Source organism: Centroberyx affinis, unplaced genomic scaffold (assembly GCF_046629955.1).
Source record: "Centroberyx affinis isolate AG114_WGS23_722 - 3 ecotype Tasmania unplaced genomic scaffold, CSIRO-AGI_Caff_v1 ptg000174l_1, whole genome shotgun sequence".
In the NCBI taxonomy this organism is placed as follows: Eukaryota; Metazoa; Chordata; class Actinopteri; order Beryciformes; family Berycidae; genus Centroberyx; species Centroberyx affinis.
Window position 1 is genome coordinate 92,347 of NW_027278871.1, and position 62,710 is coordinate 155,056.

General features: G+C 40.9%; 3 protein-coding genes across 3 annotated transcripts; all 3 read left to right on the plus strand.

Moving 5' to 3' along the window:
* The first annotated feature begins 17,157 nt into the window (after window positions 1-17,157).
* Window positions 17,158-21,737, plus strand: LOC139657344 (uncharacterized). The gene is made up of 2 exons (XM_071535143.1): window positions 17,158-18,681; window positions 19,901-21,737. Exons 1-2 carry the CDS (start codon window positions 17,249-17,251, stop codon window positions 19,968-19,970), a joined length of 1,503 nt encoding a protein of 500 aa, XP_071391244.1. The 5' UTR covers window positions 17,158-17,248; the 3' UTR covers window positions 19,971-21,737.
* Window positions 21,738-24,210: 2,473 nt separating this feature from the next.
* LOC139657331 (WD40 repeat-containing protein SMU1) lies at window positions 24,211-37,023 on the plus strand. The gene is made up of 12 exons (XM_071535132.1): window positions 24,211-24,307; window positions 25,287-25,497; window positions 25,646-25,798; window positions 26,555-26,665; window positions 27,714-27,842; window positions 28,649-28,768; window positions 29,535-29,651; window positions 30,291-30,418; window positions 30,590-30,716; window positions 31,439-31,606; window positions 32,790-32,942; window positions 34,589-37,023. Exons 1-12 carry the CDS (start codon window positions 24,282-24,284, stop codon window positions 34,685-34,687), a joined length of 1,542 nt encoding a protein of 513 aa, XP_071391233.1. The 5' UTR covers window positions 24,211-24,281; the 3' UTR covers window positions 34,688-37,023.
* On the plus strand, window positions 36,361-60,411 carry LOC139657352 (probable carboxypeptidase X1). Its single transcript, XM_071535155.1, has 16 exons — window positions 36,361-36,365; window positions 37,361-37,602; window positions 38,984-39,151; window positions 44,031-44,140; window positions 45,199-45,338; window positions 46,008-46,092; window positions 47,732-47,891; window positions 48,725-48,816; window positions 50,618-50,741; window positions 55,382-55,578; window positions 56,800-56,979; window positions 57,451-57,648; window positions 58,195-58,291; window positions 58,391-58,530; window positions 59,030-59,132; window positions 60,107-60,411. Exons 1-16 carry the CDS (start codon window positions 36,361-36,363, stop codon window positions 60,409-60,411), a joined length of 2,346 nt encoding a protein of 781 aa, XP_071391256.1.
* Window positions 60,412-62,710: the final 2,299 nt, after the last annotated feature.

Genomic DNA, 62,710 nt, shown 5'->3' on the forward strand with positions numbered 1-62,710 from the left:
CACTTCCGTATGACGGTGACATCACACACCAATCCTTGGGCTGGTGCCTGCGACGTCTCTGGTGCAGGAGAATACAGTTAACACACGTCAGGTCTCAGGAAATTTCAATCCTCTGAACAAAGGTTTAATTTCTCCAAAATAAAAGAATTGCATTTATGAGCATAAAGGAAGAAAAAAAACACTCATGGGCTTGAATCTGAAAGAAAACAAATACAAGATTAAAACTTAAAACAATAGGTCAAATTAGTCTCACATGTCCATCTTAAAGAAATAAGGATAAATAAAGTTCTCAGTTATACTAACATGGACATAGGATAACTAAAGAGTAAGATAAACTCCTTACCAGAACTGCCGCCCCATGCGAAGGTGAGAGAGTGAGAGGGAGTGCAGTCTTCAAATAAGGAGTGATCAGGTGAACTCAATTAGGTAAATGAGGGGTGACAAAGGGTGAAACAAGAGCCAATTAGTGATGAGGACAGGAAGTGAGTTAGGTGAGGAAAGGAAGTGGAAAAATTTAAGAAAATAGGGATCTTTACTACAAATTGAACTGAACATTTCTTTGCTGCCTATTTGTTTGACTCACAGCTTTTCTTGATCACTGAGATAACACTGATTTGGCATGAAGTTGGCCCAATGTAAAAAAAAAAGAAGTAGCTTCGATGTAGCGAACTACTTTTGCCATGTTGCTCGTAGCTTAGCTAGCTACATTTCTCTGGGGGATAGCTTCAATGTAGTGTAGCTTCATTTAATGTAGAGTAACTGGTAGCTTAGCTCACTACATTTTCCAACTAGCTTGCCCAACACTGTTTAAACTTGATCAACTTATTAAAATCTACAATTTTTTGACATGCCAAGTCTCGCAAGTGTTGTGAGATACAGGCCTATGCTGAAATTCACTGTAAGCTGTCATTAATATGTAATGTTCAGCTGGAGTGAAATATGACACTCTGCTCTGCTTGTCGCCTCTGAATCCATGATTAATCCTATTTTCAGTCCTTGATTGAGGTTGGCTTGTTATGACCCAGTGGGGGTCATGTCTGCTGGCATATTCTGTTTTCTCTCTCTCTCTCTCTCTCCCTCTCTGTGCCCTCTCTGGAGTGTGGGTAATTGTCTGCAGGTGGGGTTTTTCTATTGGATAAACCAGGTGATTGGAGGGGTGTGCCCTGAATGCTGATTGGCCTGTGGATGACAGCTCCAGGGATATAACGCCAGAGGACAGCTGATTTCATGGGCTCTCTCTTCTTCCCTGCTCCCAACTGGCCTGACCATGTGTGATGCAGCTGCTCACTTTGTAACCAAACTCCAGTAACTTGTATGCAGTTGCAGTATTCCAGGGCTTATCTGTACATAGCTGTTCCAGTGGCAGCTCGGTAAATTTGAAAATAGGTTGGAATAGGATGTAAATCTTTCTGACTGTGTGACCAGATGAGGACAGGCAAGGGGGATGATGTAAATCTTTAACTAAACAGGGAAGTACGCTATTAGAAATAGAAGAACCTGTGGGTATTAGAATGATATAAAAAGGTCATAGCCTTGCTCTCAGCGAAACTCCCCCTGAATAAATAAAGGTGAAAAAAAAAACATCTCTCATTACCCTCTTCTTCAACATCTTACCATATCTGGGCAGGCATCTCAGGAAGCATCTCACCCTGTCAAGAAGCAGGTTCAAGGCCAAATCTAGTTAAACTCCCAGTGACTTTGTCTCTTCGTGCTTCCTGTGACTAACCAGCCTCTCTCTTATCCCAGGACCATCACCCGCCTGCCCGTCTTCCTGCTTGTCTCCCTGCCTGCCTGCCAGCCACCTCCTAGCCTCCAAGCTCCCCCTGCCTGCCACGCTTCCCCTCGTCCCACCTTCACGCCAAGCCCCGCTCCTCCCTTACAATAAAACCTTTTCCTCACCCACACCACCCTGTCCGTGTCCTGCGTTTGGGTCCCACCTGTGTTCATAACACATTTTGGGCTGGCTATGAAAGAAGAATAGGATGTAAATCTTTCTGACTGCACTGTAAAAACTCATAGTGCAGTTTAGTGAAATCAACTCATCTTTATCCATTAACACAGTGTATATAGATGTGTTTGTCAATTTCAACTTAAAAGTGCTAATTATGAGCTTCATGACTTAAAATCATGAGTTCACATCTTGTGACTTAAAATTGTGAGTTGAAAGAACAGCTTATAAAGCATTCACTAAACTCAACACTGTTTATTAGCAGACATCCCAGTATGCATTGCATTCGGTTTAACTCTCCAGAAACTCTTCCTTCTTTTGGTTTGAATGAAGTTACAGGATAGAGACTTGTTATGTATGTATGTTTGGTGAATCATAGGTCAATTTCTGATAAAAAGAAAATAAATAAATACAAAACCATGATAAAATCTACTATCTATCCTATCTGGGAATTCACAATCAAGTAAGTTTCTCTCTGATGCACATGGCAAGTACAATCCACTACAAGTGTATTGCAGCTGCATACTATATGCTGAGCTGGGTGTTAATCATGTGATACAAGAGGAACTGGAACTTAAACCTAGCAAACCTTGTGAGAAAATAATTAACACTGGATTTCAGTTCATCAGTTAATGCATTCAACTTGGAAACACGAATCAGCATGACTAGACATTTGTTGATTGAACTTATTGTCTTAAGTTCACTCAGTTAGCTTTTCTACATTAGAACAACTAACTAATGATCTTTGACCGAACTATTCAGTACTACTTCAGTCAACTCACAATTTTAAGGCAACAAGGAAACTTGTGTTTTTAAGTTGAACTGCCTTAATATTTTTTGCAGTGTAGTTGAACTGAATGGAGATGAACTTACTTCAACTAGGGAATTCTATTTGAATTGAATTGTGATAAAGCTACCTCAACTTAAGAATTCAAATTCATGTGAAAAAAACATTTGTTCACTCAACTAATTTTGTTTAGGAAGGTTAACTCAATGCTTAGTGTAAACAAACTATCTCCTAAAATTCACTTAACTTAGAATTTTAAGGCAGCACGGACACTAACTTTTTTAAGCTGAAACAATAAGTTGTCTTTTACAGTGTGTGTGACCAGATAAGGACAGGCAGGGGGATGATGTAAATCTTTAACTAAACAGGGAAGTAGATTAGAAATAGAAGAACCTGTGGGTTAAGTCAGGGGGTCGGTTTGAGGGGAATACTTCTGTATTAGAATGATATAAAAAGGTCATAATGTTTATGGGAAGTAGGACTTTTTCAGGAAAAGCTTTCTGGGAAGATGCTTTTCGCTTTTGAGTCTTCATTGTCTGAGAGAGAAAACCATTGTATGTAAGTTTTCTTTTTATATTCTACTTGGGTAACAAGCCTTGAGAACTTTTAGGTTCATACTCATTTTATCTTGTAATCTTTGTATGGTGCATTTATGTCATTAAAGTGTGAGTCCTACTCTCCCCAAAGGAGGTTAAGTTCACTACAAAAGACATTTGGGCCTCACACTGATTCATATCCCAGGTACATCCAAGGCCTCTTTAAATAAGACCCTTAAAACGGTTCATTGACATCCTTTATTGAATGACAAAACACTCTGTTGTGTAACCTGAAGGTCTTACATTGGTTCCATTAGGCAACAGTTAACTTCAGGCTCCTCTTAAACATGCTGACCACACACAGCAGCTAGGTTGAACCTCACTGTGTGTGATCAAGGTTATTATCGTTAATGAAAACTAACGAAAACTAACGAAATAACGAAAACTAGGTGTGAAAAAATTTTTTCGTTAACTGAAATAAAAAAAACCCCAAGGCTTTACAAAAAACAATAACTGAAACTGTATTGTGTGTTTACAAAACTAACTAAACTAAAATTATAGAGAAAATGTCTTTAGTTTTCGTCTTTGTCAATTTATTTCATACATAAGCCTAGTATTTTGAATTTTTGAATCTCTATCTCTATCACTGCTCATATTTGTAAAGGTTTCAACAACCAGGTGTTCAAACTTTCAGCATTCAGGACTTCACAAATTTCAGTTGTTCAATTAAAAATGTACCTTCTTTTAACACTATGGGTCCCATGGTTTTTATGACTTTTTACAAATTTTGTTCATTTCACTTGCCTAGGTATAGTTTCTTGTACCTATATATAGCCTAGTATATCTAGATTCTAGATTCAGAAGATCCTGACCTACATTATCCTACCATTATAAAAACATAGTAAACTATAAACTCTAAAAGTGATTTTTAGCTAATAAAACTGAAATCAGATTAGAAAATAATAGTTCTTGCAAAGAAAATTCATGTTTGTTGCTTCACTGAAATTGTGTAGTAGGCTTACATAGGTATTATTTTCAGTTAAGTTCAGAGTAACCGCTTATTATCAGTATTAGAATTACAGTGCTGTGTAAAAGTGTGTGCACCGCTTGAGGTTTTGCACAATTTGTTGGGCTACAAAGTAATTTTAAAATGAAATTATTTGAATTTCAATTCAATGGGGTATGCAAAAGTAAGTGCGCCCCTTGTTAGATCTAAATTGTGTCACTGATAAATATTTGATCAACATTTCATATCTAATGCTGTTCAGATGTCATATTCAGGTTGTAGCTATAGGTTTTTTTTTTTGTTTGGGAATATTTTGTTTAAAGCATTTTAATTAATTTTACAAGTGAAACAAACAAAGAACATCTGACTGTGGGCTGAGTTCCATATTATACACTTCAGATTATCACTGAAACACCTCTGACCAAAACTTTGGAAGTTTTAGACAAAGCTAGAAGAGGTGACCTTGGGACCCCTCAAAAGTCTTGCACTTGACACAGAGGGATGTTATTGATGGGGATATTGAGTGCAGCTTTGTCTGAGAGTAGTGTAGTCTATGTATCACTTTACACTGAATTAGCTGATATTGTGAGTTTATAGAACAGGATTGAATACTCTAAAGAGTGTGTGTCCAAGTGCCCGTGGGAATCACTATCTCAGACCTGGTTTCGCTAGTTTAAATAATCCAGGCAGTGGCGGACTGGCCATCGGGAGGGCCGGGACAATTCCCGGTGGGCCACTCGCTTTATGGTCCGATGAGCCAATCAACGCGATCAGACAGCAGTATTTTGGAGAAAAACGTAACTGTTCAGCGCAAAAATGACCTTTTCAGTAGTTTAAGCACCAGCAGCATTTCCACTGCCGATGATAAACGGCATCAAGATGCAAGGTAGATGCAGAGACCCAGGGTGAAGACAGCTGTAAGCCTAGCTGTAGCCAGAGCCAGGCTCCAAGTGGTAGGAATGGAAATAGGGAGGAACAGCTAACTTGCTTTAAGTTTTTTCAGTGTCTACAATAGCATGAAATAGTTAATATAATAGTTATAGTTTAGTTTAATTTATTGTTACCTGGTGTTGAATGTTTTGAATCTTTGTTTCTGGGTTAGATTTGGACTTAGGCTGTTGTCAGGCTTTGCTGTGGCTAAGCACTTCCTGGTTTCACTCTCTGAGTTTCGATAGGTGGGTCAGCTGACGCGGGTCACGCGCTCTATCTGTCGCTTTGTTGTGGAAATCTGAAGTCAGCAGAAGCATCAGCCCTTGTATGTCAGCCCTTCTTGTGTGAAGACCTAATTGGGTAAAGACCTTTGAGTGCGAGTCCACTGAGCAAGGACACAGATAAGCTACTCTTATTTACTCTCTTGGCCTGCCTTCTCACTCACCATGTGCTACCAATATATCCCTGTCATCCAGGGCAACCGAAAAAAACGCAACAGTCATAAAAGACAGCGCCATCATGAGAACCACTACTCTCTCAGAAAAGCCTCATTTACTTCCTCCGCTTTTTCCTTTGGCTTATGGAATTGTCAGTCTGCTGTAAATAAAACATAATTTATCCAAGCACTTGCAAACCTATCTGACATTCAGGTACTAGCCCTGACCGAAACCTGGATCTGTCCAGAGAACACAGCCACACTAGCTGCACTTTCAGCAGACTCCCTTTCTGACTGCTGACTTTCTCCCACACACCTTGTTCCGTTGGGCGTGGAGGTGGCATGGGTGCCCTCATTTCCAAAGACTGGAAATTCACTAAGCTTTCTCCTCTAAGCAATAACTCATCCTTTGAATACCACGCAATCATGGTTACCGCTCCTGTCAAACTATTTGTGGTTGTCATATATCGCCCACCAGGGCTACTGGGGAACTTTGTAGTTGAACTGGACATGCTACTCTCAGCCATTCCTGACGATGGCACCCCACTGATTGTCATGGGGGACATGAATATCCATCTTGACAAACCCCACGAAACCTCCGGTTCCTCTCACCGGCTCAGCTCTCCAATGAGGTCTTGGCTACCATGCCCCCTCATAATGAATTCTCCTCACTCCATGTCAGTGAGGCTACAGACACACTCTGCTCCTCACTAGCCGCCTTTCTTAACAATCTCTGCCCACTCTCATCCAAACCTGCTCGTAACACCCCCCTCAGTCCATGGCTCACCGGTGTCATCAGAGAGCAACGGGCGGGGCTCAGAGCAGCTGAGAGAAAATGGCGCAAATCCAGAGATCCCACTGACCTCAGTGACTATCAGACCCTCCTATCTGCATTCTCCTCCCATCTAAAAAGTGCCAAGACCACTTATTATCAGGAGAAAATCAGCAGCGCCAAAGACGCTCAGAAATTATTTTCAGCTTTTAATTCACTCCCCACCCTCCACCACCTCCACCCTCAACTTTGCTCACTGCTGACCTCTTCGCATCCTTCTTCACTGATAAGGTTTCTACCATCAGTAATCAGTTCTCTGAGCCTGACCAACTCAGCATGCTGCCGCCAGCTAACAGGGCCTCACTCCTCTCATTTTCCCATCTCACCGAGGAGCAAGTCTCCAAGCTTCTGCTTGACTCTCGTCCCACTACCTATCCGTTGAACCCCATACCTTCCAACCTCCTGCAGACCATTTCACCCACACTTATCCCTGCAGTCACGCACATCATCAACTCCTCACTTACAATGGGTGTGTTCATTGAAAAGAAAGCTCACATATGCCATTCATCTTATTTATTTTACCATTTCTCTGAAACCCCTCAAATGATTTCTTATTAGCTGCATCTGCACAGTCCTCTGTTCTAATGTTGCTTGACCTATCGGCTGCCTTTGACACGGTTAACCACCAAATACTCCTCTCCACACTCGCTGAGCTTGGCTTCTCAGGATCTGCTCTCCACTGGTTTGAGTCCGACCTCTCAGGGAGATCCTTTAGAGTGTCTTGGAGAGGGGAAGTGTCTAAATCCCACTGCTTGTCCACAGGGGTACCTCAAGGGTCAGTGCTTGGACCCCTTCTGTTTTCAATATACACCACCTCACTTGGTGCAGTCATCTACTCACATGGCTTCTCATACCATTCATATGCTGATGACACCCAGCTCTTCTTATCGTTCCCGCCAGACGACCCCACAGTCTTGGCACGGATATTGTCATGCCTCGCCGATATCTTGACACGGATGAAGGAGCGCCACCTTCAGCTTAACCTGTCAAAGACTGAGCTCCTTGTCATCCCAGCCAGTCCCTCTGTACAAGAGCAGATCAGTATCCAGCTCGAATCAGCTCAGCTCATTCCCGCAAAGTCTGCCAGAAACTTGGGTGTCATGATTGATGACCAACTAACCTTTAAGGAGCATGTGGCTTCTGTTGCTCGGTCATGCCGATTTGCCCTGTACAACATCAGAAAGATTAGACCCTACCTGTCTGAGCATGCAGCACAACTCCTAGTACAGGCTCTTGTAATATCACGCCTTGACTACTGTAACTCCTTACTGGCAGGGCTCCCGGCATGTACGCTCAAACCTCTGCAGATGATCCAGAACACGACGGCGTGTCTGGTCTTCAACCAGCCCAAAAGAGCACATGTCACTCCGCTGTTCATCTCCCTCCACTGACTCCCAGTTGCTGCTTGCATCAAGTTCAAGTCCTTGATGCTCGCCTATGGAGCAGCAACCAAAACGCCTCTGACCTACCTGAACTCCCTCATTCAGGTCTACGCTCCCTCCCGCCCACTACGCTCTGCCAAGGAACGGCGCCTGGTGCTGCCACCACAACAAGGCCCTAAGTCTCTAGCCAGACTCTTCTCTTCTGTGGTTCCTCGGTGGTGGAATGAGTTACCAAACTCCATTCGATCCGCAGAGGCCCTCTCAGTCTTTAAGAAAAGGCTAAAGACCCAGCTCTTTAGTGAACACCTTCTCACCTGATGGACTGTGTAATCCAAACAAAGAAAAAAAAACAAAAAAAACAACCTCTTTATCTGGACCAGAACTTAGCTTTATGGCACTTACTCTCGTTACTCTCCTTACTCTCTCCTGCCTACATCCTTGCTTGTGTTGTATTAAAATCTCATATGTACGTCGCTTTGGATAAAAGCGTCTCCAAAATGGGAAATTGTAAATTGTGTTGGTTAATTTAAATATTTATTGTTGAAAGTTACCAAATTAAAGTGATAAAAATGGCAATGGCAATCCCTGACTGATTTCATCTGTATTGATGAGTAAAAAAAGGTAGAGAGACAGAGAAGAGTAGAGGAGAGACAGCGGAAAGAGGAGGAGATGAGAAAAGTAGAGGAGAGACAGAGAAGAGGAGAGCGATATGGCAACTGCAGGGAGGAGGGGTCAGCTTTGAAAGTTGTGTTTACACGCCACAAGCAGCAAAATCCTAAAAAAAAACCTTTAGATTGATTTTGCATGAAGAATAAAGTATTCCAAGTAGAAACAGGTTCAGCGTATATACATAGATTCCAAACATTTGAAACAGATGTAGATTTTGATTGTACTAAAGAAGAAATTCAAATAAGAAAAAAACATTATAAATGCCGAAACACATTGCAATTTATTAGTTGATCATAATCTGAATCTGCAAAGTAACTAGTAACTTAAGTTATCAAATAAAGGTAGTGGAGTAAAAAGTACAATATTTCCCTCTGAAATGTAGTGGAGTAGAAGTATAAAGTAGCATAAAATGGTAATACTCAAGTAAAGTACAAGTACCTCAAAACTGTACTTAAGTACACTGTTTGAGTAAATGTACTTAGTTACTTTCCACCTCTGGTTGTTATAACGTAAAGTCATTAAAATGTATACTTTTTATCTTTCAGGAACACAGGCTGCACATGAAAATCTCCTCACTTAGCTGTTGAAGAATTCCTCAAAAATGGGGAACGCACCATCAGAATATAACATGGGCGACAGCCTGAGATGCTGCAAGTGTAATAAAGTCCTGCCTCCATGCATATCCTTCGATGATTATTACAGAAGTACTGTTCATGGACGGAACGTATACGTGTTCAATGGAGGTGAATACTACAGGCAGGTTGGCTGTGATAATATGTACGAGTGTGAATATTGCTTTAATGAGCCAATCAGGGAGCAAGAGAAAATGGGAAGAGAGGAGGAGAGAAGAGAAGAGGCGAGACAGAGGAGAGTAGTGGAGAGACAGAGGAAAGAGGAGGAGAAGAGAAAAGTAGAGGGGAGACAGAGAAAAGTAGAGGAGAGACAGAGGAAAGAGGAGGAGAGGAGAAAAGTAGAGGAGAGACAGACAAAAGTAGAGGAGAGACAGCGGAAAGAGGAGGAGAGGAGAAAAGTAGAGGAGAGACAGAGAAGAGTAGAGGAGAGACAGCGGAAAGACGAGGAGAGGAGAAAAGTAGAGGAGAGACAGACAAAAGTAGAGGAGAGACAGAGGAAAGAGGAGGAGAGGAGAAAAGTAGAGCAGAGACAGAGAAGAGTAGAGGAGAGACAGCAGAAAGAGGAGGAGCGGAGAAAAGTAGAGCAGAGACAGAGAAGAGTAGAGGAGAGACAGCAGAAAGAGGAGGAGCGGAGAAAAGTAGAGCAGAGACAGAGAAGAGTAGAGGAGAGACAGCGGATCGAGGAGGAAAGGAGAAAAGTAGAGGAGAGACAGAGAAGAGTAGAGGAGAGACAGCGGAAAGAGGAGGAAAGGAGAAAAGTAGAGGAGAGACAGAGAAGAGTAGAGGAGAGACAGCGGATCGAGGAGGAGAGGAGAAAAGTAGAGGAGAGACAGAGAAGAGTAGTGGAGACACAGCGGAAAGAGGAGGAGAGGAGAAGATTAGAGGAGATATGGTGGAGAGAGGAGGAAAAAAGAAGAGTAGAGGAGACACAGAGGAAAGAGGAGGAGAGGAGAAGATTAGAGGAGATATGGTGGAGAGAGGAGGAGAGGAGAAGATTAGAGGAGATATGGTGGAGAGAGGAGGAGAGGAGAAGATTAGAGGAGATATGGTGGAGAGAGGAGGAGAAAAGAAGAGTAGAGGAGAGACAGAGGATAGAGGAAGAGAGGAGAAGAGAGGCAGAGAGACAGAGGAAAGAGGAGGAGAAGAGAAGAGCAGAGGAGAGACAGAGGAAAGAGGAGAGAAGAGTAGAGAGACAGAGGAAAGAGGAGGAGAAGAAAAGAGCAGAGGAGAGACAGAGGAAAGAGGAAGAGAAGAGAAGAGCAGAGGAGAGACAGAGGAAAGAGGAGGAGAAGAGAAGAGAGGAGGAGAGACAGAGGAGAGAGGAGGAGAGAAGAATAGAGAGACAGAGGAAAGAGGAGGAGAAGAGAAGAGCAGAGGAGAGACAGAGGAAAGAGGAGGAGGAGAGACGGAGGAGAGAGGAGGAGAGAAGAGTAGAGAGACAGAGGAAAGAGGAGGAGAAGAGAAGAGCAGAGGAGAGACAGAGGAAAGAGGAGGAGAAGAGAAAAGAGGAGGAGAGACAGAGGAGAGAGGAGCAGAGACGAGTAGAGAGACAGAGGAAAGAGGAGGAGAAGAGAAGAGCAGAGGAGAGACAGAGGAAAGAGGAGGAGAAGAGAAGAGAAGAGGAGAGACAGAGGAAAGAGGAGGAGCAGAGAAGAGAAGAGGAGAGACAGAGGAAAGAGGAGGAGCAGAGAAGAGAAGAGGAGAGACAGAGGAAAGAGGAGGAGAAGAGAAGAGAAGATGAGAGACGAAGGAGAGAGGAGGAGAGGAGAAGAGTAGAGGAGAGACAGAGGGGAGAGGAGGAGAGGAGAAGAGAAGAGGAGAGACAGAGAGAGGAGGAGAGGAGAAGAGAAGAGCGAAAGATTAAAGAACAGCAAAGGGCAAGAGAAGCTGAAGAGAAGAAGACAAGACAAGAAGAACTAAATCAAAGGCTGCAAGAGTCACTCCAACAAGCCAAAGAGCAGAATGAGAAACAACAACTGAGCAGCGACATTTCAGGGGAATACAAGTCCAAGCGAGACGTACTAATAAGCCATCTGAATGAGTTTGAGGCAAACTATGAATCAGGCAGTGACAGTGATGAGCTTCTAGAAATCCTTTCATCAAAATGCAGCATCCCAGTTCCAAAGCTCAGTCTCACTCAGCTGACAGCTGATCAGCTGAGGAACATCCTGTCAGCCCTGGACAAACTTCTGTTTGATGAATGGATCAGTGCTCTTCCATCCTTCAGCACTCTGCAGCACACTCAAGTGTTCATCACAGAGCTGTGTGCTCTGTCTCTGGAGATATCTGAGGGAGTTTCCCTGCAAAGCATCTCCAATCATGTGCAGTCCCTGCTGGAGTCCATCAGCCAATCAGCATGTAATGTTTCTCAGAGTTTCCTGCTGACTCAAGCCCTGTATCTGAACCTTATGCACTTTTTCACTGACTATGGCAGCTCTGACACTGATGCAGCCCTCATAGCCAAAAACTGGGCTGAGGATGAGCTTTCCACTGAGGATCTCTTTCTGATAGAATTCCTCGGCAACCTCACATCATCACTGCAGAATATGGTTGAGAGAGCCTCTGTGTTCATTTTACCGATGGAAATCCAGTGCTTGAAGCTTCTCTTATCCACACTCACACATCTAAATGGTAAGGAAATCCACTCAGAATCCACTGAAATGCTCCTCAGACTTGTGCAAACAAACCAATGGACCCCAACAGAGGCAGTGGCTCTGCTCAAAGGGCTGTCACAGAAATATGCAGAGGATGCTCCAATAACTGAAGTCCTTATGTTGGTACAAGTGTATGACATATCACCAGAGTGGACGGATGACTCTGGACGCTCCTTCATCCAGGCTCTTGACTTTGTTGGCCCTGACAGATTCCAACAGGATTTCCAAAAGTCTCTCAGAAAGCAAGATGAGAGCAGTCTAGTTGCAGGTCTAGCAGAATTACAAATATCCAGGAATTTGGATGATTCTGTGATTGATATGATAAAAAACATTACCACTGGTGTCCTGCAATATTCAGAAAATGCCCCAAAAGATGCACCATTTATTAAAGACTCCTTTAAATGTGTAAACTTGGATGCAGATGACATCCAGAACTCTCTGTCTCAGCTCTGCAAAGCGGTTTTCGACACAAAAGGCTGGTGGCCCACAGTGAAGCAGATGCTGCAGTGGTGTGAGTTGGTGCTGACTGAGAAGAGTGGAGCGCTAGAACTGGTTGGTGTGGAAGAGGACCCATGTGTCACAGCCATGTTTGCAGCCACACAAGTCTGCATGGGAAACAAACTGGACATTGTGCTGAGCTCTGACATTCACTCAGAGGAGCAAACTAAAGAGTGGTCTGACTTCTACAAGCACCTAGGAATTTCTGTCAACACAAACATGAAGAAGACTAATGCATTACACAGGGATGTCTATAAAGCAGACATTGTGTATGGTACCATGGATGACTTTGTCTCTGATTACTTTCAATACGGCTTAGAGGTGATGGAAACAGGAAACCCTCAGCCAAGTCGTGGATTTATCATTGAACAAAGAAGTCTCAGTACTTCCCATAATCTGGAACTTTCAAGGGTAAAGGACAATGATGCCCTGGTGTTTGCTGCAGAGATCCTGCAAAGCCTCATGGGTAAATTTCACAGTGAGGATATTGAACTGAGATATGGTTTTATTAAGGCTCTTTTTCAGGTGCTCCACACCAGCCTAAACAATGACACAAACACTGGCAATAAAATCATCACCATCTCTCAAAAAATTACTGGAAAGAGATTCCCTTCTAATGAGGTCTTTGTTCTGGCCTTTCTTGAGAATCTGCTGAGAGTGGTTGCTAGAGAAACAGAGGCTGATGAAGACAGGGCATCTCCTGCAGGCAAATGGTGTTTGGAGATTTTATTTGCCAGTGCAGTGCAATTCCAAGCATCAGCTACTACAGAAGAACTCTTCCAGATGGTTTCAAATCTTGAGGAACAAAAACTTTGGTCACCAGTAGAGGCCTTAAACCTCCTTGGAGCATTATCTGACCACCATCATGATGAAGGCTGTGTTTCCATCCTGAAGATTTTACATTTGATGGCAACATATCAGGTTTCTTCCAAGTGGACAGATGAGAACAACCAGTCTCTCCTTCAGCTCTTAGATTCACCTGGAACCGCGAATCTGATCCAGCATTTAGAAAAGAGCCTTAGAGCTGAGAAAGAAAAAAGCATTGACACTCTTTTTGATGAAATAAGGCAGATGAAAGACACTGATGAACCAACACTGAGCAAATCATACCGTGTAGTAAATCATGTTACAAACCTGATTAAAACCGGTGAAATTGAAAACCACACAGATGTACAGCGAGCAAGGAATCTGAGTCACAGCACAGACATAGAAGACCTTCAGGAGATCCTGGCAGTCTTATGCAACGCTGTACATCTGCAAAAGGCTGAAAGGAAGTGGTGGCCCAGAGCCACTCAAATGATAAGCTGGTGCCTCTTGGCCTTGTCTGACACTGGAAAACTGCTGGAGATGGGCACTGGAGAAGGGAAGTCTTGTGTCATAGCAATGTTTGCAGTGCTGCGTGCGCTTAGGGGTGAAAAAGTAGATGTGGTGTCCTGCTCTTCTGTGTTATGTCAAAGAGATGCAGAAGAATGGACCAACTTCTACTTGTACTTTGACATCACAGTTGACACAAACACAAATAAAACCGAAGATGAAGATCGAAAAGAATGCTACCAGAAGGATGTGGTCTACGGAACTATAGAAGCCTTCGCTGCAGATCACCTTCGCCAGATATTTGAGATGAAGGATGTGAGGCCTGATCGCAGCTATCAGTGCATCATCATCGATGAGGTGGACTCATTGCTGCTGGACCAGGGAGTGCAGCTGACCTACCTGTCCAGCCCCATGGTCTCTATGCAGCACCTGAACATTATTCTGACCATGATCTGGAGCCAGGTCAGTCAGTACGGCTTCCTGTCTACAGGACACCAGACATTTGTACAGGGTCCGCCTGCTTCATTCTTCAAGGCCATATTTGACTCAATTGACACAGAGGAAACTGAAATTAAAGACCCAATGGACATTTTACATATTGCTGAAGAATCCAACATTGTGCCAAAAGGATTTACAAAAGATTTCTGTAGCAGTGAAAAAGATGAACTGCTTACAAAACTGAAAACTGTGAGTCAGGATGCTGTGGTGGATTTTTTCCAAAGAATTGAGGACTATATCCCCTATGGTTTTACTGTTTACACTTTAGACGACAATGGGTTTCTCGGTCTTAGAAAACCCAGCCCATACAGCAACCAGGACATTCCAGACCTTACATTCCTTGTTTTGGAAGAAGGCTTGTGTTGTCCTCTCTATGTTTCAGAAGAAATTCTCATCAAGCTCATTGCAGAATTAATATCAGAGAAGATTCAGTACACCCCATGTACAAACAATAAAGACAAAATCAGCATCCCTGGATTCCTGAGAAATCTGATAGAGAAGAAAGTGTCAGTGTGGGTCCAGAATGCATTTCTGGCAATGAGACTGCAGCAAGGACGGGAATATGTTGTAGAAAATGACAGTGTCTGTCCGGTGGACTTCAGATCCACTGGTATTGTAGAACTGAATAAGAAATGGGGTGATGGTCTGCAGCAGTTTGTTGAGATTAAACACCAAATCAAACTGAGCACAATTTCAACAGTGACAAACTATGTTTCTAACATCTCCTTTTTTGAAAAGTACCATGGGAAAATATATGGAACAACAGGAACACTAGGGAGCAAAACAGACATTCTGTTTTTGCAGGACCTATATCCAAATCTCTCTGCCTGCAAAATGACAACATTCAACAGGAAGAAGTTATTTGAGGTCAAAGGTACTCTGAAGACGTCAGCTGAAGAGTGGAAATCTGAAATAAAACGTGTGGTTATGGCTCAAATTTCCCACAATTCATACAGAAATGGAAGAGCTGCCCTGGTGATCTGTGAAACTATCAACGAAGCCAAAGAGATGTACGAAGAGCTGAAAAGCAGCATCCCAGGTGAAATCATCCTCTACTGCCGCAGTGACAAAGACAGTTTAAGCAAAACAGATAAGGAACTGCTTCCTGGTGATGTCATTGTTGCCACAAACCTTGCCGGGCGTGGCACAGACATAAAGGTTGCCAAAGAGGTGAACAACAATGGAGGATTATTTGTGATCCTCTCCTTCCTTTCTGAGAATACAAGAGTTGAACTCCAGGCTTTTGGCCGAACCGCACGCAAAGGTAAACCTGGATCTGCTCAGGTAATCGTGTCCACCGATCATCTGCAGCAATCCATCAGGACAGTGTCTTCTCTGGAGGAAGCTAAGAGCACAAGGGAAAGACTTGCAGCAGAAAAGATAAATCATATGACAAACGACATCGCTGAGTTGAAACTGCAGGAGGATCTGTTTTCAGAGTACTGCAAAACTCTTCAAGACATCCACAGGAACACAGATGAAGTTGAAAGAAGAGCTGTTGTTTCCATCATGAATGAATTCTGGGGAATATGGCTGCAAACTAAATCAGAAGAAATTGACCAGTTGAAAACAAATGAATTGCAAAAAAGCCTGAAAGCTGATTTGGCTCTGGCAAAAAGTCAATCTGAAAGTCAGACTTCACCTTGCTCCAGCATTTATCACTACATCAAGTTTGGGAATATCGCACTGAGTGAAAATCAATGTGATGTCAGCAGCAAGCTATTTGAAAAAGCCATGAAACAAGATGAAAGTTGGGCAGCCATAGCTTTTTACAATCATGCATACTGCAGTATAAAGCAACAGCAGGGAGATTACTTCACTAAGGCCAGAGATGATCTAATGAAGGCACAGGAGTCTCTGAAGTACCTCAATGAAGAATCCATGGTCTGTCTGCAGTTTGTAAAGATGTCCTGTCCTTACTCAGCCAACAGCAACCCAACCAGCCTTGAAAAACAGTTCACAACCAAGTGCAACATGTTAAGTTACTTCAATAAAAACATCAGTGAGGCCATCCAAAAGCTGGAGGAAATAAAAGAAGGAGGGAGGGATGCAAAGGCCAATAAATCACCAATTTTCTCCCTGGTGTCGAGTGCTGATGAAGATCTCCAAGTGGAAGCCTACAATCTCTACAGTCGAGGTCTGAAATATGTCTTTTCTGTGGAAGAAAAGCCTCGTTTCCCATGGGAAGCTCTGCTAGTTTTCGGTCTCGGAGTTTTACAGATTATTGGAGGGGCATTGATCACTGTATTTACGTGTGGTACATTAGCTCAAGTCGGAATGGGGCTCATCACTGAAGGAATATCAGACTGCATCGATTGCATAACGTCCATAGTGACAGGAGAATTCAGCTGGGAATCATGGGCTATGGAAAAAGCCATTTCAATTGGTGTATCTCTCATTGGGTTTGGAGTTGGAAAGCTGATTGCAAAGGGCTTCAAAGCTTCTAAAATGGCAATTAAGGGATTTGGCAAAGAGCTGAAGTCGATGCCAAAGTTTCTGTCCAGACAGGCTAAAGATGGTTTAAGTGTTGTCGCAAAGACAAATAGGAATAATCTGGTAAAATACACTGGTAAAAAAATGGTAGAGGAAGTCATTATTTATGGATTAGGAGAGGCAGAAAAGGCAGTACTGACACAAATACTAAAAAGCATTGAAAATGCAGTAAAAAAGGGAATTGATGATAATGTGAAATCCAACATGGAAAAAGAGCCCTTGGCTGCATTAGTAGACTCGATTATACTGTCATACCTTGAGGACAAACAACAATTTTCTGATCTCCTGCAGGATGAGAACAGAAAGAGTGAACTGCTGGCCATTTTCAGAGAGTTTAGCAAAACTGCAGTACAGCCATTCTTTGCAGACCTCAGCTGGCAGAACAAGCTTAACACATCCATGTCCACAGTGATTGACAAAGCTAAAGCAGAGGCCAAAGGAACAACACGTGTAATTCTGACAGCCATCCAAGCTGTCCACCTGGGGTCACTGGCAGGAGACGCCATCCATACAGTGCTCAGCCTCTCCAGCAAGTTTTTCTCAAACCTTCACGAAGAGCTGACTAAATTTAAAAAACAAGAAGGTTTTTCAGAGAAAGTGAAGGTAAATGAGCTGTCTGCTTCAGAAACTGAGATGCTGAAGGAATTCAAGCAGGATTTAGCCAACACCATCAGTGCTTTATTGGCCAATGCTTTCGTAGAAGTGTTCCATCAGAAGTTCTCCAGTCACATTGTTTCTCGTGTCCAAGGCAAAGTAAATGGAGTCATTGGCCATTATTTAAGAACTGGTTTAAACACTAACAGAACAGAGGAAAAACTCAGAGCTGGACAGAACAACAGATACATTGCATACATGCCTGTAGAGCTGAATTCTAAACATAACCTTGCAGGAGAGGCAGGTAAACGCTCGCAGTCACATGCTGAAAAGATCAGGAACCCCTCAACAGCGGGTACCATTCTCGATATCAGAGTCCTGTCAGAAACCACTGGCATTAAGGTTGTAATCCTAACAGAGGACAGCCATGGCAAACTTATCAAAATGCAGGAGCTGAACCCAGTCACTAAACCTGCCAGTCAAACTGTGACACTGATCTACACACCAAAGAGTGCCCAATACCCAGACGGCCATTACGAGGTGCACAACAATAAGCCAGTGGAAGGAGCCAGCAAAGGCAAGAGCTGCCTGTTTCACGCTTTGGCGCGAGGCATGAAACCAGAGGCCAGTGAAGAAGAGATCGGTCTGGAAGCAGACCGCCTCCGATCTGTGGAGTCCGACACTCTCCGCAGACACCCGGGCCAATGGGAGCCTTTCATCAAGTGCAAAGAGTGGACTGAAGCAATCAGAGGAGGGGACTGGTATATGGCAGAAGGAGCTGCACCAAAAAAGATCATAAAAGAAACTAAAACGGTGCTTCAGAAAGAGGTTGGAAAAACGGAACTCTACAAAGATTGGAAAAAATGTGCAATTCAAAATCCAGGAATTGGACAGTTCATCAATGCAGATCACCAACCACCAGTGAGTAGTATATTAGCGGCTAGAAAATTTAACCAGAATAGCAAATTAGCTACAGCCATGCTTGAAGTGGCAACAAACTCATCTCCTCTGGACAACAACCTGATTCCTTATGTGCACAAATATCATGGCCTTGAACTTCCAATTGTTTATGTGCCAAAAGAGGTACATAGAGAGTTTCTCAGTACAAAATCAAAATCGTTCCGAAAGACCGTGGCTACCGCCATAAGCCAGGATGATGTTGTAGGCGCGTTCAAACTGACAATCCTTGGTTCAATGGCCAGATTCAGGTTGGATGGCACCAAGAACTTCAAGAACTTTCAGGACAACCAGATGAGTAAAACCAGGCTTACCATTTTTGAAAAAAGTTTTCAGCAACATTCTACAAAGATGGTAGAGCAATGGTTCAGCCTGCTTCAAGGCAAGGGTGTCATGACAACGGCACATGTTGACACCATTAAAGCATGGATTGAAAATGAGGGCTACAAGAATCAAAATGAGCAGAGAAGTGGAAGAAAAAGGAGAGTAAGAAGTTTATTGCCGCCCTCCCAAAGGTAAACTTTTTTTTTGCTTTGCCTGCTGTGACTGTCAAAGAAGCAACTGTTGATGCTATGCCTGTTACTGCAACTTAACCAGCACATTAAAGAGAAGGAGACAGTGCAACTTAATCAGCAAAACATATCCAAGAGAGGGAGATAGAGCAACTCAACTAGCACATTAAAGAGAAGGAGAGAGCCAGAGAGAAAGTAAGATGGTAAAAATGTAGCTTATACATTTGAGTGATAATGAGAGATTGGTCTGTGTACTTTTTGGTCTTTGAATGTTCCAGAAACAGAAATGTAAAAAATGAAAAACAAATGTTATTTAAGCTGACAAGACTTTTTTTGCTGATTGAATTCATCAGTCTCATAACGCTCTGGCAACCTCTCTTGGTTGGTCGGCACCTGCAGGTTTATGAACTGAACATACCGTATTTCCTCTAATAGTGGCCGGTAGTCAATTAAAAGCCAGGTGTCCGATAATGGCCGGGGCCGTGGTCGACACAAACAAATAAAGGCCGGCTCCAAATACAGGCTGGGGGAAAAAAACAAAGGAAACAAGCGTGAATTCGCAATAGCTGCGACCACGTACTCTGCGGCTATAGGCCGCCAAAGGGTGGGGAAATTTTTGTGGACCAACCAACCGACCGACCGACCGACAGAGCGAGCTATAGAGCTGCTGGTCGCAGCTAAAAACAATGGTGGATACCGGTAAACTCCTGGCGGAAGTCTCTGGAGCACCATCGATTACCATAATTATCATAATGCATTGAAGTAACAAAAAAACGGCTACCTAACGAACCCAAACGGAAGTCAGATGTCTCTAATATAAGCCTGCTTCCAATAAAGGCCTGGTAGCCTCTGCAGTTGAGGTAAATAAAGGCCCGGGCCAATATTAGAGGAAATACGGTATGTTGACTTCTCTTTCCTCTAACAGCATAGGCAATATGTGATTGCTGCCTTATCTGCACTGTCCAAAATAGCAAAGACTTGTTGTCATGTGATTGGGAGGAGTTGTGTGCAGCCACTTCCTCCTGAGTCTGTCGGATAGGTTTGTGGTGGGTGGGGTTAATGACGTAGTTCAGTTCAAGTAGGAAGAGGTAAAAATGATAGAATATTTATATTCACTAAAAAGGTACATATCCAATTAAGAGAAGGCTCTTACATTGTATGCTTTGAATTATGATTAGCAGTTGATCTGAATGAAAAATGTCTATTTGTGTTACATTTACAGTGGAGTGTTGCCACCTGGGAATATGAAGAAGAGGTGCAATGAAAACTACAGAGATCTTCCACCTCGCTGATGTTCATCTAGACGCCTGTCTGGATATGTTTCATTTCATTTTCATTTCATTTTCATTTATTTATGTGACTCAAGACCATGATCACATGGTATGGTTATGTATAAGGAGGATTGCTTTTTCTTTTTAGAAGTTCTAGTTCTAGTTCAGAATAACTTAATTTTACTATCCAGATCCAAGATCGGTGTGATGGTGATTTTCTGCTCCATGCCAATCCTCTGGTTGATGAGTGTTTTCATGCACTGTCAGCTGAAATGAAAAGTACCTTCTGACATCACACAGTGTCGACCCTACAGCTCCCCCTTTGACTTGTGGTTGTCTGGTACTGACAGTCGTTCTGTGGCCCTAGATGAGATGACTAACGGGCTGTTTGAACTTTAATCTAATATATATACAAATGTTTGGCTTCACTGATGAGATAAGGTACTGAAGTTGGTGTCAGGTGTTGTAAGGGGACGATTGCTGAGTGTGTTTGATTGTAGATTGTATTGCCTCATTTGGACTTTTCCCTCTTTCAGACATCTTGAGGGTTTTTGTCCTAAATACAGAGCTAGTGTAGTTACCCACTGTGTCTTTCACTCTTCCCTTGTCAGCGGTGGGAGGAGATGTTTGGCCGGTGTGGAACTTTATGTCCTGCGACCTCTGACATCCGAGTAGGCATAGGGTTTTTCTTTAGATTGATACAATCAGTCCCCCACTCACAGGTTAGTCACATGGTACAGCATGTCATGGGTATATTCATTATGATCTTCTGATTACTGTTTATGATTATGGTATTGATTGATTGTTATTTTACGCATACATGTATTTACCACTGTGACAAAGTGGGTGAGCGCATGAGTAGGTTAAAGCAAACACACAGCCATAAGTTAGTTTCAGTTACCTTTATTATGTTGCAGGTTGGAATATTGTTTAATCGTTTGTTCCTTTGTTAATACTTACCATTGTTTGTTCCTTTGTTCAGACCCACCATGCAGGACTACTGTTTGGGAGGGGCCCGCTCAGCATTTGCTGATTTTTATGGTATTGGTGATGTCATGCTGACATCACTGGGCCAAATCAAGTGGAAGGGTTTTCTTTTTTTGTAGGAATGTTTCTTTTGTTTGTTTGATGCATTCTAAAGTAATGTGTAGGATTACTTACCTTTTTATAGAGCCATTTAGTAATGTAAATGAGCTTGTAAATGAGTCAAGAATGTTATTTGATTTCCTTGTATTAAGGTTATTGTGTGGGTCGACCTTCGTTTGTTATGGTACTGGCTGAAGCAGTCTAGGTGTGAATTGAATACCCTATAAAGTCAGATGGGTTTTTGCTCCTCGGGAGGAGAGGTGAGGCCATGCTGCCACAAACACGTACTTTTTATTTGATTTATTATGAATTAATTTTCTGAGTTATTTTCCTTGTGTTTTTTTTTGTTATTCTGCCTGAGTTACACGTGTAATGGAGAGCACTGTAAATAAATATTCACCTCTGCGAATGTCTGCTGACTCTGCCTACCTACCACCTTCCTTGACATTCAAGCTAGACTACTTTACAACCACCTAGGTCACTTGTGTAAATCTGATTGAATTAACATATTTAATTAGGGGGAATTGTGAAATTGTATACCACTGACCAAGTTGACCTAAGTCTCACTATGTGCCTGATGTATCTTGTCACTTGAAGGACATACTATCTGTCATTAGGTAACTGACCACTATATAGATCACAAGTCTCTCTCAGTACACAGAGACTAGCATCACTGACTCTGTTCATGTTGTTTCTCTCCAATGATGCGTCATTAAATGTCTACTAATTGATCAGATCGACTGCTGTCTGTTTGTGTGCTGCGATATCAATATCACCAAACAACAATGTTAACACTGCATAAGAGATCAATTCTATTTTCTGAGACATTAGTTCTAATGTGTTGAACAGTTGATGGAACAACTTCAGCAATGACAATGTCAACTGAAACAAAGAAATGTTTTTGTTTTTTTTAAATGCCCACATAAACACAGAGCCACATAATATTTTTGAGGAAACATGTAAGAAAAAATGTGATTATGAAGGCATGTGCAACTTTAAAACTTAACACTTTCGAGGACTAAACTGTAAAGCCTCTCTGACAAACCCATTCTGTTTGGATTTGTAAATTTGTTCTGAAACACTATTTCATGTCAGCAATATCTTATCCTATGCCAGAATTTAAGATTCATATCAAAATGTAAGTGGCGTGTCCTGTAGCCTAAGGATAATAGGTGGAAGGTGTCTCACTCAAGTTTAGATAGAAGGGAAGTCTGACCATGCAAACTGTTTAAGACCCTTTGAACTCCATGATGGAAATAAATAAATGGATTGTCATCACATGAATCAGATGAGTCACATTTTCATGGCCACCATCACTCAAACATAATCTATCCGTGTGTGCTTTGATTATCACTTTCAAGTAAATTTGATGTACCACATTTTAAAGCCATACACATTTTCTTGCATGTGCTAGACAGATTATTATTTTTTTTGATAAGAGATTTCTCCTTCATACACAGCCTGTACTCAGCATGGTATCTTTATGCATCGGCATGCATTTATGTACAGCAAAGACTTCTGTCTAGTAACGAAGCGCAAGTCAATTGAATTACGTTACAAATGGAAACTACAAAGTTGTTACAACACGTTTTCATAACACAAAAACTACATATCAAGTAAAATCAAGTTTTATTAAGTACAAATTGATGCTGTGGCGGACAAGTCGTGCGGAAAGAATTTTATCCGACTTTCCGACTGGGAACTCTGGGAACTTTTTCTCCAAGTTCCGAGTACAGTGGAATGCAGCTTTACTCCCACATAATTTTTAGTCATGAGTTTAAAAAGGAGGCCGATGTGAATCTTTTTCTCCCCAGTCTGCAGGACGTAATTATGGTAAATCTGACATGACGAGTCGGGAACACATGCATAGCATAACTATTCCTGGAGTTTGTGGTTTTGATTTCCTCCTTTGAAGACAACAAATTACAATAAATTATGTATGGAATTGTTTGCCTTCTCCATTTTTGTATAGTTGAATGCACAAGAATAAGACAAAGCATTTTCTGTCACATTTATCCTATGTTGCTGTTTACCACCATGTATGAGCACATGCTGACTACCATAACAGCATATTGCTGTCTTAAAATACTTAAATAATTTTAGTCTAATATGGGGTCAAATTTGATCAGATTATAGGAAATGTTGCATTTCATAGTCGGACATAATTATAATAGAGGGTTGTATGGATCTGAAGGAAAACAGATGGAAGAGACGAATAACAATTGAATTGAATTGAATGGAAAACTTTATTGACCCTGTGAGGGAAATTAATTTTGCCACCAGCAAACATGAAAATCACAATACAAAACACAATACACACAATAACAGTTACAGCCAACAATTAAAAACCACTCTACAGACTGAGAAAATATCACAAACCGAATCATTTTAGTATCTTACTGCAGATGGTAAAAATAATTTTCTAAAGTGTTCAGTGGAGCATCTAGGCTGAACAGTGACTGAAAACACTGTCAGTCTCTGAACACACTACATGCAGGGTGGTCTGTATTGTTATTCAGCAGGCTTTGGATGATGCACAGTATCAATTGACTCCGTTATCTATTTTACTTCCAACTGTCACTAACACAGTATAGAAGATGTCAAAAAATCTTTCATGCCACCTGTCCCAGAGGAGGAAAACAACACAGTAATTGTTTATTTTGCAACTTCATTTATCAAGGGAAAATTTACTTTTTTTTTTTTTTTTTTTGAAATTCCATTGAAAATCATACAGTTCCACACATTTATACCTGGGAACAACCACAGTTTTCTGCTGTTGGCCGCTGAGCAGCTTCAATGGAGCAGCTTGGGGTTAGTAACTTGCTCAAGGGCATCTAGATGGTAGTGGATGAGGGAAGGGAGAGCATTACATACTCATTCACTAACCCCACACACATTTTCCCAGCTAATCCAGGGATTCAAACCTACGACTATCCGGTCACAAGCCTGCTTCTCTAACCATTAATTAGGCTACTGTTTTCTCAAATTTATTGGTGCAGTTAGGAGGGGGCGTTGGAAAATATTGAGAGATGTGATTAATAAATTGAAAACTAAAACTTTTTTCACTTTGGCTAAAAAAAAATAATAATCTACCATTTCCACGTCATTGAATGTGAAACGAGCTTTGACTGAGACTTTTATTTTGAAAATTCGTAACTCCTCCCCCTGGTTCCGTGTTTGCGTCCGTCCTGCGTGTGTCTTGCTTTTTCTGCAGAGTTTCTCTTAACTGTTTTGAGATAACTAATCATGTCTCTGGAAGTGGAATCGGCAGAGTAAGTAGTCCAGTTAATGATTTATAATATGGATCGTTTCTAGAATAATGCATTGGCTTATTGCGCCGCATTCTATCATATTTCCCTGTTATTGAGGCCTGTTTCACCCTGCAATCACCTGCCTGGCGTTAGCGTGCTACGCTAAGCTAGCTACAGTTAGCCGCTTATGGATATTGTTTATTTTCTAGCATGCTGGCGAGAATTACACTTCACTTTAATTTGTCGTTGTGTTAATGAATTTATTAAAGTGTCTGCCTCTAGTCTATTCATTACATAAGTTGTTTGAGGTAACATAGGGTTGAAAAATATGGGAGCTAGCATAAGTTAGCGTTAGCTGCACTGCGAGGTGCTAGAGATCTCGCGCAGACCGGACAGGTAAGTTAGCTAACTTACTCAAACCTGCAGGACAGATGCTGACAAGTCAGAGTGACAGTTTGTTGTCATGTTGAATGTGTCTGCTAGCATCACGTTGCTCCTGCTCTTAGTATACCGGCATGATTTGGCACGTTAGCTAGATAGCTTACGTTAACATTCGACTCTTAACGTTAGCTTATCAGCTAAACTGTTAAATAAATCCATACTCGAGTTGAAATGGGCAAAATGTCAACATCGGGGGCGGCAGGGCGATCTGGTGGTAAAAGACCCAGCTGAATGTCCCGGGTTCAGGCCCCTGATTGGTAAACAGCTGCCCTGCTGAAGTGTCTTTGAGCAACACACTGAATCCCTACCAGCTGCTCTGTACCTGAGCCTGACCTCTGACCTCTCTGTGGAGGGTACCAGGGAAGTGAGAATTTCCTGAGAGGGATCGATAAAGTATTGCATTATTATTAGTAGGTGTTCCCACATTTCCAAGCAGTTGGATCTAACACACACACACACACCTACCTCTGGCTCCTTACCTAGCGCTCCTGTTATTTGCATTCTTTCAGCTAACCTGCCTTGCCAGTTGCCAGTCTCATACCATTTCTGTTTCCCACAGCGTGATCCGTCTGATAATGCAGTACCTGAAAGAAAACAATCTCCACCGGACGCTCGCCACGCTGCAGGAGGAGACCACAGTGTCTCTGAACACAGTGGACAGTATAGAGAGCTTCGTGGCAGATATTAACAGCGGTCACTGGGACACTGTCCTGCAAGCCATCCAGTCCCTCAAGCTGCCAGACAAAACCCTGATCGACCTTTATGAACAGGTGAGTTTGGTTATACAGTGGTGTACAACTCGCTGTCCTTTCAACTAGCGTTAAAGGGAAAAAACAATTACTTTTAGTCTTGAGTCCAGGCTGCAGCAGAGTCAGAAGTTTCCTCTGAACCGGTGGGTCTGTGTTGTTTCCTGACCAGGTGGTGTTGGAGCTGATCGAGCTGAGAGAGCTGGGAGCGGCCCGGTCGCTCCTCAGGCAGACCGACCCCATGATCATGCTGAAACAGACGCAGCCGGAGAGATACATCCACCTGGAGAACCTGCTGGCCCGCTCCTACTTCGACCCCAGAGAGGTGAGTCCAAACCCAGATTTACGACCCGAGGACGCTAGGTTCAGTTCGTTTCAGTAAATTTTATGAATCTTTGCTGGGTGATTTATATAATGTGTTTAATCTAAAACATACTCACTCACGTCTACATGAGATCAAGTTTGTAATTCATCATGAAGTACAACAGAATTCACATTATAAGAGCATTTTGAAGTGTGTACCAGCCTAAATGCGGCAGGTGGGTGTTACTTTCGGACCTTGTGTGTGCAGAGATGGAGTAATTGTGTGTGTGTTGAGTTAGGGCTGGGCAATATATTGATATTATATCGATATCGTGATATGAGACTAGATATCGTCTTAGATTTTGGATAGCGTAATATCGTGATATGGCCTAAGTGTTGTCTTTTCCTGGTTTTAAAGGCTGCATTACAGTAAAGTGATGTAATTTTCTGAACTTACCAGACTGTTCTAGCTGTTCTAATATTTGCCTTTACCCACTTAGTCATTATATCCACATTACTGATGATTATTTATCAAAAATCTTAAATAAATAAGTAAATATTTTGTGAAAGCACCAATAGTCATCCTTACAATATTGTCGCAATATCGATATCGAGGTATTTGGTCAAACATATCATGATATTTGATTTTGTCCATATCACCCAGCCCTATGTTGAGTGAATTAGGCCCTGTTAGACATACAGGACAAAATGAACCTGTGCATGAATCCATGGTTGTGAGTATTTGACAGATCGGAGGTGTTTTGTCGTTCCTCTCCAGGCTTACCCAGACGGCAGCAGTAAGGAGAAGCGGCGGGCGGCCATCGCCCAGGCGCTGGCGGGGGAGGTCAGCGTGGTGCCGCCCTCTCGTCTCATGGCCCTGCTGGGACAGGTAGGCGACCTGGACATTTGGAGCTGTGATGGTGCAAGTGGATGAGTTGTCTGTGTAGATTCATTTCAGTCCAGAAAATAAAAACAGAAAGAAGAACTGATGAAGCCCCTCAGATGAGTGGTGAAACGTCTTCAACTTTTAAATTTTCCAGAACTTTTCAAAAGTCCACTGGATTTTTATGTTGTTTTTTTTGTGGACAAGTGGGTGAGAGTCATTCCATAATGAGATATTGACCACAAAAACTGCAATTGCGTCTTAAGCCCTCTCCAGAAGGCATTAGTATTACCAGGGATAAAATTCCTGCAGTCCTGAGGTAGTAATCACCAATCACCAGACCCCCAATGATTGGTGATTACTACCTCAGGACTACAAGAATTTTATCCCATCCGGAACAAACATATCAGTGATTTTCTCCAGCTAATACAGGAAAAAATCTGGATGAAATAACCAACTGTCTTTTGAGTTAACTCTTGTGTCCTAGGATAATTTAATTCCATCCCGTCGACATCTGGTGTTTCATAAAATGACATGAAAAATTTCATAAAATCGACTTGCGCAGCTGGCATCTGGAATACAATTATATAACACAGTGGTGGGGCTTTACAACAAGATGGAGCCACTTGAGGAGAGTTTTGCTGTACTGTGGGTTCAGTTCTGGTGTCAGTTCTGGTTACTGGGGGGGAAATCATCTCTGCCGTCAGGAAGTGACAAATAGAAACTTCAGATGAAATCCAAACTGTCTCCTAAACAGCAGTGAGTAGCGCTCCGTCCAGAGAAAGCTGGACTCACCAACGTTAGATCTTTTCCTCTCTCGTTTCTTTGGTATAGAGCATCAGAGACCGACCAGGTCGGTAAACATGAGCGAGCTGTGTGACGTTTACTGACATCACCTTACAGGATTTCTGGGAATTGAAGTTCAAACAGTTACCTTTCGCTGTCATTTGGAGCCACCGACATGTAAAGTTGCGTAGTGCAGCTTTAACTACAGTATATTAATCTTAAACAAAGTGAATTGGATTGATCCACCTTCTTCCTTCTCCCCCTCTAGTCTCTGAAGTGGCAGCAGCATCAGGGTCTCCTGCCTCCTGGTATGACCATCGACTTGTTCAGGGGAAAGGCTGCTGTCAAGGATGTGGAGGAGGAGCGCTTCCCCACCCAGCTCAGCAGACACATCAAGGTACACACACTGTCCTGCAGTATGGAAGCTACACAGCTATGTTAATTTGCTGCTTCACTGCTCCAAATAGGGCAGCCTATTCACAAACGGTTCAGTCAAAAAGTTGTCACACCTTCGTAAGCAAAACAAATTACTGAGTAGACTTTTTCTTTCCCCCAAAGACACTGTGCCTGCTCTCCCTCTCGCTAGCTGTCTTTTTTGTCCTCTTATAGTTCAGTGTTTTAACTTTTATGTAGCAGTGCAGCTTGGGGATAATAATTTTGGTTTCACATCCATCCCTGTTTTGGTCCAAGTTATAGTTGTAGTGCAGGTTTCTTTTGGATAATACCTTAATTAAAATATTACTTCTAAACCTTAGGACTGCACCTATTTTTATTTTAGGAGGAAATAATTCACAATGGTTTTATTCCAGTGTATTAACCTGTGGAAAAGTATCATAAGTTCACTCTAAGTATGCAATGAAAATCTCCATTATACATAATGTCCTGACAAAGGTGCAAGAGCATAATGTAATTACAGGGTGTAGAAAAATGTAATTACTTGCACTGATTACTTTAGAACATTGTCTTTTTTTTTCACTCTTATAAGCGCATTATGTGTTCAAGTTTTTACACAGCACTTTTGTGTATTTTTAACACTTTCCATAGATTAACACACAGGTTAGCACACTGGAATAAGGTCATTGTACAGTAAAATGTTACTGGAAATTTGTCTGAATCATTTTAATTTCACATTTTCTCTGGCCCTGGCTCATCACTTGTATATTGGAAATGTTGTGACGTGGCCTTCTTTTCCCCCCTCCACAGTTTGGACAGAAATCCCATGTGGAGTGTTCCCGTTTCTCCCCCGACGGTCAGTACCTGGTCACCGGCTCTGTTGACGGCTTCATCGAGGTCTGGAACTTCACCACCGGCAAAATCAGAAAGGTAACAAAAACACAAGCAAGGCGACCTGAGTTACTGTCAAACTTAATCATAGGCATATACATTTACACCTGACATTTCGACATGATTTGTGAGATCTGATTCCACAGATGTGATTTCATGAGACCTGGCTGCTGTGCATCTCTCATGACTCTGAGTTTAGATCACAATGCGATCGTGACTACTTTATATTTGTTTTTGTTCCCAATATGTATTTCACTGGGTCCAGTCCTGTCACTTAATGCATCCTGGTGTGATCGGATGGTCAGTGTAAATGTGTAAATGTAGAAATACACTCTATACTCATTTTGTGGCTCCCCAGATGTAATAATGGTAATAATAATAATAATAATGATAATAATAATAACTTTATTTATATAGCACCTTTAAAAACAGAGTTTAAAAAGTGCTTTGACAGCCAAAATAAAAGCAGAATACTCAAATTCTGAATTTAAAAGGGATAAAACAATAAACAGGGATCGTAGGATGAAAACCAAAATAAACAGTAAAATAGAATAAAAGTAAGATAGAATTAAGACAGAGTTAAGATAAAAGACATAAAAAGACAATAGAAAGATGATAAAAAGACGATAAAAGATAAAAAGACGTGCACTTCCTTGTGTTGTTAAAAGTGTGTATTGTTGAGTGACATTACATTTTGAAACACCTTTCAAAAACAATCATTTTCTATTTCCTCATGAAGTTTTCTCAGTTTCCATACGGCTCCACACTTAATTTGATATGATACTGTGTGCTTTGTGTCTGACAGGATCTGAAGTACCAGGCGCAGGATAACTTCATGATGATGGACGATGCGGTGTTGTGTATGTGCTTCAGCCGGGACACGGAGATGTTGGCCACCGGGGCGCAGGACGGAAAGATCAAGGTCTGGAGAGGAACAAACATAACATTACTTCTACCTCTGTCGTTGCCCTTACATCTTTTATTACTTCTCCTAGCGTTCATAAAGTTATCTTTATCTAGGGAAAGTTGACTCCGCAGGGTCTTGCACTAGCACATTTGGATTATGGTTGAAAGACTTACAGTAGCTGAATATACAGTATGTTTCATATTACTTACAAGAATGTGATATCCTTTATCACCTTTTAAAAAAGGTTAAATTAATTTCAGAAACATCAGTTTCATTCTTCTAATTGGAGATGCATCTATTCCCAATGTATTCCTTTTACTTTTCTATTCTCCTAAGTTCATTATTTTTTATTATGGTGTTCAACATTGAACGATAACATTTGGATTGTTGTTGAGAGTTGTTGTCTATATTTGTGCAATACTCGTGGGACTCATGACAGTTTCAGCAAGCAACGAAGCATTAAGTCAAAACAACAGCACGTAAAAATGAAGACATAAGTGCATATTAAAGAGTACAAATCAACAAAGTGTAAAACAAAGTAAAGTGTCAAGCGAATCAGGAGAGACTGATTTAATCTTTGTCCCCAGCTCTTTGAAGAATGCCTACCATTACAAGTTCTGTAATAATACTGTGTGTGTGTGTGTGTGTGTGCAGGTGTGGAAGATCCAGAGCGGTCAGTGTCTGAGGAGGTTTGAACGCGCTCACAGTAAAGGAGTAACGTGTGTCAGCTTCTGTAAGGACAGCAGCCAGCTCCTCAGCGCCTCCTTCGACCAGACCATCAGGTAAACTCACATCTCACCAAACAACTTCACCCTCTAATTTCTTTTCAAACCTATTTTTAATTCAGCTGAAACCCTAATAACTAAGTCAACTACTAGACGGGGCAACTCTGCTCTACACTGCATATCTTTTTAGGGACCATGTGCTTTAAAATCTTGATGTTTTTGTGTCAGGGTCCATGGGCTGAAGTCGGGTAAATCTCTGAAGGAGTTCCGCGGTCACTCCTCCTTTGTCAACGAAGCCACCTTCACTCCGGACGGTCACCACATCATCAGCGCCTCCTCCGACGGGACAGTCAAGGTAGGAAGGAGCTGCCACAGGCTGAGCCCGCCTGAGGGGTTGGTTCACTAGATCAGGGATGTCAAACTTGTCTTACTTGAATATAAATATTACATAGTCATTCATGTGTCGAGTGACTTTCCTGACCCATGGGCCTTTAAAAAAACCTGTTAAAATCACATTAAGTGATTTCAAAAATACACAAGAACCTGTGGGGAAAAACAGTAAGTCGTTCTTTCATAAAAACTTTGCAGCTTCATGGTATATATCCAGTGACAGCGATATGCCTGTGTAGCTCTAGCCATGTGCAGGGTTCGCACACTCCTGGAAAACCTAGAAAAGTCCTGGAATTTTAAAATAGTATTTTCCAGGCCTGGAGAAGCTATGAAAAATGTTTTGGGAAAAGTCATGAAATTTTGTGAAATCTTTTTTTTTTTTTACTTGAATGTCACAAAAAGCTGTGGGTGGCTCCCTGCTGGAGGAAAATATTGTTGGTTGCTGACTTTTTGTTGACAGAGTTAAAATATTATTATAATCCTTGATTTTAAAGTGGAAAAACTTTAGTCTGGTCATGTGAAAAACTTAACTTAAAGTTACTGTAGTTGATGGTTACTTTAATTCAGTCCCGTTAAAATTTGGTCATGGAAATTTGAAAACTTTTTGAGTTTCATCAGTGGAAAGCTGTTGGAGCCCTGCATGTGTGTGCTGCTCCCATAGTGACCGGTGTGTTTCCCTTGCATCAGGTCTGGAACATGAAAACCACTGAGTGCACCAACACCTTCAAGTCTCTGGGCACGTCGGCCGGCACCGACATCACCGTCAACAACGTCATCCTGCTGCCCAAGAACCCTGAGCACTTCGTCGTGTGTAACCGCTCCAACACCGTGGTCATCATGAACATGCAGGGACAGGTCAGTGCCACAGATCACTTATCAAACACTCCAGTAAGAGTCCTGCGTTACTCACTCTGCTCTTAGAGGAAAACCACGTCCAGAAGAGCTACAGATGGTCAGGTGTACAGCAAACCTAGTGTTGATTACTTTAGATATCAGTTATAGACTCACTGACAAGAAGTGTGATTTTGTTCCCCCCCTTCAAAGAAATGTTATTACTTATTACATGATTTCCCTGCCTCAAAATGAAATTATTTCAGACACACCATCATTTTTTCCAGCTGGAGATAGACCTTTTCGAAATGTACTCTTTAAACTTTTCTGTTTTCTTGATCCCGTCCCAATATTTGGTTTTGCAAGTTGTTTACAACAGGCTTAGTTCATAGTCCAACGTGGAATACTGACTTATAGATTGCATTGCTAGTAAAATATATAATACTTTTTAGTAGCACAATACACTTTTCAGGGTACTTGAGACACAGCTGGCAACAAAGCAAAAACTCACAACAACAGAACGTGAAAGTCAAGAAAACAAAGCATATAGTGGAGTCTGTATCAACAGAGAATAACAAAACAAATCAGCAAAGTGTAAAAGGAAATGGAACAGACTAATGTGAACTCCCAGCTCTCTTTAAGATGAAGTTGTGGCAACACAATTTAACTGTAATTTGCTCTCTATCTCTGATGTTAGTGTTCTTTAGTGTTGGCATCGAGGGAAATGAAGAGACTCCTTCCAAAATTATTATTATCTACCATTTAAGCTATCCACTTAGGCTTGCTAATTAATGATCACCTTTTAAATCACTTCTTAAAGCACATTTTATAGACTTGTTTTTATGTAATGTTTCTGTTTTTGCCAGCCTTTTACGTAATCTTCTACTCTTTACTCTGTTTCTTTGAATTATTCCTAGTTTTCATCTCCTTTTTTATAGATTTTACTATTCTTTGGTTTTATGTATTTTGTTGTTTTGTTGGTGTTTTGTTATGAAACCCTTCACAGTATGATGAGGATATTGTTAGATAGTGGCCAAGATTTTCCTCTCAGACACAAGTGATGAAGCAAATCGTGAAACCCTTGCGTGTGTGTGTGTGTGTCTGTGTGTGTGCGTGTGTCTCCCTGTCTTTATACATGCATGCTTTGTGTGTGTCTTTGTGTGTTTTCCTCCCCCCCCTCCTGACTGTTGCCCCCTGTCCCGTCCAGATCGTGAGGAGTTTCAGCTCCGGTAAGAGGGAAGGCGGAGACTTTGTGTGCTGCACCCTGTCGCCCCGCGGCGAGTGGATCTACTGCGTGGGAGAAGACTTTGTGCTCTACTGCTTCAGCACCGTCACCGGCAAGCTGGAGAGAACGCTGACGGTACGCTGCTGCTCAGGAACACAGAAACATCATGTTCCCCCTCCACCTGTGCTTTAAAATCTGTCTGTAAAAAGATCATGAGCAAACTCTTGATAGCGGCTTATGTATATTACGCATAGCACATTTTAAAGGAATAGTTCACCCAAAAATGATAATTCTGTCACAAGGTTATTATAGTTTTGCATTTTTCATTAGTTTTTATTTTTATTTCGTTTTGACTTTCTGTTTTCAATTTCAGTTTTCAGTTTTTGTAGTTTTTAAAGCGGGTTTATTTTAGTTTGTATTTTTTTTGGAAAATGCTTAGTTTTAGTTTAGTTTTTATTAGTTTCAATGTTAGTTTGAGTCTTTTTTTTGTAATATGGGGTATTTGTCAGGGGCGAGATTCAAAAATTCAAAATACTAGGCTTATGTATGAAATAAATTGACAAAAGACGAAAACTAAAACGCACAATACAGTTTCAGTTAGTTATCGTTTTTTTGTAAAGCCTCGTTTTTATTTTTATTTTAGTTCACGAAAATGTTTTTTCACACCTAGTTTTCGTTATTTCGTTTTCGTTTTCGTTAACGATAATAACCTTGTTCTGTCGTTATCTACTCACCCTCATGCCAATTGAAACGTTGAAAAGTTTGTTAGTCCATATAACACACCGGGAGGTTGGCAGCATGACTCTGTTGCAGAGTCCTCTAAAAAAAAAATTTTTTTTGTGGTGACCGGTTCTTTACAGTTCCAAAAAGAGAAAAAATTACCATAAAATGGCTCCATAATGCAAAATCCACTCCATAATCCAGCATAGTCCAAGTCTTCTGAAGACAAACGATGGCACAGTGAGTGGAAACGACCGATATTTACACCGTTATGTAGTGCACATCTTTACTACAGACGTTAATTTTGAAAACCTTCATGTTTGCGGCCACCCGGACCTGTCCTGTTCATGTGAATCTTCTCCACTTCCTTGTAGGGCTGAACATTTAATCGAAATTTTATCGAAATCGCAATATGGCCGACTGCAATTTTCAAATCGCAGGAGGCGCAATATAAGGCGAAATGTGTGTCAAAATACCATTTTAAATTACATAATGTCGTGCTGCAGAGATGTCCTGGCCTACACATCATATTCTACAGACTTAAGAAAACATCTTTGTTTGGTACAGATCCCCGCAAAAATCACACCATAATCATTTTAATACATTTTTCAATGAAAATGAGAATAATGATGTAAAAATTACCATTCCCTCTAATATCGCAAATCAAATCACAATTGCAATATCAGTCAAAATAATCGCAATTAGATATTTTTTCAAAATCGTTCAGCCTTACTTCCTTGTTTACACTGCTTTATATTTAACATGTAACGCTAACTGCGTACTTATCAGACTTTCAAATAAAGAAGAAAATCTCTGACGACTTCGATTTAGAAGAGTGAGAAGTGCTTTGTTCTTTGGAGGAAGCTTGTAAATGAATGTATCTTGTAAAAAAATATAATTTGAAATCAATATTTTGGTGTCAAGTGATTAATGCCACTGGGAAGTAGCCGTGTAACAAACTCATTAACGTTCGCTTCGTGTCTCTGGCATCTTGAATTCAGCCTGTCGGGGGAGTTAGTTTGTTTGGGATCTTAATCACGTCTCCTGCCTCTCCTCTGCAGATCCATGAGAAGGATGTGATCGGCATCGCCCACCACCCGCACCAGAACCTCATCGGCACCTACAGCGAGGACGGCCTGCTGAAGCTCTGGAAGCCCTGAGCGTCGCCACGGCAACCGACCGGTGGACGCTCCCCCCCACAGCAGCTGCTCTCCCCACGCTGGACGCTGCTCCGCTCACAGCATATGTATTTTGTTTTTTTTTTACTTTTTTTTTTTGTTTTTTTTACAGTCTCGGAAGCATCATTCACTTCCAGGTCAAAGTGGACTGAAGGTTTTGATGTATCTCAGTGTCAGAATGATGTCGTGGCCTCAGTAACACCATCAGTTTCAAACATTCAACTGTGTCCTTCCATTTGAAAATGGTATGTAATGAAAAATGATGCAAAGAGAGTGCAGATGATACACACTTTTTGTGCTTTGTGTATGATTTGAAGGCATAAAGCTGGATATTGGCAGCTGATGGCGGTTTTGGGGTTTGGAGTTTTTTATTGGCAGTGCAGTAGAGCCTCGTTTACCTGAACCCTGCAACAATAAAGATTATTTTGTAGATCTGTTCAGATCTTTGAAATACTCTGTACAAGTGAAGACTTAATTTCCAAGATTATATATCCACTTTGGAAAAAAACATTACCTGAAATTCGTCATTTCAGTGTCTAAAATATGGAGGATAAAAACTGTAAAACTGTTTTCATTTTGTCAAACAAGGACTTATGTTATCTTACTATACTTGGAAAAATACCAGCTTGTTTTACTGTTGTGTCCTGAATCACTTTGTAAGATTAGGTGTCACTTTTTTCAAATGGTGGATATTTGATTCTGGGGGAAAAAAACTCTTCAAAACATGAACCAGGCAAACTTATGTATTCCAAAATGTCCTGTTTGGTGTTAATTTGCAGGTAAAATACTGGTAAATGTTAAAGACACGCATCAAGAAAGATGTCTCTGCAGATTTGTAAATACATTTGGAAATAACTCTTTTCATTCATTATACCGTTTCAGTCGCTGGTCAAATAAATGAGGTTCTACTGTTCAACGCCTGAGCTTTGGAAACATTTTCAAAATGTATTTTTTGTGTGGAATAACTTTATTTTAAGTTATAATAAATTGTGTCAGTGTTTTTTTTAGAGTGAGGACAGAAAGATGTTTGGTGTGGGGAGTGTAGATATTTGACTCAATTCTTGTTTTGAAAATTCCACCTTTTTGTAAATATATTTTTTATTAGCATTTTGATTTTTTTCAAAGAAGATCTGGTTGGATAGTGATTTCGATTTGTGTGTTGGCATTTCTTTTGTTTATTGTCATGGTCGAGAAATGAAGGGTTTCACTCCAAAACGCGATATATATTCTCTTTTGGAACATTTTTGCTCCCTGAAATTCCTCAATATTTCAAAAAGAGATGATTCCATCCTTAAAAACAGAAGTAGTTTGTCAGCAAAGATCTTAAGATGACTCATAACTTTTAATAGTGACCCGTAATGTGTTTTAATTTAAAGAGAGCAATCGTTTTTGCCAGAGCAGATATCTGTTTTGGAATGAAACTTCAAACATCAAGGGCTGCTGTCATGTGTGTCTTCATAGGATGTGTGTTCATTTTCAGACTTCATTATCTCAATTCCTGGCTGATGTAGGAAACTTCTCCCAGATGTGAAGTGCATGAATTACTGTTAGTTCACACAAACCAAAGTGTCTCTAGATTGCTGGAAGTAAAACATTTCCCATGTCATGTTTCTTGTCTGTGCCAATAAAGCTATTTAACCAGATGCCTTTTAACAATGAAGTGAGTGTCTTTAATTTGTCTTGTCCACTGTTGGAGAAGAGGGAGATGGACGTACTGTGTGTTAAGGAGAATAATTAGAAAAATATTTTGAAAATGTAATTCCTTAAAGCAGCGGTTCTCAAACTTTTTGGGTCGTGACCCCCTAAAACAAAGCAATGCCTTCTCGTGACCTCCCCACCACGACAGGCATGTATAAGCTGAGTGGGTAGTGAGTAGTTCAACCAAACAATTATTTTCCCTTTTCAGGTTGTATCATTTGATTCATTATCAGAGTAAAACTAACTAACTAAAATTAGAGAAAAATCTGAAAAAATAGACACGACAATACATTTGTATGGAAGAAATATATTCTTTTCCTATCCCCTAAATCAACATGTGACCCCCCCCAAAATTATCTCGGCAACCCTCTGGGAGGTCCTGACCCCCATGTTGAGAACCACTGCCTTTAAGGAAACATCAGAGTCACCAGATTGTTTTTTTTTTACCTAACTGACACCCATGTTTGGAGTTCCTGTTCTACAGTCTTTAGAAATAATTGTACCACAGCTATGACATTCTTCTAAGTTGTCTGGAATATGTTTTGTATTTGAGTCTTTCTTTGTGTATTTTTTTATTTCTTTTTGGCAGCCCTATGGCATCTTGTATAGACTGTTATGGCTATAAATGTATGCTTTGAAAATAACTTTTTCAGAAAAATAAAAAGTATTTTTGTTTACTACAGATTCCTCCTTAAACAAATTCTTTATTTGTCTTTGGTATTTTTTTTTTTTTAGCAAACAAAAACGACACATGAACTGGGTTTTATTTTGAAAGTCCTGACCGGAAGTTGTGTATATTGTGGGTGGCTTGACAGTAGTGTAGAGGGGCAGGTCAGGGGGGGCTGAATGGGTCTCAGTACTAGAGGGTTTTCTGCAGGGAGCAGTTACTATGGCAGGAGTTTTGCACTTCAGTGTGTTTTTATTTCTGCATTGTGGATCATTTCTTCTCATTTCCAGCAGTCCTGCTGATAACAGCACTGCAGCAACATCTACTGTGGATTCAAATGCAACCTTCACTCCCACAGAAAGCCTTTATTCTACAGGGAGAACTAATGCTCCTAACACCACAGAGGTTCCCACCACAGGATTCACGACCAGACCTGCTACTGAACATCTGACTGAGGAACCTGATGAAGCAGCGGACAAAAAAGTTTCCAGCAAAGAGGCTGAAGAAGAAGAAGAAGGTCCTTTGGAGTTTGGTGAGTTGACCAAACTGGTATTTTACTTTTATTTTCTAATGAAATCTTGCTGTTCTTGGTTTTACTCCTAATGAAAAATCACATAATATTCCTATAATATTCCTATGGAGACTTATGGTGTGTCTATTGGCACTCAATAGTGATTTTGCAGTGACCTTTTTATTTTCTTTATTTCTTATCACTATAGTATTCCTATAATATTACTATAGGGACTTAAAGTTGTCCTGTGGTATTTGCATAGTATCCTACTAAATGTATTATAGGGTTACTGTAGCTCAGTTTCATATGTAATTGTGCTTATTTGTCAAATTGCAATTTTTAATTGATGTTTAATTGATTGTGCGCTAATTATTCTTGTACACATTGTCCCACTGTGTTTCATTACTAGTTCCCATAAACAAAAACAGTGTTAACATTTGAGTGTAATGAGTCCCTCTGATGATTTAACAGCCACGAGAACAAAGTAACAAAAATCTTAATTAGATGGGGAACAAATGAGTTGTGCAGTTTGCAAGACAAGGGAATTAATGTACACTCTACCAATTATGGGTTGATGGGGCTCTTCCAGCGTTCAGTGGAAGCCAATAAGCTTCTTCGGGTTCCTCACTGGAGAAAAAAATATCCCTACAGGGTTCCTTGAAGAACCCCCCCATATGTCAAAGGTCTCTGGAAGGACCATCAGGATTAATGAACCATTTATTAAGGAGTTCATCAGGGAACCTTCTCCGGCTCCCCTGTAAATACAAGCAAAGGAATCCTTCATGGTTCCTCCTCAAAGCCTTGTTTTTAGATTTCAGAGTGCACAAAGCGCTCTGTTGGTCTATGCATATCTGTGGTCAGGGAGTCAGTGGGGGTGCGGGGGGTGGGGGGGTGTTGGGGGGAGTGTATGGGGGGTGTTAAAGCAGTTTGAACCGTGATGAAAACCAGATGGCCAGTGTGATGCCTTGGAAAAAAAAAGTAAAGACGAGACCTCTTGCACTCTTTACTACCAGTCAATTGTAATGTTGGATCATCCAGGAATTTAAGTTTATTTAACTGTTACACTCATCATTACGTCGCTCTGGATAAGAGCAGCAGTTAAAACGTAAATGTAAACATCTACAGCCCAGAACTTCAGCCAGGCATCAACACAGTGTCAGGGTTTAAAGCTGGTTTTCACTGCTCACTGTGCCTCCCCACACTATCTTCTGGTGGTGGAAGATGAAGGAACTGACCAACCAGAGTTAAAAGTTTAAATTTTATCAAAATAAGTGCTGCCTGGTGTATCGGATATATGCTGAAATAAAGAGAGGACCCCAACGATTCACGAAAAAGTCTGAAGTCATGTTCTGCGAGGTGTGAATGTTTGCCGCTGAGCATGAAATGGTTTGCGTTTTTGTAGCGAGGAGGTCCAGCAGGAGCGTTAAGGTAGCAAAGAAGGCCAAAACGCTCCTGAAGAAACCCAAAGTCCTCCACAAGAAGCCCAAAGTCAAGACCGAGGCTGCTAAGAAAGCCAAACCCCGAGTCAAACAGAGAGAGAGCCAGTCACAGGCCGCGGAGACAGGCCCACGTATGTATGGGGATCAGCCCCGAGGTATACAGTATGTGGATCAGACTGGGGTCAAATAGTAGCCGCAAATAGTCTTTAGTATTTGCTTTCACCTGTGTTAAGCACCAGACAGATGGGGTTTACTGTATCAGGACAATTCAGGTAGTGTCAAGTAAGTTCTTGACCCAGAAATGCATTTTAAATCGATTTAAAATGCTTTCATGGGATTGTCAAAACTTGCTGGCGCTCGCTGAATTGTCAAATGATGCTCCGCCCATCTGACACCCAGGAAAGCACCAAACAAGCCAAAGTATTCTGCAAATGCTATTTTTTGACCCAGGTCTGATGTGGAGGGGATTCACCCAGTGGACTGGGTCCCATGCTGTATATCTAAACTAGTGTACTGTGAAGAAATCAACCTAATACCTGATATTACCCTCCGGGAGATAATATCCTCACCTCCCGCCATACTAGCTTCACTGTAGTCTTAAAGGAAAATAGAGACTTTCTGGAAAATAATCTCTGATTACACATTATACGATGAGAAGACTGGAAGCAGCTTCACCTTTGTGTTCAGTATTCAGTGCAGGAAGGAGTTTTTGATGTGATGCAACCAACCGCTAAATATACACAGCATGTTTTTAATGTTTTCGTGCACTGTAGCAAACTAAATACATAATGAACACACACCAGGAGGCAGAAACGGGCTCGTTTTTGACACTAGAAGTTAAAAAAAAACAACATTCATGAAGGGCTGCTGGTGCAGAACTGGCCAGACCCAACACACACCAATGCAAAGCTACCCAACAAACATTTTGACACTGAATAGATGAATATAGATAAATATAGAGCCAAAATGAAAGTTGAGATGTCTGCAGTTGTAAATTGCTGCTACCTGCATCGTTTCACGACATTGGGACCTAAATATGTTTGATATCAGTTCAAATCAGTTCCCAAAGCTGTTTTGATATGATTTTTTTTTTACCAGTGCCATGAAATATTGTGAAAATTTTGCGCTGATTTTGGTTGATGTTGTCATCGCCATCTGGGAAACGTTTGCTGGGTGTGCCAGAAAATGCAAAATGGTGAGTTTATCACTTTATTGTTATATGTTTTAAAATTTGGCTATAATATACAGATTTGGTCCTATTCTGGGTTTTACATTTCATTGTCTCAGTTACATAATAAAAACTGTCATGCCATGATTCAGTTTTTCCTTGTGTATTACCTTCTTTCCTTATGAAAACTGGTCACACTGGTAAAACTGCCACCAGTCTTCTCAATACACAATGGTAAGATGATCAGAAAGCTTGTTTGCCGGAAAGATGTATCTTTAACCACTGGCCAATCATAAATCATAACTGCTTATCTCCCATCACACTGTCTCCCTTCCTCTCGTTTCCTATAGGTCCATCTTTCTCTCTCTCTCTCTGTCTAGTCTAATCTTTCTGTCTGTCTCTCTCTCTCTACTTGAGTCTTTCTATCTATCTCTGTCTCTCTCTCTCTGTATCATGCTGTTAATCTTCTTTTTCTCAAGCCACACACACACACACACACACACACACACACACACATCATGTGGTCCAGGCATGGCATACTTGTTTCCCCTGTGTAGTTTGAGTTTCCTCTGAGGGACAACGGCCAGTTTGGTTTTCATTTTTCTGTCCCTCCAGAGGAATTACCCCTCCTCCCCTATCCCTGTGAACCCTACCACACACACACACACACACACACACACACACAGACACAGACACACACACGCACACACCCACACCCACACCCACACACACACACACACACACACACAATGTTTCGGAAACAGAGCTGTGATTGGGCTACCAGATGGTGTGTGTGTGTGTGTGTGTGTAAGAGTTAGTGTATGTATATAGAAGAGCCTAGACAGCGGCCAGTGGGGGTTGGCTGGAAATAAATGCCTAGTCAGCAAGTTGTCCGGTCATATCGAATCAAAGTCAGCGCTCTTTAAAAGCCATCTGTACAGGACCAGAGGCCGAGTGTCTGGAGAGAGGTTACCACGGTTACCATGAGACGTGCCGCCATGTTGGAAAAGACAAAGAAAAACATCATTTGTGTGCAGTGGTATGGTGTTTATTATTCCTTTAAAGAGAGAAAAACATTTGTATTCATTATCAAGCATATCGCAGCACAGAAAGCAACTTGTTTGATTAGTCACTCTATTCTGACTGATTGTGGGCGGGGCCAAAGGCTTCACAACTGCTAATTAAGTAGCATTAATCAAAAATAAACAAGACAAACTCAGTAAAATGACTTCAGAGCTTAGCATCAGCCCCAACAACGGATTTAACTGTTTTCCAAGCATCGTTTTTTAGATGTTTATTCCTGTATCTATGTTCCCAGGCTCCTATGTTCCCCAGTTCAGTATTCTGTTGACACACATTAACCCTCCTATTGTGTTCGGGTCAAATTTGACCCATTTCAAGTTAAAATATTTCATAAATATTATCCAGTTTTTTTTATTGGAACAAGACTTCAAAACAGCTATATAAACACAACAAAACCAATGGTTATCATTTTATTTGATTTTGAAGGTCTCTAACTCTAACCCTGTGCCTAACCTGGATAGCTCTGATAAAAAGCCCTTCTGTTCTTTGAAACAGTTGTGGTCAGATAAAAGTGTGTAGACAAGCAATTGTTGTTCTATGGGTAGGAAAAGTCAAGGTCCTGAGTATAAGGCAGCGAGCGATACTGCTGTTCTCCCCAAAAAACACTCATCATGTTTTCTCTGTGTGAGCATTTTGTGGACCACCAAGTACGCAAGGCTTGCGCTCAAACCAACAAATTAGTATGATTTATTTTCTCTCTAAGTGGAGTTTATGTACACAGATATGATAGGGGCCGGGGTGCAGAGTGCTTAGCTGTACTATAAATTAAATTATACAATGATACAAGTATCTCTAGCCAGGGTTCAATAGTTTCTGAAGAAGTTTGTGGCTTGGCAGGAAACCACAGGTCAGCAGTAACAAGACCGTAGAGCCGTTACTCTCTGGAGAGAAGCCACTTTTTGAGTCACATCTCAGCAGAGTTCCAGCAGGACTACAAGGCTAAAGGGTATTAGGGTTTTTAAAAGGGAAATGCCATTGAAAATTAGCATTCATTGATGCTATATTTAATACCCCGGCCGGGAGCTTTTAGAGTATTTAGATCCCAATAAAGCGTCCTGGCAAGAAGTGACAGAGTTTGCAGAGTTTGCAGAATCTTCCAGCTGGTGAACCGAGCTGAACCCTCCAGACAATGAGAGTCTGTCTGTCTGGGGCTCTAACACAGCAGCAGGAGAAGCTGGACGAGTTTAAGGAAAACCCCACCCTCTCTACTAGAGTGTTGTTCTTGCTCTCTCTCTCTCTCTCTCTCTCTCTCTCTCTCTCTCCCTCTCTCTCCCTCTCTCTCTCTCTCTCTACTGGTATCTCTCTCACTCTCTCTTTACTAGCATCTCTCAGTTTTTCTTTTTCAGTTCAGTTTCAGTTCAATTCAAGGTGCTTTATTGGCATGAAATACAAAAGTACTGCCAAATCTCTCTCTCTCTCTCTCTCTCTCTCTCTTTCTCACTTTCTCTTTTTCAGTTCAGTTTCAGTTCAATTCATGGCGCTTTATTGGCATGAAATACAAAAGTAACTGCCAAAGCAAAGTCAGCAAATTCAAATTCAAATGGCAGTAATCAAACTCGGGCACAAGATGCAATTGATATGTCATCAAATTAGTAAATACAACAATCAATTATCAGTCAACCAATTTATTGAAATACATACCCTTTCTCTCCCCCCTCTCTCTCCTCTTTTCACTTTTGTGTTGCTTTGTTGGCAAGACATGTAAATACATACATGCCAAATCATAGTAAGCAGATAGCTAATAATAGATAAATACTAGAACGGAGAAAGAGAAACATCTGGTCATAACAATAGTTAAGTAAAGCATAAAAAATATTATGATTAAACAAATACAAAAGTGCATTATGTGCCTACAATGAATGACTATGTACAATATATAGTATGTATATTGTATATGAAGTATGTTTGCATAAATAGATAGCATGCATGCATAATTATACCTTTACACACTTGTACAGTACACATACTGTATATAACATTAAAGTACCTTAAGGTAAGTTTAAAAGACAAACCTCTTTCTCCCCTGCATCTCTCTCCCTCTCTTAACATGGTCTCGCTCTCCCTCTCTCCCTCTATTGACTAGTGTCTCTCTCCCTCTCCCTTTCTTCTATTTAATGGCGTATCTGTCGTTCCTTTCACTTGAATGTCCTGAAAAACCTCTTCTCACCTCTTTTCTTTCCTTTTTACTCACACGCTTTTGAGAGTTGATTGCAAGAGAGAGCAATTTCTCGACTCTCGCTTTTCACTCACAAGGTGGAGTGTGTGTGTGTGTGTGTGTGTGTGTGTGTGTGTGTGTGTGTGTGTGTGTTATATACAAGGCAAGGCAAGGCAAGGCAGTAAGTAATAAAAATACAGTAAAGGTAAAAGATTTACAATTAAAAAGTGCAAAAGTACAGACAAGAGATACAAAAGATAAAAGACTTAAAAAGTAAACCAGTGCAGTTCAAATCAAGTGAAATAGAAAGATAAAAGAACACAACAAACACTCCCACTTTTAGATGCACATTGTGAGTGAACCCATATGTTTTTCTTGAATTTTCTTATCCCCTGTCCTTCCTGATTCTACTCTTGATCTGATATTTACGTCAGATCTCACTGCCTAAGGCGAGACAACAGAGCGTGTGTGTGTACGTGTTTGTCTGTCTGTGTCTGTATGTGTGCAGTACATGTATTTGTGCACAAATGAGTGCCTGTGTTGTACGTGTTAGTATGTTTTCTTCTGATGTGTAGTAATAATACTCAGCTGCTGTCTCTGTCAGAATGTCCTCCACTGGGTCTGGAGTCTCTGAGGGTGAAAGACGTCCAGCTGAGGGCCTCGTCCTTCAAGCGGCGCGGCCTCGGCCCGCACCGCGGCCGCCTCAACATCCAGGTAACCTGCCAGGCTGCGGGCCGGATAAAGGAGAACGATATTCAGTGAGCTTGATAACACTGTAGAAATGTCATTATCTGTGTCTGTTTTCAAAAAGAGCTTAAGGCAGCAGTTGCAGCTACAATATGTTTAAGCTTGAATACCCTGAACAGCTGGGGACTTTTAAACTAGTTACTCTACTCTCAAATCCATTCAAATTGTACTGTTATTTCCACTTGCCATATGTCTCTATTTATTGTATCTTACCTATTTAATCAATGTTTAGACTGATGGAAAAAATGTCTTAGGACCATTTAGTAGTACTTTTTATGGTCTTAAATTAGTCTTGGGTTTCTTTTTTTGTAGGTTGTAAATGTTACTGTATAATACATGCACTTTTTCAAAGCTAGACGTGTTAGTAAACATATATTTTAAATACTATCTTCTTAGTGTCTGGGCCCCTATTCTCAAGCTTCAGATAGCTTATCAGGGTGTCCCATTTCACATATCTCCATTATGTCTCATATGATTGTACTTGTATTTTAACTGATTTGTGAACAAACTGAACTGAACTGAACTGAACAGCAGGGAGCTCATTCATAACAGATTCTGTCCAGTCTCACTTCACGTGTTTTGTTTTGTAAGCTAAAGCTAACCAGCTTAAAACAATTTTAAGTCTTATTGTTGAAGTACAAATATCAGCCATAATCCATGTGTCAGTGTTGGGAATTGTGAGCCATTTTATGCCAGACGAGCAATGCCTTTCCAATAAAGGGCTTTCAGGTGACATTATGCACCCTCTGGCGGCCATATTGGAGGTCTTCAGCTTCTTTGGCAATAGTGGCTGTGAATGGCTGATTGTGTTTCTAAACGTACAACTTCTCAACAGAACTGAATTTTCTGTGCTGTTGACTGGGAACTCATCATTTCATCACTGATAAATGTGATTGATTTTGTGTTTACTGTCAGCTTGTTAGCTAGCTAACCATGGTGAGCTAACCACCGCTGTCTTGTTAATACATCTGATGTGTGTGTGTGTGTGTGTGTGTGTGTGTGTGTGTGTGTGTGGTGTATTGCAGTCTGGGATAGAGGATGGTGACATCTATGACGGAGCCTGGTGCGCGCAGCACAGGGACAGGGACCAGTGGCTGGAGGTGGACGCTCTGCGGCCGACCCGCTTCACCGGCGTCATCCTGCAGGGCCGCAGCTCCATCTGGAGGTCAGCTCAGGTCAAAGGTCACATTCTAGAATGAAAGAGTGTTTCTCAAAACGGTGCTTTTAGGTCCACGGAAAATCAGGCTTCCCTCTGTCTCGTTCTCGCTTTCTTAACTTCAGGTTATTGTTTTTTTCCAAAATATCTATATAGTGTTTTAGAGTATAGCTCCTTATTTACTCTTTATTTTCTTCTGTTAGCTGCTACAAGGTTGCAGTTATAGTTTTGCTCAGTAATGCAGCTTTGCAAATTGCTAAAGAAACATGAACATTGTTCTCCTCAAGTTAGAAACAACACTGCTTTGAGATATTGCACGTGAAGAGCTCTATTCCAAAACACTACATATCCTTTTTGTAAATTATCACAGGAAGTTCATCGTGCAATATCTCTAAATTCTAGAGCTTCCATGTTTATAAAAGTGTCACAGTTTGGTTAGCCACGGCTTTAAGCTGTCTACTATTTCTTAAAACGTAGCATTTAAAAAAAAATAAAAAATTGTGCTATCAATCATACTGCAAGATTAGGTGCCACTTTTTTTGAATGGCAATCTCCTTTTGGAACCAAACTCCTCTTCAAGGCTTTTCTGTGTGTCACAGTTAATACTATGTATACTATATGATGTGTGTCACACTTAATACTGTACTATATAATCACATCTGTCTTGTTCACACACAGCTGGGACCTTGTGTATACCTACAAGGTGCAGTTCAGTAACGACACGCTGGTCTGGAAGCCTTGTATGAACGGGACTGAAGAGGCTGTGAGTTCTCTTAATACATTATTGTTCTTTTTAATATTAAACTTAAAGAATGGTTGTAAATTTTGTACCTTAATTTGACTGAGCCCATATGCCCATAAGAGTTTCTCATTCACTGTCCTCACCCAGATTTTCCCAGCTGGTCTGGGATTTGGTCACAAGTCTTCTTCTCTAACATCTAGGCTACTGCTGTCTTTAAAACATCAAGTGAAAATCTTGCAAACCATCTTCCAGTTATTTGGCAATACTTACCTGTCTGAATTGATCATCGTATTATGGGGAATGTCTTTTAGTAAATGTCAATCAAGTCTTTTTAATTTTAAAATTCTTTTAAATTTTAACAGTTTCTGTCTTACGTTTCTAAGTAAATGCTGCATGTTGCAACCCATGAGCCAGTTGCAAAGTTCGCAATATTTCAGTGTCATCTTGTGGAAGAAAATGAGGATGGGAACGTGAGAAAATGAGAAGTGGTTTAATACTAATGGTTACCAGGGACATGCAGCCATGTTGGAGGCGTGATGAAAGGAAAGATATTTTGGTATTCTACAAAATGATGTTCTTTTTCCTTCTAAACTCCCTACCACTGCACAGAAATCTGCCGTTTTCTTTGTTTTGGAATAGGTGATAACATTGCAGTCTTTCCTTGTGTTGTCTCTCCTCCAACATGGTGGAAATGTCCTCGAAACCCTTGGTAACAGCTCTCCAAACATTTGGGAAAAGACCGATATTCCATGAGTAAACCAAGGACACTCCTCTGCTGTTGGCTTATACAGTCTTGGAAGTGATGGTCTCTGGCAGCCTGGCTTTGGTTTGTTTATTCAGCGGTCTTTATGGTATTTGTGCCGCGACCACAGCTGACCTGGAAGCGCCAATCATGCAAACTAGACTATTCAGACTATTTTCAGACTATGTGGCGTCAGGCTGGCATCTCGCACCGTCTAGTTATCAATCTGTAATCAGCCACCAGCTGGTGTCACTAAAGATTTTCATTTCTCAGAGGCAAGTGTGTAAAAGAATAATACATATTTTGATTTGTTAATTCAGAGGTTTAGATTAGTTTCATTTTGTCAAGCTTGATAAAAACTGTGCATATGATGAAAAATATCAAACCAAAAGAGAAATAGAAAAAAAAATCAAGATGACAAGAATGCACAAATGACAATAAGGAGGAGAACGGTACTTAAACAAAAATGCAGAAATAACAAGAAAGGAAAATAAAATAATAGAGTGCTGTGATTATATATTTGCTCAAAGTTTTAAGAGAGAGAGATTGTGTGTTAGTGAGGGTCACAAGGTGTGTGTGTGTGTGTGTGTGTGTGTGTTTGTGTGTGTGTGTGTGTTCATAGAGAGTTCAAACTTGTAGGTTATGTATTCAGTGCATCAACATATTGCCTATTTTCAACTACAGCAGACATTTTAAATGAAATTAAATGTCTCAATATTGCCAATATGGCAGACAGTGCAATTAATAATAACAGAAATTAAAAATCATTATATACGATTATACACGAATAATTGTGCAGTGCTAAATTGGGGCTTCTGAGCCACAGGAATGTCTTCTTGGGGGTCTTGTACTTGGATATGTTTTTGGCCCCTTGACTAGCTAATAATTCAGTTTAATTCATGTTTAATTCATGTTTAGGTATTTGAAGGGAACCAGGATTCGGAGACGCCTGTCCTGGCCCTTTTCAACACGTCGACGGTGGCGCGTTACATCCGGATCAACCCCCAGTCCTGGTACGAGAACGGGACTGACGGGGCCATCTGTCTGAGAGCCGAGGTGCTGGGCTGCACACTGCCAGGTACAGAAGGTCAACCCATGTTAACAATGTTGATGTGAAAAGGAAGAGCTTTGATCCAGCAACCATTTTGGTCAGATTAAGGGTGCAATCACACCGACAGTTTCTCTGGTCCATGGCGGAAAATCTTTTAGCATTTTTCTGAGTTGGGGAATCGAGTCACAGTTTTAATTGCTGAGACTTGACTTGATGCATGAAGAGAAGACCTGAGACTTGACTTGGACTTTGACTTGTACCTTGATGAGTTGAAAAGGTTTCTAAAGTCTTGACTTGGTCTTGACTGTTTGTGTAAATTAGATTGAAAGTGATGAGATTTGTTCCAGCAGACGACTGAATTTAACTTCTGTTTTCTGAATTTGTATGGAATGATTGAATTTATTGAAGTTGAAACTGATTATAGAAATCAAACTCATGATGCTCTTACCAAGTTTTTATCCTATTAAAACCATATTGCATTGAAAAGTCCTAGATATTTAGTGTTCTTTAAGATATTAAATTGATACTGCATTCTTGATTTGTTCTGACTTGACTTGGTAATCTACATTTAGACTTGGGACTTGACTTGAGACTTGAGCCTCAAGACTTGAGACTGACTTGGGACTCGAGCAAAGTTGACTTGGTCACACCTCTGGCATTTTTATATTTGTTTCATCTAGATTTGCAAGGCAAGTGAACCAGGGCTTGTAAACAAAAGTCTCATGGACTTGCAAGTACCTCATTTATTGAAGTTAACATTTTGATAGTAGGGGGGAGTGAAAACAAATTTGATAACAGTCCCTGTAACCTTGGCAACATGAGGACATTGTGGTTAACAGTTGTCCTCTGTCTGTCTCTAGATCCTAACAACATCTACGCATGGCAGACAGAGCCGACAGAGTCCAGAGACAAACTGGACTTCAGACACCACAACTACAAGGAGATGAGAAAGGTAAGACATATATTAAACATTATGATGGTTAATATGTTTGTGATGATTTTCATGATACAAGGATAATGGTGTCAGTGATGATGAGCATGATATTTTGATGATGGTGTTAAATATGCTTTTCATGGGCTTGTGGTAAAACATTCTCCTCATTCATTTCTGCAGTCAGAATCAATATCATGTCATTGTACAGGAATTCATCTCAGTGACAGTGGTGTAGAGAAGGACATATTGACGATGTAGAGAGTTTTACACTACATGCTGACACATGGTAAAAGGTCTACAAGCCCTCATACAGTGCAAATAAACAATGCAAACACTTAATGTTCTCTAATTTACACAGGAAACTCAATATTCACAAATTAATGTAGAAGCATGTCTACAAGCAGACTTACATTTTTAGTTTCACAAACATTTCTTGGAGGCAAAGCTGCAGAAATAATCTGATTGGTTGAGTTAAACCTCAGTGGGTGGAGCCAAAGAACTACAGTTTTTCTGGCTAAGTAACATGAGACTGAAGCCCGGCGGAAAAAGGTACGAGGTAAGAGAGGAGGAAGCTAATATTATGAAAAAAATGCAATCTAACCATACTAGTTACAAGTTACATGTTATCTAGGTTAGCTAGTTAGCTAGCTGACCTTCCAAGTTCAAACTAGCCATAGTAGCCTGTAACTATCTAGGTAAGATAGTTAGCTAACCTGCTAACCTTCCAAGATCATGAAGAATGAATGTATGATCAAGTGATTTCCATTTCCATTTTCTTTATATATTTTGCCAGAGTTCCTTCTTTGCCATTCAGGTTTGCCAGTTAACTAAAAAAAGTGTGGTTCTTTGGCTCCACCCACTGAGATTTAACTCAACCAATCAGATTATTTCTGCCTCCAGAGCAGCTCTGCCTCCAAAGAATGTTTGTGTCCAACTAAAACTCCAATCTGCTGCGTACAACCATCCTCTGTTGGGTTTAGCAGTGAGTCTAGAAAGCAGAGGTCTTGTGGTCTGAGCTGCCACAGTGTGTGGTCTGGTCTGGGTCTGGTCTGTCTCACCAAACAACAAATATTATGTGAGGTTTCCCATCCTCACTGTGCTGCCACTACCAGCGGGCTGTTTGGAGAGACCTTAGTGGATTTGACCGTTAGAAAACAGCAGGGCTTCTCCAAGCCCACAGAAACAAACACAACCTCCACACACACACACACTCACACACACACACACACACACGCACACACACACACACACACACACACACACACGCACACACAGCTCAGACCTAGATATGATACCCAGTGGGTGATACGGGGTGATGAGTAGTTTAAACACACTTTTCTATTACATTTTTCTCTAAAATCTATCAGATTGTGTATACATTTCTTCAAAATAAATAACAATAAATAAATTCTAATAAATGTTATTCTAACATTGGGATGCCATGCCTCTTCATCTGCCCTCATTTCACCCCACAGTGATGGCAAAAAAAGGCTGTAATGGTCTAAATTGAAGAATTGCACTTAACAACATACTGTTTAATGGATGATAATGGCTCCACAGTTTGTTTTCCATTACATTTTAGGCATTTAGCTGATGCTCTTATCCAGAGTGACAAAGTGAGCAGATGGGTGGGTGTAACTACAACATCGTTAAAAAAGAAAAGATTCGGCAAACTCAAATATCACACAAACAAAATATCCTGCCTTTTTTCCCCCATGCTTTACAAATTACTCGTTCACTTTCTCCTCCCAAGATGTTCCCAGTCGGTCCCTCTGGTCACGAGTCCACTTCTCTAACCGCCTTCTTTGTTTTTTCCCAGCTGATGAAGTCGGTGAACGAGGCGTGTCCCGACATCACCCGCATCTACAGCATCGGCAAGAGCCACAACGGCCACAAGCTGTACGTCATGGAGATATCCGACAACCCCGGCAAACACGAACTGGGTGAGTCACTGTGAGATAAGACCTGTTTAGATGAGAAGAGATTGTTTCCACAATGCTATACATCTGTTTCGGAAGAAAGAAATATATATTTCTTGAGGTTCATCATTCATTATCTCTAAAATGTAGAGGATCCAGTCTAGTAAAGTTTCATAATATTTGTCAACCAGTGTCTCAAGCTGGCTACTATCCTTATAATTTGCAATTATTTTGTATACCTTTTTAAAATATTGTATATCTCATTTTTGTATGGAGCTCTTCATGTGCTCTTCTCCCTCCCCACTTTTCATAGTTCAAAAGCTAAAGGCCATGTCTAAAAGAGACTCCGTCCATTGAGGTTTAACTCGACCAATGAGATTATTTCTGCCTCAGAGAAATGTTATGAATGTTACAACTAAAACTCCAATCTCACACATGCTTCCTGTACTGCTGCCACACCGCTTCTCCTCCAATGAGAGGAATCGTTTGGACTAATGAAGGACAGATGCAGAGGGGATTTCTACAATGGCTGCCACTGTACACCAACCCTAACTAACTTACACAGACAGTCCTGCACTGTGCAGAGCGTGAACCCATACACACCGGGGTCGCTCTTCGTTTGCACTGAGCTGTAGAAATGTTTTCTTTGGCCTCCTGAGCTCTGCCCGCATGGCAGCAGATCGGAGAGGTTTCCCTGCCAAAACACACAATAGTGGAGGAGAGGCAGCGGCAGAGTATACTGTGAAAAATGATGTCTGTCAAAACAAGTCATTTTATCTTGTATTCGGTCTTAAAGGTCGCATATGGTGTAAAACAGGACTCCCCTTGCCTCTTTGATTATAAAGGAGTTGGATGGTCTATCTAAACATGGTGAAAGTATCAAAACACACGGTCGCCAACTAAATCCACACAATCCATATTAGAAAAGCGAGCCTCTAAACGAGCCGTTTGGACTTCTGTAACTTTGTGGCGTCACAAAGGTTCGCTCATTATCGTTTTTTGTAAGAAATAATAGACTAACAAAGTGTTTTTTTCAAAGTGGTTGAGCGGCTGTCATTGTTTATTACAGGAGAGTTTTCCCTACCTGTAGCTGCCGGGCCGTGGTGTCTCACGTTTCACTCTTGAAACGGTTAGCCAATCAGAACAGAGGGGTCGTTAATATTAATGAGCCTTAAAGACACAGTGACAGAAACAGCCTGTTCTTGGTAAGGCTCAGAGAGATGCTGGAAAATGAACGTGTAAAAATGGATTGAGAGTGTTTTTGGTACATGACACCACACACACAGCTTTGAATGGACCTCAAGACACAAAATAAAACACTGGAAAGTGGATAGAATATGGGACCTTTAAAGTCTTAAAAACAAGTGACAAAGTCTGTCCAAGGGGTGGGATAGTAGTTTCACTTGTTTCCAATGCAGTTTCATCTGTTTAAAGAATTTTCTTGAATCAAATTGATCTGCATTGGAAACAAGTCAAATTATCTTATCCCATTGTCAGATTATTTCATTCATTTTAAGAAAAGATAGGATTAACTTCATTGATCTTCCACAAGAAATAAGTTAAATAAGAGTTAAAAAAAAAAGATTTGAAGACTGAATACTAGATGAAATAACCTGTTAAAAGTTATTTAGGACATTTTTCCAGTATAGTGTATCACTGCTGTAAGGTAAAGACTACATATCTCCAAAAAACAAAACATACTTACTTTTATGTTGTTCAACCATGCCTTTTTGAAATGAAACAATGGTTTTCATAAACCCAAGTGTCATGTCTCTGCCCACAGAGGACCACAGGATCCTTCAATTCAAGTGAAAATATAAAAATCACAGGGTTGCAGGGTTTCCCCCTGTGGTACACAGTCTCATTACTACATGATCGTGTATTGAGGAAAATATAGTCACACATGGGCGTCTTTGAATGGCAGCACTGTAAATAACTGGCACCTTTTACAATGGAATAAATTGCTTTTTCCCCCCACTCTGCTCAGTCTGCTTGACCTAATTTCTTTGTTCACCTCAAAGTAGACTTTTTTCCAGAGACTAATGTTAGTCTTATGCAATCTAATATTCCACTGACTGAGTTTTCTGCCTTGTTGTGTCATCTGCCAACGGTTACAGTAGGAACACACTAACTGGGTTCAAAGTGGACAAATGTCCCCCTATACTTCCTATAGCTTATGTAACACTGTGAATGCCTTTCTATGGGCAGTACTGTGTATTTTGCCACTGTACATTGTTGCATGCTGTTTGTCTGCAACTTCTATGTATGTCTTGATGCTGCTGTCTTGGCTAGGCATCCCTAAAAAAGTATTTTAAGTCTCAGTATGGGTACATGGGTTGATAAAAGTTAGATAAATGAAATCTAAGAAACAGAAAAAAAAAGAAAAGAAAAAGAGAAATCCCAACTTTCACTGTTTGGGACAATAACAGTGACCTTATAATCTTTCAAATGGATGTGGAAGACAGGCATGACACAAACAAACCCAGTCAGTGAGTTCAGCATAAGCGAAGGCACCATTCGTCCCCTGTTTCCCTATTTAACTTGTCATTTCAATGAAAATGTTCCTCTGTCAGCATGAAATCCATCATTAGTCCACAAGTTTTCCTGTTTTATAAAAAAGTGACCCTGTAATTTTTGGTTTTTATAATTTAACAGGAGAGGATCGGGGTTTACTGGTAATTTTACGGTCTGAAGTCGTGTTTTAGAGCACATTTTCTATCCGTCACGCACCAAAAGAAACCAGAAACCTCTTATAATGTGTGTGTCACCCCAGGAGTCTTTGTCAGAACATGTGTTTTCTCTCAGTCAGGCACTACAGAGATCCCTTAAAATCTGTACATAACTACCAGATTTTGGCCAAACCTAGCATCAATCAAATTTGGAAGATAAGGGTGATTTTACATCATATTCTTTTGTCTGATGGAATCACCCTGTGGCTTTCTTGAATTTCCTGGTACTTGGTTTGGACTCTTGACTGAAATGATAATCATGTTTTTCTGACTCTTAGTCAAAACACATGGTTTCCATTAGACATGCATTGATGGCTACAAGAAACCCCTGAGGGATCAACACCATTTACAAGACTGACCAGAGCCCATATGTATCAAACAGTAACGCTTGCCATGACCTCCGCTGCTTACAACAAACATCAGGCAACATCTAAAAAACAGTATCGTAACACATACTGAAAGACCCCAGAGCATATTTTACTTAAAAGTGCTGTTTGCCATGGGGACTTTTATTTTGAAAATTTTGCTTGATAAATTGTTCAACACTGGCATCAACCAGAGCTTCAAGAGCTTCTGTGTCCAGTTCCAATTACTTAAATGAATCCGTTACCCTGGATAAACATTTATTTCCTCCTCTATCAGTCATAAAAAAAAAATTTAATAAAAAAATCTGAAATATTTCCAAATGCACCACCAGGTGTGACGTCCTGAAATTTATACATATGAAAAACATTCCTATAGCGTTGCTCTCTGAATATAAAAGCCCCTTGAGTGTTGAAACAGACTTCTCTTGTGCTTCCCTCAGTCTCCAAGCCATTTGCAAACTTCAAGCTTCCAGCTAATCTCCAGGCTAAATAAATATGAATTAATTAATTACTGGGACTGCACAGACCCTTTGAGTTAAACAACTGCATAATATGTAGTTGGACCTTTGGTTTGGATATGTGTGTGTGAATGTGTGTTTGTGTGCATGTGTGCTGCTGGAGACTCTGCAAAGCCCGAATCAGTCTGCTGTCAGTTCTGCAGCATGAGAAACTCCACAGCATTTAGCAGTGGAACTGAGCTGGAACTCCTCCTTTTAAACAGTCCTAGGAAGGATGTGTTAGATTTCTGAACTACCTGCCAATGCAATGTATGTGGAAGAGCCAGGCGGCCTAAAAGACCGGGGTCAGTGGAAGACTGAGATCTGTGCAGCTTTGTTTTGAAACCACAGATACTGTATTTAAAGTTTTGTGGATGCCTTCTTCATCTTTTCTGTACAATGCAACGAACAGCTTTCTTACATTTTGATAATACAAAAATTAGGAAATTAGGCTTGCAGTCTCTTGCTCTGTCTTTGTCTTTAAGAACATATATTTAAGATAGACAGATAGATAGATATATTCTCACTTTCTTTCTGTATTATATTATGTATGATATTGGAAATCAGCAGCAGCATAATAAGATACAGCATAATAAAGACAGATAATACTAAAGAACTGACCTGTGTTTAAAGATTTTATTTGATTTGATTTGGATCTCTTTTAGCCCATCGGCTAATCTTCCAAGAGTCCACATTAAAAACATTTAAGCATGCAATAATTCCTAATAATACAACACATAATTGTTGACACACACATATCATATACATACATGCATACATACACACATATAACCTACATACATTGGCACATATCCTGTATGGACCTACATATATACACATATTCATCTGCATGTGTTCACATATAATACCAATACTCTACAAACCTACTGACAATGCAATACAATAGTGTGATGATAACTACATTTGAATCTTGAAATCTTGCAATCAACAATCCAACTGCCGTACTGTTCTTGAGTGAGTTATTGTAATGAATTCCATAATTTAATTTAATTTAAAGATGAGAACCATCACTCTAACCCCACCTCTGTGCCCGTGTTTGGCGCCCCCTGCAGGCGAACCGGAGTTCCGCTACGTGGCCGGGATGCACGGGAACGAGGTGCTGGGCCGGGAGCTTCTGCTCAACCTGATGGAGTACATGTGCCAGGAGTACAAACGGGGCGACCAGCGCATCGTCCGCCTGGTCAAGGAGACTCGCATCCACCTGCTGCCCTCCATGAACCCCGATGGATACGAGATGGCCTTTAAAAAGGTGCCTGTAATTAAATTTACTGCATGACTTTCATTCACATTCAGAGACTACAAACGAGCAATACTCTGAATCTACTGATCAATTACAGTATTTCTCTTTGTCTCTGCTGTTAACTCACAACCCAAACTGTGTATAGAAGGCTTTCAGGTGATGGAGCACACTCTCTGGCAGCCATGTTGGAGGTCCTCAGCTCATGGCAACAATAGCTGTGAACGGCTAATTGCGTTTTTAAATGTACAACTCTACTGAACTGGCACGATTAATTTCGGTGCTGTTTTTGACTGGGAGCTGATTATTTTGTCACTGATACACTCTATGAACCAGTAGTCCCTTAAAATACCCTTACATTTACAATTCATCACCCCTTAATTCATGCAAAATCCCCTTAAAAGGGAGTTATTAATGGAGGAGACACCACCAAAACCACCTTAAACACCCCTTAATGTTTGACTGCTTACTTTCTAATTTAATGTAAAATTCAGGGAGACAGGAACTCTCCATTAATAAACCTGCAAACCATTCACAAAAGGCATAAAAAAAATCCCTGGTGTCTCCATGAATAAATCCCTTAAAAACCCATGATACTAACCTTACTAAACTGATACTACGTGATACTAAACTAAGCTATGTTCTATTTAATGGATAATTCATGTTTATGTAATGAGAAATTAAGCACATTTCAGGGATAAAATTAAGGGGTTTGGTTTCGTAGAGACAACTAATTGATTTTGTGTTGAGATTTTGTGTTTGTCAGCTAGTTAGCTAGCTAACCATAGCATCTGCTCAACTAACCATCACTGTCTTGTTGTAAACACATTTGCACACTAGCTAACGTATCTAGTAAAAGCTACTATTAGTGTTAATAGTGGCTCACAATCACACATCAGTTTCTTTGCTAAATTAGCCTGCTGGCTAGTTAGCTAGCTAACAGTTTGTTCAGGTTAATTGAGCTGACTCTCAAGCTACAACTCAGAGTGTTTCGGAGTAGAGACTACGGCTAAAGACAAGACAGTTGTGTCAGAACTTAACCTAAACCCTCACCATAACCATAGTCTTTTTCAGATCTTTTTCCAGCCCTGTTGTATATTTAGCCATTATTTGTGCGCAGCCAATTCTCCAGTGGACCTCCATGTTGGTGCCAGACGTGGTTGGCAGCTGATTTTTAATGATGATTTTTTTATGCAATTGCAAAGCCTCTATTTCTCTTTATTTAATCTGCAGGGCTCAGAGCTGGCAGGTTGGGCCCTGGGACGCTACAGCTATGAGTGGATCGACATGAACCACAACTTCGCGGACCTCAACTCAGTCATGTGGAACGCCATAGAGCTGGAGACGGACAAGTCCAAACTCATCAACCACTACTTCCCCATCCCCGAGAAGTACACCTCCGAGGAGGCCTTTGTAAGTTTGCAATACATCTCGTACACACTTTGGAAAGAAGCGTGTAATTTTAAAATCACACACAATCCATGTCTTCCTCCTCTGCTATTCGTAATAGGCTATGCTCTTATCTTAAAAATAAGGAAAACACCCCTTTCCTCTCTCCTTAGCTCTTCTTTCTCTTGTTTCTTTTCCCAGCGCCCTTTCTTATTTGATCGATCTAGGGTCACAGGAATATTTTGAGGGAACTATGGCTTTGACACTTGATCTCCTTACTATTGGTTGCTGGTCAGATTTAATGGGAAATCTGCAGGATTGCTTTACCAGATTTGCAAAACAAGAAGAGAGATTTATGGGATATATGGTCCTAGTTTTGAAAAACACTAGCACTAGCATTACCACTGGTGTGAGATAGAGGCTACAAAAATACAAAAAAGTGTAAATATAACAAAGGGGCTGCATCCCTGACTTGATCTCCAACCCCGACACCAGGTGGCGTCAGAGACCCGCGCCGTGATCAACTGGATGCAGAACATCCCGTTTGTCCTCAGCGCCAACCTCCACGGCGGCGAGCTGGTGGTCACCTACCCTTTCGACATGACGCGGGACTGGGCGCCCCGCGAGCACACGCCCACTGCCGACGAGAGCTTCTTCCGCTGGTTGGCCACAGCGTACGCCAGCACCAATCAGGTTCATCCTCCTGTTGTCATTTCCCATTTCCATCCTTTCAGTGGGTCCACCCTAACTTGTTGAATGTGGAATTTATTGATGATGAAGATTGAGATTTTGTTTTCAGATGTTATGAATCTACAGGCAGTAGAATAAAAAAAAACAATGCCAATTTTGGATTACTAAAAGGTTTACCTTCATACTTTGGATAATGCTAGATATTGGTAAGGTGACCAATGGACCAAATTCCCAAAAAGTAGGTCCTTACCCTAACCCTAACCCTTTTTACAAACTCAGTGTTCTATATCTTAGATGTACTGAATGATGAACTTCAGGTGATGATTTCTTGATCTTAAAATGCATAAATAGCACTTTGGAAATTGAACTCCTCATATGCGCAACTGTGCTGATGAACTGATCAGTCTCAACATAACTTTTTGACACACCTTCAACCAGTATCTTTAGTAAAACTCAGTGAGTTAATGAAACGTAGGATGGAGAGATGCTCCTGTCACCACTCTACATTGGTATCATGTTCTTATCATGGTCTTATACATTTACAACCAGGTGATGTCCAACCCAGACCGGCGACCCTGCCACAACAAGGACTTCCTCAGATATAATAACATCATCAATGGAGCCGACTGGCACAACGTACCAGGAAGTAAGAGCGTGTGTGTGTGTGGCAGTGTTACTACCATGCTCCATCTGTACAGAACAAAAACTGAACTCATGAATTTTTGTATATTTTCTCTCCTTCCAGGCATGAATGATTTCAGCTACCTGCACACCAACTGTTTCGAGGTGACGGTGGAGCTGTCCTGTGATAAATTTCCTCACGCCAGCGAGCTTCCCATCGAGTGGGAGAACAACAGAGAGTCTCTACTGATTTACATGGAGCAGGTCTGTCTACCTGGACAGCTTCTGTTGGACTCTACAACCTGTTTATTAATTTGATTATTGAATTCTTCTTCATCATCATTCTTCTTTTTCTTCTTCTTCTTCTTCCTCTCCCTCTCTTTCATCTTCTTCGCTGGACAGTTCCTCTTGTTTTTTCACCTTTTACAACTACTAGACTACTGCTACTACTACTACAATTAATCATTTCTTTAACTTCCTCATTCTTTCTCTCCTCCTCTGTCTACTCTGTCCCTCTTCTTCTGTTTCTTGTATTTTAAAATGCTTTCAATCAAGCCATCATTATACAGCGAATACAGCAGAACTCTTGAAACTGCGATGCCTCATCTCCAAGCAAAACATCTGATTCTTGTGTCAAAAAGTCAATAGTAAGATTATTAATATAATATTGCTTATTTGTTGCTTATTTAGCAGTACATTGCTGCTTTTAATCTGTGGTACCGAGACAAGAGTATCGTCTCATCCTTTTGCTTTTGTTTTTTAGGTCCACCGTGGAATTAAGGGTGTGATTCGTGACAAAGACACAGAGGCGGGTATAGCAGACGCCATCATTAAAGTCGACGACATCGATCATCATATTAGATCAGGTACATTTTGTTCTTACGTTATTCATGTATAATAAACAAGGCTAATATGCTCTGCAAATCAAATCTGGCGAATCTAATTTATTAAAAACCAGTTGTGTGAAACCAAAATCACTGGTGCATTTCTGGTAGTTCTCCATGAATACATATATGGTTTTGCTCACCCACATCCCAGGCTGATTAATTAAGAAAAAAATTAAGGAAACTTGCTGTACATAACAATGCCTAAAACTACAGTCAAACTTACATATTTTAGTCCTAAACAGATTCAGAAATTGACCATTTTTGAATTAAATCAAATCGGATTAAATGTATTAAAGTGGTAATAAAGTTAATAAAGTGCTTCCTAAATTCTAATTCTAAATTTCAAAACAACCATCGGCTGACTGCAGCTTGGCTTTTCTAGTATTAAAGTAAGTTTGTCACAAAGGGCTTTACAAGGCAGCAGTAAAATACAATAGAATATGTTTTAGCAAAACAGTTACAACCCAACAAAAGAATAGAAAAAGAATGGAATTAAATAGAAGACACCGGGAAAAACTGACAGTCTACTATCCATCCAGCCAAAATCTCCCATCATTTAGCTCAGTGGTTCTCAACGTGGGGTCCGGGGACCACCAGGGGTCCTTGAGGGGGTTCCAGGGGGTCCCCAGCAAATTGTTGAATTGTTAAACTTCAGCATTATTTCATTTACAAGACGTTAACACAATTAGAGAATGTAGAAGACTGTTTTGATCATAGTTTCTCTGTTATCTCTCTACCTACAACACAGATAGTCATGGAATTCTGGACAAAATCATATCTAACAATAAAAATATGCTCAGATTTGGGAGACAAAATCTCATCAAATGGGGGTCTGTGGCCCTAATGTGGACTAAATTAGCGGTCCTTGATATGGAAAAGGTTGAGAAGATTTAGCTAATATGCTGGGTGTTACTTTCAATCCCTGCTCTTGACTTCCATCTCTCCTCTTGCAGTGGCCGATGGCGACTACTGGCGGCTGCTGAACCCCGGTGAGTACCAGGTGACGGCCAGCGCGGAGGGCTACTACCCCTCCACCCGGACCTGCCAGGTCATGTACGACCACTACCCCACGCTCTGCGACTTCCGCCTCACCAAGACGCCCAAGCGGAGGCTGAAGGAGATTCTGGCCAAGGGGGGAAAAATCCCCAAGGACCTGCAGCTCAGGCTTCGCCAGCTACGCCTGCGCAAGCTTCGGGTCACCACCAAGGCCATCAACCAGAGGCGCGCCGCCGCTGCCAGGAGGGCGAGGAGGGGGTGAGGATGAGGATGAGGATGATGGAGGATGATCTGAGGACAAAGCAGGGCCGGGTTCAGTTCTCCTTCAATTAGGAGACACCTCGTCTTCACTGGAGTCATGTGTCATATGTATTTTAACCTTTATCCAGGGAAATTCAACTGACACTTTCAACACTTTAGATTCATTCACTTCCACTCATTCACACCTGGTGAGATGCCACAACCTCCGTCTTCCGCTGTTGGCCACTGAGCAGTTGGGGGTTCAGTTCCTTGCTCAAGGGCACATTGATTAGTAGTAGTTGTGAAGGGAGGGGAAAGCCTTACTCTTTCTCTTTCGCCATCCAGATTTTTCCAGCTGTTACGGAGATTGAAACCAGCGACGTTCCGGCCACAAGCCTGCTTCTCTAATTCTCTCTGATGGTAATCGTTTCCCACATTTTGTTGATTGTGAAAAGCAGAGGTAACAGAGAAAACATGAGGATGTTTTCAGCTGTGACCGGCGTCTCCATTTTTTATACTTTACAAGTTTTCCTCTGCTTGTTTGTTCTAAAGAGAGTTTTTGACCGTGGTTATACCTGTCTTTTCAAAGCGATTTTTGTGATCAGATGCGCTAAATTGGAACCCAGTCATGTCCACATACGTGGCTCACTTAAATGTTTAATTTGAGTTGGGATCTGTGGTTGGATTTAATGTTCCCACGCAATACCTACAGGAAAAATGTCATTTGGTGCATTTGAGCCCTCTGGAGATTACGGGAGGCGTGCTTGATGGGTGTCTGGATTGTGCCCACAATGCTCTCCACACCCTGTGAAATCTGAACACAATGCGAACCAGACCACCTCAGAATGTGGTCTGGCTCATCTGATCACATTCCGAGCTAGAAGATCTGATCCTGGAGCATACAGACCTTAATGCGTCAAAGCAGGATCGGATGCTAAAAGTCACATTGAAGTGTAACCAGCAGCCACGGTCTTTGTTCCAAAACAGAGCATGGACTGGAATGTGAGGTTTGATTGAAATCTCAGCACCTGGCAAAGTCATTGGTATTGATCAACAACCTGATTAACCCTGCTGATTTATTTTGGTAATTCTGTGCTATAGCTCAGGAAAAAACATACTTATATCTCCTTAAAGGGAACTGAACCTTGCCCTTCAATTTAACCTCCGGAGAAGCTCCTGCGAACAGAGACCAAAGAAGAGGATGAGAAGTCAACAGAATGGTTCATTAAAAAGAACAATTCCACCGCTGGGTAGAAATACCACTACTTTATCCAGGCAAAAGTCCATGGACCAAAAAACTGATGAGCTGTTTTCATCAAGACTACAGCTCTGCTGTGATGACAGTCTGGTACTGATAGGAGTTCAGTCAGTTTCCCCTCAATTTCCAGCACAAGCGAGAATAGAGCCAATGTTAAGAATGAACACTTTCATAGTTCGATATCTAAATGAGAACAAAACAGCGACGGATGTTGAACCAAAACCAAAATTACATCCAACCATGACTGCTATGAAAACAGCAAATCAGAGAGGAAACACTGAGTTCAGAACTTGAGAATACAGTCTTTAAGAGAGGTTATATTGCTTCTAATGTCTTTCTACAGCTCCCCATCAAAATGCTGGCATTTGGATAAAATGTCCTTGCAAGTCAAGAGACCGTTATAAATGAACTCCAAATAAAGCTATGCTTATTAAAAAAAAAAAAGGTCAAACTAGTGTTGTTTGTGTCTCTCTGCAAACATAGGCCTACAAAATTAAAGAATACTGTGTTGTACCATAGATCTGTATGTCTAAAATAGAAAAGCATTTGTTTAGTTGTAATCGATTTTATTGTCCTTATCCTACAGAGAAACAAAGAGGTTATAATGTCTACATTGTCCACATACACTGAAGTGATTATATATAGTATATGCATGCCTGCCACGATGTATCTGGGTTAGGGTTAGGGTTAGGGCTTGTATTTTGACAGCCTAGATAATGGCATGAAAAATGACAATCATGAAAATTTCAAAATATTGTTTCAGGAGTAATTTTTCCTGACAAAATCATACACTGCAACTTTAATTAACAAATATAATTTCACAACATTTTGATAGTGTATGTTTGACTGACTAAGCAAAACTGCTAAACTGCTTTCCCAGATAACACTGACCCGTCGGCATGCAATTGTGAGCTCAATCTAGTTATAACTAAATGTTCAGCAGCAAATATATTTTTTTATCACACAGTTACAAATACACACTACTAGGCTACTAAAGTTACTAGTAGTAGGCTACTGCTACTACTACTGCTGCTACTACTACTGCTGCTACTACTACTATTGC

What these genes read in the sequence shown, in the direction of transcription:
- LOC139657344 (XM_071535143.1), top strand. Translation starts at nt 17,249, where the DNA reads ATGCTGAAGGAATTCAAGCAGGATTTAGCCAACACCATCAGTGCTTTA. An exon ending in TTATTGCCGCCCTCCCAAAG is followed by an intron (nt 18,682 to 19,900) that starts GTAAACTTTTTT and finishes TTACATTTACAG; the next exon opens with TGGAGTGTTGCCACCTGGGA.
- LOC139657331 (XM_071535132.1), top strand. Translation starts at nt 24,282, where the DNA reads ATGTCTCTGGAAGTGGAATCGGCAGA. An exon ending in AGCTCAGCAGACACATCAAG is followed by an intron (nt 27,843 to 28,648) that starts GTACACACACTG and finishes CCCCCTCCACAG; the next exon opens with TTTGGACAGAAATCCCATGT. An exon ending in TCCTTCGACCAGACCATCAG is followed by an intron (nt 30,419 to 30,589) that starts GTAAACTCACAT and finishes TTTTTGTGTCAG; the next exon opens with GGTCCATGGGCTGAAGTCGG.
- LOC139657352 (XM_071535155.1), top strand. An exon ending in TGAACGGGACTGAAGAGGCT is followed by an intron (nt 46,093 to 47,731) that starts GTGAGTTCTCTT and finishes ATTCATGTTTAG; the next exon opens with GTATTTGAAGGGAACCAGGA. An exon ending in CTGGCACAACGTACCAGGAA is followed by an intron (nt 58,292 to 58,390) that starts GTAAGAGCGTGT and finishes CTCTCCTTCCAG; the next exon opens with GCATGAATGATTTCAGCTAC.